The sequence below is a fragment of the Juglans regia genome, chromosome 4, assembly GCF_001411555.2.
Source record: "Juglans regia cultivar Chandler chromosome 4, Walnut 2.0, whole genome shotgun sequence".
NCBI lineage: Eukaryota > Viridiplantae > Streptophyta > Magnoliopsida > Fagales > Juglandaceae > Juglans > Juglans regia.
This window is the reverse complement of record NC_049904.1, coordinates 5,401,536-5,465,834: the sequence shown is the minus strand read 5'-3', so window position 1 is coordinate 5,465,834 and position 64,299 is coordinate 5,401,536. Positions and strand designations below refer to the sequence as shown.

Sequence of the window (64,299 nt, the reverse complement as noted above, 5' to 3'; positions counted from 1 at the left end):
CTGTGCATTTATTAAAGCGCTTCTAACCAAATATTCTGAGCATACCTGACTGGAGTTTCACTATCTGCACCAAAGTTTATCCTCGCAGAGACACTGAGGTAATACTGATCCTCATAGGCTGTTGAGTAAAATGTACCATTAAATTGTCGGAGCTCAAGAGTAGATATAAACGGCTGCCCAGTAGAAGCATTGGATAAGCACACACTGATAGTGGGACTTGAAGCCAGGAATATTAGCTCTCGGACTTGTATAGTACTAGCATTTGAAATGGCTATAGTTGACCAAAGAGTTGCCCCGAGGGAAATGTCAAATTTTGGGTAATCATTGTTTTTGTCAAAGTTACCATACAAGAATGTTGCTCTCACAAGGTACCTAGTCCTACGTATGACTTTAAATGTGTAACAATACTTCCTGGAATCAGAAGGAAAGTGTCTCAGGGTCTTGTATTGCTTGCGTGTCTCTTTTTCAACATCTATCATAGCGGTTTCTCCGTAAGCAAGCTGACTGTCAGGAGTCCACTTAAGGCCAAGGTCATCCGTGAAATTTTCTTGACCTCCACAATCAAAACTCACAAAACCTGCTTCACAAGACCTTATGTAATTATCAACAAGTATTAAAAAAAAAGGGTGAAAATAAGCAGCATCAATATCATCCGCAAATAAATATTCTTCTAACCAAAAAAAGAGAGAAGGAGAGACAGAAATAGATCTAATCCCACAATGTAAATCTAGTAGAAGATCACTGAAAGTAAATCTAGTTCATTGTTAACTTCATTAATATCAAAGTAAGAAACTTATTTTAAAAAATCAAACCGTAGGAGGAACACTTTACACTTCACAAATCTTAATAGACTACGTAAAAAGATTGAAGTTTTGAGTAGTTGCATTAAAGAAAACATAATTATAATTAATGTAACTTGTATCAGTCAGTAGAAATGTTCCTGATCTTTGAGGGTCTGAGAAACCGAGTTGTAAGCACAGGGTTTAAGATTTGCATTTCAATTAACGGCTTGTAATCCTTTTTTTCTTTTCTTTTTCTCTCATAAATTCTTATACTGATGAAAATGATCGGATCACCCTCAGTTTCATACTCGATCCCCAAAAGCCGAAACAAAGAAAACCTTGTACCCGTTACTTCGATTGTTTCCACTTCTTCAAATGTCTCGTTTGGCTGTTGGTTCTGGGGAGCAGGAATGTGGAGATGGCTAGGTGTAACCGGTCAGGTCCTTTTGATAAAATTTAGGATGGAATCAGTATGTACCGATTTCGCATTTTTAAAAACTGATTAAGTACCGATTATCCTCCTAAACCGGTATCTTCGATTTCAGTCCGATTCGGTTCAATTTTAGTAGTATTAGTGTTAAGATCTAAAATATAATTAATATACTAATGTATGCTAATTAATTAAAGTAAAATGTAATTAATATACTAATATATATTAGTATTACTAATATATTATGTATTTATTAAAAAGAATATGTGGAGAATTTATTATGTCATAAATGTTATTAATATATATATTTTATGTTTAAAGCATGTGATCAAATAAATTTTTATGTTTAAGATTAAAATTTTATATTATAAATTATAATAATATTATCTTATATATAATTATAATTTATTTTATTATATATAATATTAAAAAAATTAATTTAAAATATATAATATAGTGAATCAGTACCATTCAATCTTAAAAAGCATAGAACAGGAATCTGATCAGTACCGGCCAGTTTTGAAGCTAAGGAAACAGGTCCCGAACTGGTCCGATCCAAAACCAAACCCATTCCACCAGTTCGGGCCAGACTAGACCGATTTTTCGATTTTTCAGTTAATTTTAACAACCGGCTACCTTCCCGTTCTCTTGTTTAGAGTGCCAATTTAGAAAGCAAATGAAAGAAGTAAAAATGATAATAGAAGCAAAATTAGGAATTTATTTACAGAGCAACGCAAAATAACATAGCTTTTTAAGCCCAAAAGAAAAGAGTGTATATTTAACAAGATGTGGCATAGAAACCATACAAAAAGTTACGTATTTTGCTAGAGAGAGAGAGAGAGAGAGAGAGAGAGAACCTGGCATCTGGGCTGAGGAGGCATCCAAGAGAAACAGAAGGAAGAACGAGAGAGAGAAGAGGGAAAGCCTAATCTCCATTATGGGTACGAGAAGCTAAACTGAGAGAGAGGAATTAATTCGAAGAGAATACGATACCATGAAAATGGTGCAAACAAAGAAAAGAAGAAGAGAGAGGCCAAACATCACTCCGTGCTGCAGACATAAAGTTGCATTGTCACTAACCAAATAACTAAAATAATCCAAAACAAATAGAACAGAACTGGTTCTCTCTCTTTTATTTTAAAAATAGAACAGAAAGGGAGTGTGGCTGTGTAGGTGCTGCTCCATGAGTTTGAGCAAGTGACTGAGTTGAAAGTTGGTAAAGACACGTTTTGTAGAGAACGGTGGAGAGAGAGAGAGAGAGAGAGAGAGAGAGAGAGAGAGGTCCTTTTGAGTTGTGAGTAGTAATGGATCTTAGCTTGAACTGGACTGGTTCCAGCCGCTGTTAGTGGTTTCAGGGAGACATTATACACATGAGAGGAGGTCTAGTTGCTCTTGTCTGCATCGAATTTAGTAGTGTAGGGACACAGATTCCCTCGCTACTCTGAGGTCCCACCACTAGTCTTCGATGGCTAGCAAAATTTGACTAACTTTAAGTTTTGAAGTATTAATTTTTGGTTAGGTGAATTTATATTATATTAATTATTTTAAAATTATAATTATAATATAAAATTATAAATTTTAATAATATTTTATAGAAAAGAATTGTAATATTTTAAAAGTACACTTCATATATTAATTAATAATTTAATTTTAATTATTATTAATAAAATATAATAATATAGAAAATAACGAATTATTTATCAAAATTGAAATAAATAATATAGGCTTTAAAGTAATTAGATAATATAGACATTAAAATATAATGGTTGTTGGAAATAATTAAAATATTATTTTTGTGAGTGAATAGTGTCTAGCTAAATATGACTAGGGAGCTTAATTTACTATAGCTCATATGTTGAGCTTTAATGGTTTGACTAGTTCAATGTAGAGAATTTTACTCATGCTTAACCAAAGTATGAAGATGCATTGACATCAATGTCAATGCTCTAAGCCCCAACACACAATTAATCAGAACCCTTTAAGAGCATTCTCAACGGAATAGGCAAAACCAAAAAATATCCCACATTTAGCTATTACATAAGAAAAACCGGCTGCAGTGGATTAGACAAAGTCACTCAAACCAAGTTTTTACAAACAGTAACCCTAAAAGTAACAAAAAATCTTCACAACCTTCTAACACTCCACACTTCACATTATTTTTAATTTTTATTATTTTTTTCTTTTATTAAATATTTATTATATGAATAATGAATAAAAAAATTTGAAATAATTTAAAAACAATAAACTCAAAAAAAAATTTAAAAAAATTATTAAAAATTTAAAAAAGTGTGGAGTGTGGAGTGTGGTGGAGGTTGTGTAGCAATGCTCTAAAAGTAAAGTCATATTTGATTGATACTGAAGATAGAGCAAATTTTTACTTTATTGTTTTTTCTCTCTCTTCTTTTTGATTTTTTCTAAGAAACTGCCGTCTGTTTCTCTCTCTAAATGTTTTCGCCACTTTCACCTCTCTTCTTTTTTTCTTTGTTTCACCCTCATGAAATCATAGAACTGTAGAGAATGCTCTGAAGTTTTGGATTGCACACTAGGGATGCAATCGATCTAAAGTATTTATCTCCGATAAATTTCCAATGAGACTAGTCTTCACTATGCATCCCTTGTTGAAACCCTAACTTCAGCTTGGCTAAACACATATTACTCTTCTCCCCAAGGTATGCTAATTTCTTTACCTCTTTTATTCAATTTATTCACCCTAATGTTAAATCAATGAAAAAACCCTAGCTATTTGATTATGGAAACTTCCTTTGACATATTTACATGAAGTTTTTGATCAGACTCGTATGAATAACCAAGGTGAAGTCACAGAAGGAGCTTTTACTGATTCTTGTCCTTCCTGTGATTCTCTTTTATTTATGTTGCTACTTATTCTTTTTGTAATTGTTCGGTAAACTTTGAGTTCCTGGATTTTGTTTATAGGAATATTGTGGTTTACATGGTTTGTTACTATTGATGTCGTGTTTCACGGGCCTGGATAACTCCACACTGGCAGCACTCAAACTCTTCCTTGCAAGAAAGAGAATGGGGAGCTCAGGGTCTGTGGTACCTCCGACGCTCAAGTCAAAATTGATGTAGGAGATGAAGAGAATATATCTTAAGGAGAGTTATCTCAGGAGTATGTGTAGAAGTTCACCTCTTTATTGATCGCATGAGACGTCTATTTATACATGATGGTCTAGCCTTCATGGTAGTGGGGTGTTGCTCCGTAGAAGTTCGGATATTCATGATGCCCACTTGTTGTGCTACAGGGACTTTGGTCCGATGGCGACTGTTCCTGACACAGGACCTTTTGTTGATCGTACGGAGGCCCAGGCTGCGTTGAATACGGCATGCCTTCTTCCCTAAGTGTCTCATGTCACATTAATGCAGGGTATGTACCACCCTGCATATTCCTGGGTTGCCTTGAATGTGGCATGCCTTATTCCTTAAGTCTCTCGACGCCTCATTAATGGAGGAGTGCACCGCCCTGCACATTCTTGGGTTGCATTGAATGTGGCATGCCTTCTTCCTTAAGTCTCTCGGTGCCTCATTAATGCAGGGATGCACCGCCCAGCACATTTTTGGGTTGTATTGAATGTGGCATGTCTTCTTCCTTAAGTCTCTCGGCGCCTCATTAATGCAGGGATGCACCGCTCTGCACATTCCTTGGTTGCATTTAATGTTGCATGCCTTCTTCCGTAAGTCTCTCCCATATCTTCTAGTTGGGCTTCTGATGTATGCTCGGCTCAGCCCAGATCTCATGTCCGGGTTCCGACCCGAGCCCTCCTAACATGCTCAGCTGCCTAATCCTCACGTCTGGGCTTCGACTCGGGCCTTTCTCCTGGTTTGGCCCAGGGGATAACTTCCTTCACAGTTACCATCTCCACTTCTATTGCCCTTATTATTGGGGTTTGATCTCTTCTGAGTTTAATTCGCGGGGGATTGTTGTTCTGACTTATATTTTGATGGGTTTATGTTGTTCTTCTGAGTTTCGGGTACGGAGGTATTTTTATTTGCTAGTTTTTCTAACTTTTAATTGGTACTTGTAAATTTGTTTGGTGGGCATTACTTGCAGCAAGTCAGTGTCAAAGATTGTTTCAAGTCTTCATCTTCTGGGTCTTGGCTCTCATCATGGCGGTGTAGTGGTGGTTGGGAATTAGAGTTGGGGTCGCTTTTTCCTTGATTGAGTAGTTTTAATTGTATCTGGTTACATGCCAGTTATTGCTCCAACACAAAAATGAACTCCGAGAAGCAAGTAGAATAGCTTTCATTGCTGATAGGTCACCTTCAGTGCATCATCCTTGCTGCTGGATAGCTGTAACACAGAATTAGGTTTGCACATTCTTTCAGGATGGCTTTGATATAGTCTATTTTGTGTTGTCACGAGTGGAGAAGTTGTGTGGCACAAATTTCTATTGCTATAAACAGAGAATATATTGAAAGGCCATTTGGTAGCTAGCACTCTTAATTGTGCTCACATGTGGAGCCTATGCATGGACTAGGTCGTGTATCAGTGTATTTAGTAGTAATTAATTTTGGATAGAACCAAAGAATTAGTGGATAGAAAGTTGCGAATATTAGTAGTTCGTGTTTGAATTGTAGAACTCGAGAAATGATATTTGCAGTCGTGGTCAGAATGCATAAATGACGTCCAATCATTTTTAAAAAAATAATAAATATGAGATCTACATGAAAAAATTAATTTTTTAATAATAATCTCTATTTTTTTTAAAACGATTACATGACGCTTGCGGACTTCAAATTTATAGGTAATATTATTCTAAAATAATAGATCACAGCATCCCATTAAAATAACGTAGAAAACAAAAACCACCCATTTGAAATCCCACTTATAAGTAAAGTCGAAGTCAGATTATCAAGTAGGAGGAAAAGGTCAAAGAATAAAAAGAAAAAGAAAAAAAAATGTTTTATTAAAATTAAAGTTGATGATGTGGTACGTTAGATTATAAAATATTTTTTATTATAAAATAAATTTAATATATCGCATTAAACTATATTAGTGTGAAAATTTATTTTTATAAAATCTTTATGTAAATGGAACTTGGCGTGCAATTAGGTTTTTAGAGTTTTTAGTGGCTCTCATCGGTATTATATTGACCATATTATTTGTGGGGTAGATTTTTCAGTGTAGTGGCTGCCTTATAGCCTCGTTTGTTTTCACAACACATCTCATTTTTTCTCATTTAACCATTATAATTTTCTTAAATTTTTATACAAAATAAAATAAAAAAATTTAACTTTTTTAAAATCTTAAAACAATAATAGTATTAAAAAAAATATATTATAACAATATTTTATTTAATTTTTAACTTTTATCTCTAATTATCTCATCTCATCTCATCTATAAAAACAACCGAGTGAAACAATCACTTGACTTTATGGTGCAAAATTATAAAGAAAATAAAAATCAATATTTCTAATATTAAACAAAGAACTGCCAAACTTCCATGTTGATTATTAACATTTGGATTTGGGTCCACTCCAACGCATATATAATGGCCAGTATATATAATAATAGTTCAAAAGTGAAGTCCCTTGAAATCGATTGCAAAAACTTCTTTCTTCAAGACAATGTGAAATCCTAAATTTAGTTTAAAATATTATAAAATTAATTGGTTTTTTTTTTGGGAATTTTGAATTTGATTATGTACTTCAAGATATATAATGTGCTGATGAACATGATAGACAATACAATGCCTCCTAGATTGTCCTAACACTCACTTGGAAATGAAACCTATGTTGTTAAAAACGATGACACTAAATGAAAGTAGACACGAAAAAGACAATTAAACAATCACACACGACAATAAATTTACGTGGTTTGGCAAATTGCCTACGTTTACGAGAGCTGCACATGATTTTTATTACTTGAGGAATCACAATACACTTTTAGGGCATCTACTGTTCACGCACTCTATGTCACAAAGCAGAACATGAAGTATTTATATTTCAAATGGCTGAAACCCGAAAAATTCACTAATAGCGATGTTCGCTCGAGCGGCATATCAAGCGCATATCGAGTGAACCTGTTTCCCACAACTACTCGAGTCATGTGTCAAGCCGATTTTCGAGTGAACTCTCTGACTTGCCTCTACTCGAGCGGTGTCGAGCGAACTCTCTGACTTGCATCTACTCGAGCTTACTGTCGAGCAGTCTTGAGCGAACTATCTGACTTGCCTCTACTCGAGCGGCTAAAGACTCCACTCAAGCGGTGTGGACCAGACTCCACAATACTTAACAATTCTCCCACTTGGAAATTGGTACACCCATTGTATCGCCCTCTACCTCAAATATGATATCCTCCACCTATGCAACTCACTGCCCCTATCTTCATGCTAGAAGAGCAACTGAAGTTGCGCAAACTTCAGTTTCTCAAGTGTAAACACCATTTGTGAACATATCAGCAGGGTTCTTACTTCCACAAATTTTCTCAAGTAACAATTGTCTATCGTCTAACAATGATTGTATAAAGTGATACCTGATCTAAATGTGTTTAGTCCTGGAATGAAATGTTGGATTTTTGGCAAGGAATATGGCACTCTATCGCTGTAAAGAGTGCCCTTCTGATTCTTTTTACCCAATTCCTCCAAGAAACCCTGTAGCCAAATCATCTCCTTCGCAGTTTTTGACACTACAATGTACTCAACTTCTGTAGTAGAGAAAGAAACTAATTTCTATAAATTAAAACCTCATGAAACTGCAGTACCACCCAGAGTGTAAACAAAACCTGTGGTACTCTTTCTTCTACCAGTATTTCCAGCTAAATCAGCATCAATATAGTTCTGCACCTCTAAACTCTCTCCTGAGAAATATAAGCACATCTTTTAGGAGCTTTTTAGGTACCTCAAAATCCACTTCACAGCTTCCCAATATTGTTTTCCTGGATTATTTATTCATCTACTTACAATTCCCACTGCATGGGCAATATCTGGTCTTCTGCAAACCATATCATACATAAGTGAACCATTAGCTGAGGCATAAGCAACCTTACTCATGTAATTTTTTTCCTCCTCCGACTTTGGTGACTGATCATTGCTGAGTCAAAAGTGACTGTCCAAGAGTGTGTCAACTGGTTTGCCTTGTCCATATTTAACCTGCTAAGTACCTTTTTCACATACTCAGCCTGCGAGAGTCTCAACATGTCTCTGACTCTGTCTCTAACAATTCTCTTGCCAAGGATTTGTTTTACAGCTCCCAAATTCTTCATTCCAAAGTGCTATGATATCTACCTCTTCAGATTATTGATCTCATCAATATTATCTTCTGTAATAAGCATGTCATCCACATACAACAACAAAATAATATAAGAATTTTCAAAGTGCCTGACATAGAAGCAGTGATCTGCCTGACATCTGATGTACCCTACATTGCACATAAAGCTGTCAAATTTCTTGTACCATTGTCTAGAAGCTTGCTTCAGGCCATACAAGCTCTTCTTCAGTCTGCAAATTGAACTTTCCTTTTCCTGTACAATAAACCCCTCAGGTTGGTGCAAGTAGATGTCTTTTTCAAGGTTTCCATGAAGTAAAGTTGTCCTTACATCTAACTGCTCAAGAAATAAATCTTTAGTAGCAACCATAACCAATACTAACCTGATGATTGTGATCTTCACCATAGTAGAAAAAATCTCAAAGTAATCAATACTCTACTTCTGCTGAAAGCCTTTTACAACAAGCCTGGCCTTGTACCTCTTACTGCCATCATACTCAGTCTTCACCCGGTACACCCACTTGTTGTGCAATGCCTTCTTCCTTGATGGAAGTTCTGTCAACTTTCATATCTGATTTCCTAACAAGGTTTTTTCATAACTTTGCGGTTCTCCACCATCAGTCAACAGAATAAAATTCAAAGTGGATGAAAAACGTTGTGGGGGAAAAATAGTCCTAACTGACCTGCGAACTACAGCTACAGGATTAGACGGCTCTAAATCTAACTACGGAATAATAGGAATGGGTACACCGGACCAACTCTCTCCGTCACTCACATCTCTGCAATGCACTATGGCCTTTGGTAGGTCATCTAAACTCATGAACTCAGATTCCTAAGGAGCTGCTTCAGTAATTGTACTAGACTTGTCCTTGTACATAATCTTCTCATTGAATATTACATTCCTGCTTCTTATAATCTTTCGACCCTAATCATACTAGAAATGATAGCCAAATGCCTCATATCCATAGCCAATGAAATAACATTTCTTTGACTTAACCTCAAATTTACTATGAGCATCAAAATCAACAAGAACATAAGAAAGACAGCCAAAAGTTTTAAGGTGAGAAAATTTCACCTCTTTCCCACTCCAAGCATCCTCAGGCAATCCACAATCCAACGGAACTGATGACCCTCTATTTATCAAGTAGACGACAGTGTTGATTGCGTCTGCCCAGAAAGTAGGTGGTAATCCAACGTGCAGCCTTATGCTTCTAGCACGCTCATTTATGATTCTGTTCATACGTTCAGCAACTCCATTTTGCTATTGTGTCCCAGGAATGGTCTTTTCCATTCTGATACCCAGAGCTGCACAGTACTCTTTGAACCCTCCATCAATGTATACACCACTATTATCAGACCTCAAGCATTTCAGTTTCAAGTTTGTCTCTGTCTCAACCATGGCCTTTCAAATTTTGAACACATTAAATACATCATATTTATGCTTCAAAAAATAAACTCATACCTTCCTGCTGTGGTCATCAATTCCAAGAGATGCCACTAGGGAAGGTCCCCACACGTCTATGTGCACAAGATCCAATTTTCTTGTCTTCAATGTTCTGCCACTCTTCAAGAAACTGACATTCTTCTGTTTCCCATAATGCAACTCTCACACATACTGAGATCAACTGACTTCAGTTCTGGTAGCTTGCCTCTAGACAGTAGTTCTTTCATACCCTTCTGACTCATATGGTCAAGCCTACAATGCCACAAATATGATATGCTCTTTGCAACAGTAGTAGCAGTAGTATTATTCAAACTAGTAGTCATATAGAGTGTACCAGTTTTCTTACCTCGAGCCAATACCAATGCCCCTTTAGTGACCTTCCAGGTGCTATCTGAGAACACTTATAAATGGCGACAATCATCAAGCTGCCTAAAAGAAATGAGATTCTTCTTCAACTCAAGAATGTGTCTAACCTTTTACAAGGTCCATTTGTTCTTGTTAAGGAGTGCAATATCAATGTCTCTTATTCCTACCGCATTCAACGTCTTTCCATCAGCCAGGCACACCTTCCCAAAATCACATGCAACATAGCTCTGCATTATCTTCCAATGGGAAGATGTGTGGAAGGAAGCTCCCGAATTCAGTATCCAGTCATCAATTGGACTATGAACTGTAAGTAATAGTGCATCTTGTACCTTTTTAATTACCATATTAGCACTATCATTCGCCGTCTTATTAGGATTTTTACAGTTCTTTTTTATGTGACCAGTTTTTCCACAATTCTAGTAAGTTGTCTACTACACAGGCCTTGACTTGCTCTTACACCTGTTCTTTGATTTTGATCTGCCTCTGTTTGAGTTCCTATCTTGTGATCTCCCACAAGAATCAACATTGAGTGTTGAACTCGAACCCAAACTCTAGCATGAATCCCTCATGCGCACCTCCTCAGCCAAAATCAAGTCACGAGTATCATCATATTTCAACTTTAATTTTACAAGCATAATTACTGACAGTCATTCTCATGGCTGCCCAACTATTTGGCAGTAAGACCAATAGTATTAATGCACGTATCTCATCATCAAACTCAATGTCAACAGACAACAATTGATTTGTGATAGTATTAAAATCATTTAGATGTTGTGCAACAGACGTACCATCTGTCATCTTCAAATTGAATAGCTTTTTCATCAAGTGTACCTTGTTATTCGCTGATGGCTTTTCATACATACCTGACAAAGCCGCTATGAGATCCGTAGTCATCTTCTCCTTGACTCCTTGATGACTTTGTGTGCAACGGATCTCAACGAGATTAGCCAAATAACCCCTAGAACTTGTCGATCTAATAGATTCCAATTAGTAACTGCCATGATGTCTGACTTCTTCCCCAATAGTGGAGGATGGAGTCTCTTCCCATAGAGGTAGTCATCTATCTGCATCCTCCAGTATTCATAATCCGTGCCATTGAACTTCTTGATCCCGTTACCTTCACATCTTCTCCAGCCATCGTTTTTCCTCCGACCCGAACATTGGCTCTTGATACCAATTATTGTGAAAAAAATGACACTAAATGAAAGTAAGCATGAAAGAGACAGTCAAACAATCACACACAACACAAGATTTACGTGGTTCAAAAAATTGCCTACGTCCATGGGAGTTGCAGAGGATTTTTATTACTTGAGGAATCACAATACACTTTTGGGGCATCTATTGTTCACGCACTCTATGTCATAAATCAGAACATGAAGTATTTATACTTCAAACGGCAAAAACCCTAAAAATTTCACTATAGCGATGTTCGTTCGAGCGGCGTGTCTAGCACCCATCAAGCGAACCTGTTTCCTCTAATTGCTCGAGCCATGTGTCGAGCGGCTCTTCGAGCGAACTCTCTAACTTGCCTCCTCTCGAGTGGTATGTTGAGCAGTGTCGAGCGAACTCTCTGACTTGCATCTGCTCAAGCTCACTATCGAGCAGTCTTGAGCAAACTCTTTGATTTGCCTCCGCTCGAGCGGTGTGGACCAGACTCCACAATGCTCAACAACCTGTCCTTTTAATATTGACATTTGGAGAATCGATCAAGAGCTCATTTGCTAATTCTATGTTGTTATATTGTCTTTTTTATTATACGAATCTGTTTATGAGTTTTCACTTTTCTCATGTTACATTTCTAACACTACAAGAAAAATAAGCATTTATGATGGTTATTTATAACGAGAATAAACTCATTTTGGCAAGTAATAATTATTTTGATAGAAAATAACTTGCAACAAATAAATAATTTTTCTGTAGTGTAAGTTTGGATTAAGCAACTCTCATTTCAACTTGGTTCATCTTCGATTAGTTTCTTGTAATAAACTATCACATGATATAAACTTGCACAATTACAATCAATCAAAATTTAACACGTGGCGTAGATATGTAAGCCATGATATATATTTATATATATATATATATATTCCAAATAAAAGGTAAAGACATAGTTGAGTCTAACAAGCTTCAAGAGTGTATAGTAAATGCCAAATGGTTTTTGTTTTGACTATGTGCAAGATATGTATCTAAGGAAGAACCCTAGGATGAAGACAAAGGTTAAAATTTGTTCACATTCTACATTCATGCATGGAATATAGACGTGGCAGCATGGTTTTGCTTACATCTTCTTACATAAAAAAGTTTACACACTATCGTATTTAATGTAATCCATCAAATTATAAAACTCTTTTTATTATAAAGTATATATGACGTATTACATTAAACTACGCTCGATATGTGAATTTTTTTTTATATAAGATCTGTGTGTAGAGCTAACAATTCTCATAAACGTAAGAGAGATAAGTAGGCAAATAGAAGAATAGAGTCTCAAATGTCTGTCTAGTGTTTAAGATAAGGAAATTAGAGTGTGTATTAGTTTTCGATGATGTTTAATTATCTTGTGTTTCTAATGCTAATTACCACTTCCTATGTAATAGAAGGAAGTTATCATTGTAATTAATTGAGTATTCAGCAATCAGAAATAAAATCATTAGTGAAGTTAATTTCACAAATCTTTGTGTTAAAACAAGTTATCATTGTACTAATGAGTCCTAGTACGAGTTCTTATTTCCAAATTACATCAATGCAATCAACTGGTGTTAACAATCAAAACAAGTTATAACTGGATTTCTACAGGAATGGCAATGAAACAATAATTGAATATTTTAAGTATTCTAATTATTTTTATTCTATCTGTTTCTTTCAAATTGAAAAGGTAAATATTGTGTACCATGATTTTCAAATGGCTGTATTTCAATTGGAATATTGTTGGGATGTACCCAAATATCAACCAAATGGCATGCATATATGAATTAATTGAATCTGAGAAGTAAAAAAAAAAAAGGGCCATTATTCTTGTGATACTTTAGAGCCGACAAATTTTGAGAAACATATTTTTTTTAATTGGCATTGGGTGTCCAAGAACAACGTCTCAACTAATTCTGGGAATATAGAGGCCCTCGGCACGGAGTTTTCCGCAATTACTATACCTCGGATAATTCAAAGAAAAAAATCTTCTAGTCCGATGAACCCTAGAGATTGTTTGCACCCAAAAGGATTTCAACCTTAGAACTAGGAGGAGCATACACCCAAGTCCAAGATATTTACCATTTGAACCAACCCTTTGGAGTTTTGAGCAATATATCAATGGATGTGTTTGTAAACTTGGAGAGACCATGAGACAAAAATACTAAAAGAGAAATGATACTTACAATCTTAAAAATTATAAATCTCGTATACTTTTTAAAAAAAAAATGACGTAAATTTGAAATTCATATAAAAAATTATTTTCTTCAAAATGAGTTTATGGAGCTTATATATCCTAAGAAATTTCTTCAAAAAGAAAGGACGAGGGTTGTTCACCTCCTTCGCTTATGGACCAATTAATATAATTAATTGATCTTCAAGAATCTCAGTCAATTCAAGAGGGAGTTGAAGGATGGCTTTGATACAGTCTATTTTGTGTTGTCACGAGTGGAGAAGTTGTGTAAGACATTAATAGTCTATTGCTATAAACACAGAATATATTGAGAACAACTTGTTCTGAACAAGTAGCTCCAAATGGACCCATTTGGTAGCTAGAACTCTTAAATGTGCTCACATGTGGAGCAATAGACTATTGCTATAGAATATATTGAGAACAACTTGTTCTGAACAAGTAGCTCCAAATGGACCCATTTGGTAGCTAGAACTCTTAAATGTGCTCACATGTGTATCAGTGTCTAAGGTGCCGGTCGTTTAGTAGTAATTAATTTTGAAACAAAGAATTAGTGGATAGAAGTTGCGAAGATGTCAGTCGTTTAGTAGTAATTAATTTTGGGTAGAACCAAAGAATCAGTGGCTAGAAAGTTGCGAAGATGTCAGTCGTTTAGTCGTCTATATTAAATTAATATATCACTAAGTCAAATTAATATATTAATTGTGATAAAATATATAATAGAAAGAAAAGGAGAGAGAAATAATTAATAAAATATGTATTTGATATATGTACAGTAATCTTCAAATTTGGAAAAATTTTTGAAAGTCACTGTAATTAAATTCTAAATATTTAGAATTTGATTAATCCAATGTGAACATATTTTACTCTTTAATAGCTAAATACTCATTGGATTTAGCTTTTAGCTAATCCAATGAGAGTGCTCTTAGAAGTAAAGGTATCAAGAAAAATAGGAAAAATAAAGACGGTCAGACATATAAAACGAACAACCCTCACCGCTACCAAAGCACACATGTGAAGCAGGCTAGATGAATGGGTCGGACACATACGATATTAGGGGCTTTTTTGGGGGGTTCTTCTTCTTTGACATCTTCTTCAATCTCTGGACAGAGAGCTCCATAGAGAACATATTCTTCAGTAAGTAGTTCTCTAGTTCCCATTGTGAAGTAAAAAATGAGAGGCTATGAGAGACTTTAAATAAGTATATTATAGTGGAATCTCCCCTCACCAAATCTCGTGGACGTACGTCTAGTGCTGAACTATGTAAATATGTGTGTTTATCTCTCTTTATTTTATTTTTTATGCATTTAAATAATGTCCATCACCATAGACGTATTCACAGACACTATACAGCCGCACCGGATCACTGTCGGGGGCTTCACACCTCACCGATTGAGGCCAAGCCCACCTCAATGCGTCCAGGAATGGATCTTTCTCTTTTTCTAGGCGGTACCATTTTTGGGCGTTAACAGTAGCGCCATTTGTGGATCGAAATTGTTTCTACATCAGAAGCGGAAGAAGCTAAATAATCTTCAAATGAGCAGAAGAAACTCTTCCAGATAAGTATCTTCAGTCTTTCCATTTCTATTTTTATGAAGAGCACTACTGCAAAGAAGGGGCAAGTGAACTTTTCCTCGCCCAAGTGATTAAAAGTGCACTGTACTTTTTACACTTATAGCATGTAGGGCCGACGTCCCAAACTCCCCGGCCACTTGAGTTCAAATAGCGTCCACCACTCCCTGTGCTTTTAAGTACATAGTATATTTAAGTGAGCAATATAAATATTGTTCACAAATATACACTAGGCACATACATGGGTATAACGGGCAAATACTGTGCACTTAAATGCAGAATGCCATGCATGCACGTAAAAATTGTGCATGGCACGCAGAGTGCTATGCACAGTGCACAGTGGGTGCACGACAACGTGCACCCGAGAGACATTGACCTGTCGGCGGCCACCACATGGACCGCCGAAGGTTTCTGTCCGATGGCAATGGCCCGCACCCACAGGTCGTACAACGTGTTTGAGCTGGGCACGAAGGTGCATAGCCTCGTCGTGGCATAGCCAGGAGTTTGTGCCGGCAGTCACCAATCGAACCTTTGGCGCCATTTGTCTCCTCGAAGATGGTCCACGACCACCTAGCCACGGCGAGGACCTCGCCGCACGGCCACGTGCATGAGAATGCATGTGACCAATATTCTCCTCAGCCCAATTGCACTGTAGCACGATAGGGGTGACGGCAGCCACCATATGGACTGCCGGCATGTTTTGTCCTCGCCTGAATGCCACCTTAGCGCCACAAAGCACGGTGGGAAACGGTGGCTTGAAGCCACACACCTAGTGCACGGAACGCACACTTGACTCCTCGGCCAGCTCACAGCCAAGGTCTCCTTGCCCACCTGCGGCCATGCACCACGGTCAGGACTCCTCGGCCAGAACACTCCACGGCTACCACTTGTCAGCCACACCAACCATGGGCAGGACTCCTCAGCAAGGGACCCTCCCTGGCCATTGGCTTGTTGTCTAGCGCGCTCGTCGACCAGCCAACAAGCTTCTTAGCTACTAGCGGGCAGCCAACTCCTCTATAGTCTGCTCCTCAACCACGTACTCCTTGGACAGACCCTCTCCCCAGCCATGCATGCTCCTCGATCAAGATGCTCATCAACCACTTGGTCCTCACCCATGGACTCACCTCCCCTACTCGGGACTCATGTGCACGTATTGTAAAAAAAAAAAAAAAAAGTCATAGCGGCTAAATACTCTGGTTTGTCTCTTTCAAAACTTATGTGAATTTTGTTTTCACTAACATGATTGATCCATGTAGTACGAAGTCTCCATCAACAACTTACCTCCCTGCGAGGCGAAAGGGATGAGTGTAATGCTTAAGGCTACTCTATCCCTCTCGTGGACGAGTGCGGTCAGCTTTCGTCTACCCGAATATGAAATCTACTCCAACGGAATCTCCACCAATGGAATCTCCATCAATAAAATCTTCATCAATAGAATCTCTACCAACGGAATCTCTATCAATGGAATCTCCATCAACTACTTACCTCCCCCAGAGGCGAAATGGATGAGTGTAATATCTAAGGCTGCTGATCCCTCTCGCGAAAGAATGTAGGTTAGCCTTTAGCTACCCAAATACTGAATCTCCACAAACTGAGTCTTCGTCAACAAAATCTCCACCAACAAAATCTCCACCAACGGAATCTCTTGCATTCCGTTGTAACAAAACGTCATCTCTAGCAACAAGATGCCAAACAGATAGCGCCTCAGACCTTTACCTCACTCCAGCAAGACAACTCAGGCTCGCGAATTTCGCACTTGTGATTGGAAAATATTAGCACAAACAAGTTTGACTTTTGTAGCATCCCTACTTACCTTCTCGTGAGGGTCAACAGGTGGGTCCAGCCGTAAGGAGGCTTGGCCTGCCCCACAACGAAGTGCGGGTTCAGTCTTTCAACTGCTCGAAATTACACCTAAGACGGCATCTCCGCCAGCGAACACCAGTGTTTGCGCTCGCGCTCTCAAATCTTTATTGCTTAACTCGAGAAGAACGAAAGACCAGGGCCAGCTCCCAAAATTTATTTCTCTACAGACGGAGGCAGATTTGTTCCATTGCATATTTTACCTTTTGGAGATTCTCATAGTCTTCTTTGAAACAAATTGCTCTTAAGAATCGCGAACAACTGTGAGGGAGATGGTAAAATACACCAGGCCCAAAATGGTTCTCAAGGCCCAGCCAAACAAGGGGTCATCATAAGAAGATAAAAGAAGAGAGAGAAAGGGGATAGAGAAGGGACAAGGAGGTGATGGTGTTAGGAGATAGGGAGGTGTCAAGAGAAAGTAGGAAAGAGAGAGAATGTCAGACACGCAAAGCAGACATCTCTTACCACTACCATGACTCACGTGTGAAGTGGGTCATATGGACAGACACATACGATATCAGGGACTTTTTTGGGGGTTCTTCTTCTTCGACTTCTTCTTCAACCTTTGGACAGAGAGCTCCAAAGAGAACATCTTCTTCAGCAAGTAGACCTCTAGCTCCCATTGTACATGAAAAATGAAAGGCTATAAGAGACTGTAAACAAGCATATTATAATGGAATCTTCCATCCCCAGCCTCCCGTGGACGCAGGCGTAATGCTGAACCACATAAATATGTGTATTTATGTCTTCTTATTTTATTTGCATTTAAATATTGTTCATTGCCATAGACGTACACATGAACACTATACAGCTAAACCGGATCATGGCTGGGGGCTTTGCACCTCACCAATCAAGGCCCAACCCACCTCAGAGCCTCCGAGAATGGATCTTTCTCCCCTTTCATACTTCGTCGTTTTTTGGAGTTAATAATAAAGATCATAAATTAAAGTGATGTTTTTTTTTTTATATATATAAATTAGAGGACTAACATAAAAAGATTTTGCAATATATTTCAAATAATGGTGACAAGTAGGGGTGAGCAGCGAGGCCTCGCCCCCACTGCACTGCCCAGTTCGCCCCTCCCCAGCCCAGGCGGGGCTGGGGATTCGAGTTGTAGATGCGAGGGCGGGTGGCCTAGCCCACATCTACGGCCACCAGCAGAGGCGGGGGATAGAGGGGGCCTAGCCCCGCTATATATATATATATATTAAAAAAAACATAGACAAAACGACCTCACGTTGGTGTCATTTTGTCTAAGGGGGTTTTTTATTAAAAAAAAACACCCTAGAAGAAACAACGCCAGTTTGTCATTATAGAAAAAACAGCGCCGTTTGGTCTGGGTTAATTAATCCCCCCTCCCGCGACTCCCTTCTCCCCCAGCCCCTCCTCTTCTTGAAATCAAATCACTCTCAGTCTCTCTCTGTCACTCGTCTCTTCACTGTGTCCGCCACCATCGTCGTCGCTCTCTGTGCCTGTCGCCGAAGGTAAGCCCCAAATCGGAACCTCTTATTTTTAGTGTTTTATGTTTTTTTTTTTTAGTTATGGAGATTGGAGGAAGGTTGGGAGTAAATGAAAATGAAACTCAATCTTCTTGATTTTAAAAGCAGCCCAAGAATATAAGGCAGCTTTTAAATTATTGAGTGACGAAGACATCCAATATGTCAAATATTTTTATGAGCATGGGGGATTAAGAAAGCCTATTGATAATTATTGGGAGGTGGTTGTTATCTTTGTAGATTTTTTAAGACTTTTCTATGAGGTGACATTGAAAATATATGGTTCTTTGTACCCTACATCCAATGAGTTCACTCAACAAATATGTAAGATGAAAGAAGAATTGGATGAAATGTGTATGAGTGACCATACTAGGAAGAGGGAGATGACATTGATGATGAGGGTCAAATATGACAAGTATTGGGGGGATTTGAGTAGGCAAAATCTTTTATTATCTTTGGACGTTGTTCTTGACCCCCAGCTCAAGATTGATGGCATGGTATATGGTTTGGAACTTATGCACGGGGCCGCATGAGGTGAGCTTATTGGAGGCATGGTTAGAGACACCCTCGATAGATTGCTTGATGAGTTTACTATGATCAGGAGTGGTAGTGCACCTACACCTACACCTACCCCAGCGCATCGGACTCTAGAAGCCGGGGTGGGGAAAAATCATAGATTGGTGTTGGCCGAAAGACTCTCACAGAACTCCCAACTAATCTGTCAATCTATAGAGGCAAAGTCGAAGGTAGACTGATATTTGGCATGAGATCTTCTCCCATATACGGAAGGGTTTGATATATTAGTTTGGTGGAAGATCAATGCCTTGAAGTATCCTGTTTTTGGATAGATAGCCCGCAATATTTTAGCCATTCATATTAGCACCGTAGCCTCTAAGTCAGCATTTAGCATCGGAGGGCGCATATTGGATCCATTCCGGAGTTCTTTGTCCCCTACCACTGTGTATAGGGGTGTAACTGGTCCGGTCCGGTCCGGTTTTGGATAAAATTTAGGACTGAATCGGTATGTACCGGTTTTGTATTTTTCAAAACCGATTACGCACTGGTTACCCTCTTAAATAGGTATCTCCGATTTTATCGATTTTTAGTCCGGTTCGGTCCGGTTTTTCGATTTTTTAAAATATAAGTTTGTCATTAAAAAATAAAAATATATTAATAAAAAAAATTGCTTCAAAAAATCTATTCCTATTACAAAATTTGCAATACAAAACCTGCACTGCTAAAATCTATAATACAAAATCTGCACTACTAAAATCTGTAATACATTTAATAGACTATAGTGATTAGTATTAGTTATATATTAGTATAAGTATAACTATAGTATATATTAGACTATTAGTATTAGTTATAAACTTATATATTAGTATAGCTATATAATATATTAGACTATATATAATATAATTCAATATATATTATCTTTAATTCATCTTTAAGATTAAACTTTCATTTTATAAATTATAATATGCAATTATTTCATATATGATATATAATTATATATATTATATATAAAAATTTCACATATAATTATATATTATATATAAACTTATATATAAAAAATATTTTGTATAATATTAATTTTGTATAAAACTTATATATAAAATATTAATTTTTATATTCTTTTTCCCCAACCGGTCCGGTCCGGTCCCGGAAATCGTAGAACCGGAACCGGACCGGTTCTAGCTGGTTTGCATAATTCAAGAACCGGTCCGGTCCGGTTCGGACCGGTTTTCCAGTTTAAATTTATACCCCTACTAGTCCATATCAATCTAAACTTTCAGAAAACTACGAAAATCCTAAGTTGTAGGAAAAATCCTAAGTTAATATTTCATTTTATTTTCTTTTTGCAACGGTCTCTAGCAAACTATGGAAATACTAAAAAAAATTATCTTATAAGATGATTTATAGACATGTATTTTTTGCATGCAATTTTATGACGTATGATTATTATTTATAGTCACGTGCAAAAAAACATATTACTTATACTCACATATGCCACACATTTTGTCATTCGCCCCCAACACCAATTCCTAGTTCCACCCCTGCTAACAATTCAAATAAATCGTAAACGTAAGAGATATAAGTAGGTGAATAGAAGAGTCGAGTCTCAAATGTCTGTCCAGTGGTTAAGATAAGGAAAGAGTGTATATTAGTTTTCAATGATGTTTATCTTGTGTTTCTAATGCTAATTACCTCTTCCTATGTAATAGAAGGAAGTTGTCATTGTAATTAATTGAGTATTCAGCAATCATAAATAAAATCATTAGTGAAGTTTATTTTACAAATCTTTGTGTTTAAAAAAGGCAGACTCGTTTATTTTCACAATCATTTTTATCTCATATCATATAATTATTACAACGTTTTCAAATTTTTACACAAAATAAAATAAATAATTTAATTTTTTCAAATCTCAAAATAAAAATAATATTAAAGAAATATATTCTAATAATATTTTATTCAATTTTTATCTTTTATCTCAACTCATCTAATCTCATCTTATCTTATTTACGAAAACAAACGAACCAGATTACTTCTAATAACTTACCAAATTAACAAAATAGTCAATAAATAATGAAAGGATTTAGCAGTTCTCCCTATAACGAGGTCTATTACTCAACTTGGTTATATTCTACTAGAAAGAAGCCTAATAGTTCTGAAAGTTTGGAAGTTTTTTAATATGTGTAGTCAACAGTCCAAAAAATACTAAAGCCATCCATGTTTTTGGTCAATGAGATGAGATGAATTTTTTTTAAAAATTATCACAATTTCCTTCTCACTAAAACAAAAAATATTTTTCAATTTTAAATATTTAATTTTTTTCATCTAATTATTACCTAATCATTATAACTTTTATAAACTTCAAACCAAAATAAAAAAATCAATACAAACATTTTTAAATTTTAAAATAAAAATTATATTAAAAAATTATTTTCAAATAATTTTTTAACTTTATCATATTTTTATTCAATTTTTTTTCTCTCATTTCTCAAACCTAATAAAACATCTTAATTCAAACAATTTTACTACTATTCATGTACTATTTTATTACTATTCATTGAATTCTGAAATAATCCAAATCTCCAAACGAGTCCTAACAATTTGTACTGAGTTCTTATACCAATTTACATAAATGCAATCAACTGGTGTCAACAACTGGATTTCTACCGGTAGTGGCCGCAAAGAACCGATTATTGCATATTTTAAGTATTCTAACTATTTTTATTCTATCTATTTCTTTCAAATTGAAAAGGCAAATATTGTGTATCATGAATTTCAAATGGCTGTCTTTCAATTGGAATATTGTTGGGATTTACCCAAATATCAACCAAATGGCATGCATATATGACTTAATTGAATCTGAAAAGTAAAAAGAAAAAGAAAAAAAAAAAAAATGTGTTTTGAGCAAAGCAATATATCAAAGGATGTGTTTGTAAACTTAGAGAGACCATGAGACAAGAAATACTAAAAGAAAAAATGATATTTACAATATTAGAAAGTGTAAGTTTCATACACTTCTCTTGAAAAAAGTATGTAAATTTGAAATCCATATAAAAAATTTATTTTTTTATTGATGGGCCCTATTTTCTAAAAAAAAAAAAGAGTTTAAGACTGTATTTAGCATTACTCGTACTAAAAATGAGATGAAAAATAAAAGAAAGGTTTAGGGTTGTTCACCTCCTTCGCTTACAAAGCCCTTAAGTGAATTTTATTTTATTAATATTGGGTATTTGTGAACAAAATTCCAATTAATCCTAGGGCTAAACAGGCTACCTCGACAAGAAGTTTTTCGCAAATGCACCTTAAATAATTCAAAGAAAAGTTCACTTATCCAATGATCCCTAGAAATTGTTTGCATCTAAGAATATTCAAACCTTAGATTTGGAGAGAACATATCACCAAGACCAAAACCTTTACAAATCCTAAAGATTTCTTAAGCTAATTGTTGAAAGAAGTGAGGAAGATTTTTTTTTTTTATAAGTAAGAAGAGAGGAAGATATCATTTGAGAATAAAAGAAACAATTCTGCTACAGGTACCCGGCGTTGGGTACCTGTTGCGGAATCGACTAACGTGGTTAATGCCACATCAGTCGATATTATTTAAATTATAAAAAAAAATGAATTCATTTCCTCAGACTTCTATTTCTTCGTCTTCCCCATAGGCACGTCAGTAACCTTGTGCTTTTGCTTTTTCTCTCTGTAAACCCAGCTTGTACGCTTTTTCTCCTACCCACAATGACGACCACAGACCTCTCTCTTCCTTCCTTTTCGCCGTTGCTTCCTTCCTTCTCTATATGTTTCTCAGCTTCCAAACGGTTTTCTCAATTGTATAAATTTTCATGTTTTCTTCACTTAGGGCGCTGAGGTTTTTAATTTTTGAGATTCGTTTATAATTTTTATTTTCAAGGATATGATCCAATTGTTAAAGTCGAGTCTTTTGGTTTTCAGATACAAACAGAGCTCGAAAGAGTGAAGCACGAAAAAGAGAAATGGCCGAAGAGCACAGATGCCATGCTTTGACTTCTGAGGGCCACCAACTAATGAACCTCTGCTCTAAATGCCATCGAGACTTACAGCTAGGGCTGCAAACGGTCCGGTCCGGTCCTCATTTTTTCGGACCAGACTGGACCGAACACCCAAAGGGACCAGACCGGACCGATAGCTATCGGTCCGGTCCGGTCTAGTCGGTCCAGCCTATTTTTTTTTTAAATAATTAATAAAAAAATTTTATTTAAAATACTAAATTAAATTAAGGGACTTACTAATGTAGATTATGTAACAAACTCAATAAAAAAATATTTTATATGGTCAATGATAATAAATTAGATGAAAATTATATTATTAATTTATATAATTACTATATAATTAACTAATTGATATTGTATATTTATTAATTCATAGAATATTAACAAGTGTTAATAGCATATTTAAATTTTTATATTGTTAATAGTGATAACTTAGATGAAGATATATAAAAAATATTGTTAATTTATAGAATATTAACAAGTATTAATAATATATTTAAAAATTTATATTGTTAATTATACAATTATTATATGTAAAATATATATAAAAAAATATTTTTTTATTTTTATTTTTCATTTGGTCCGGTCCAGTCCGGTCCGAAAAAACCATGGACCGTGGACCGGACCGAATGTTTTCGGTCCTCTAAAATGTGGACCGGACCGGACCGGTCTAAGTCTCGGTCCGGTCCGGTCCGGACCGAAACGGTCGGTCCGTTTGGTCCGACCGAACCGTTTATCACCCCTACTTACAGCACACCAGATCCTCATCCTCCTCCTCCAATCATGACATAAATGTTTTTTCTCCTATTTTGAACAAAAAACTTTTGTGGTTGCCTTGTTCTTTCATTTTTACAACACTATTTGGGTAAAAGGATCAGAAAAAGCTGTGGATACAAGAATCAAAGATCTTTCACCTTTGTTTTTTTCTAGGAATTTGTCTGAGATGCAGAAGATTCAATCCCATGTGCGTCTTCATGGTCTTCTGTGGGAAGCTTGCTTTCGAAGCTGAAGTGCTGCGTTCTGTGAGAAGAAAATGCAAAGAAGATGCAAAGAAGAATATGAGAGGTTGTTGATTATGAATGAAACACACCATTTTATTTTTACACGTGGTTAGACGTGTACGGGGGAGGTACCCCTCCCAAGTGCAAATAGCTTTTCTGCAAAAGAAAAGTGCCTAGAATTGCAAATGAAGCTTAGCAAGAGTTACTTTATATTAAGAAAGAGAAGCTTCGGATTATAAATTAAATTTCGATTGATTGAAAACTAGAGAAAATAATTTATGAAAAATGTTAAATGTACTTAAAAAAAACTTATTTCTCTACATTTCAATTATTAATATGTTGAAACAACTTTGCTAGATATAGTTGGTATATGCAAGTGGCAGGTAAACGCGAGGAATAAAAAAAGAAAAAAATGACAAAAGCAAACCAAACCTCTCTCTTTCTCGTTCTTCTTCTCCAAAAACTTTTCTTTCTTTTCCGGTTTCTTATTTCTCGTCTCTCTTTCTCTTTTTTTCCTTTTTTTTTTGGATTAATTATTTTAAGGCTGGTTCTGTGTTTTTTGTCTAAGGCTACGTTTGGGTAGTCAACATATCTCAACACTTTCCAAGTATTCTCGTACTATTAGAAATACTCCACATGCCAAACGCAATGAGCCGTCTTCGTATCAAAGTCTTTCCAAAAATCATTATAATATTTATCACTATAATATATAAATAAAAAATAAAATCATTATAATATATAAAAAATAAAATCACTATAATATATAAATAAAAAATAAAATCAATATAATATATAAATAAAAAATAAAATCACTATAATATTTAAATAAAAAATAAAATCAATATAATATTTATCACTATTATATATAAATAAAAAAATAAAATCACTATAATATATAAATAAATAAAAATAATTATAATATTTATCACTATTATATATAAATAAAAAATAAAATCACTATAATATATAAATAAAAAATAAAATCACTGTAATATATAATAAAAAATAAAATCACTATAATATATAATAAAAAATAAAATCACTATAATATATAAATAAAAAATAAAATCACTATAATATATAAATAAAAAATAAAATCACTATTATATATAAATAAAAAAGTAAAATCACTATAATATATCACTATAATATATAAATAAAAAATAAAATCACTATAATATATAAATAAAAAATAAAATCACTATTATATATAAATAAGAAATAAAATCACTATTATATATAAATAAAAAATAAAATCACTATAATATATAAATAAAAAATAACATTACTATAATATTTATCACTATTATATATATGAAAATAAAATCATTATAATATTTATCACTATTATATATAAATTAAAAATAAAATCATTATAATATTTATCATTATTATATATAAAAATAAAATAAAATCACTACAATATTTATTAATATTAAAAAATCATTATAATAAAATCACTATAATATTTATTATTAAAAATAAAATCACTATAATATTTATGGGACCCACATATTTTTCAACTACCTATCCAAAGTTAACAATTCAACATATTTCACACATCCAAACAACTCAAAATACTCTCAATGAGACCTACAAACTCACTTCAATCTCTACTCATAACTATTCATAAACATTCTTAACACTTCTCAAGTATTCTCACTACCCAAACGTACCCAAGACTTTTTAATAGATCCATATGTCGGATAAGTTCTTTTTTTTCTTTCTTCATACACTAGCCTATTATCCATATACAGATTTTATCTCAAGCAACTCTCTCTCTCTCTCTCTCTCTATATATATATATATATATGTAGTTTTTTCTCTCTAATTCTGAGTCGTTATGCCGTGGGAGCAAAAGATGGGTGTGGTTGTTCAGCTTCCTTTGTGGGTGCCTCCTCAGTCACATTAGAGCACCAGCATCGGTCTCATCAAAAGGGAGGTTTCATCAAAATTTGATGATTTGGGGGTTAAAACGCTGGCATTTGATTCAATATACTATCAAAGCTCAAGCTTTGAGCTATATTATCTTCACTTTCATCTCTATATTTGAAGACTCATTATTCATTCTCTATTCCTATTATTTTATTACAAAATGTATTTCTTACATTTCCCATAATTCGTGCAATGTAATTCTTTCATCTTTTCTTTTAAGCGTCTTTTTTACTAATACTATTGCATGGTGGGTGTTGATGTATTTTCTAGCCTTAACAATATGAATGACCCTCTAGTTAGTATCAATAACTTAAATATTAAATTAAATTATTAATGTACATATATAGTTAGTATAATTGTAAAATATGAAAACAAAATTAAAAATATTATTATTAAAAAAATAATATTATATTATTATTTTGATGAATCTAATGGCTAATCCAATATAAGGTTATGGATAGGGAGGTTTTGACTTTATAGAAAATATGTACTTTTCACCAAATTTTGAAGATGAATTTGATGAAACCAATAATAATGCACTTATAAGCCAACGACCAATATATCTTCTTTTTCTCTTACATAGATTTCGCTCTTATATTTTTCCCAGCAGCCCAAACGGTGAGACAAAATTTTGACTAGGTAGAAGCTAGAAAGAAAAGCAATCAACGCAATTAACTTCAGCGTTTTTTTATTTTTCCAGGAAGCAATCAATGCACAATTTTCCCAGCAATCACCAATCTGTGTTTTTCTCTCTGAGAGAAGAGACCGTCAGGAGTGGAAAGGGGGACCTCCATGAAGTGAGGGTGCTCGAGCTAGCCATTCTACATTCTTATTCATTCTTCCCATTATTCATTCTTATTTTTATTTGTAGAATGTTGATTCATTGTGTATGGTTGTGGGTTAAGAACTTAACACCAAAGCTTGAAAAAGAAGAAAGAAAAATGGTAATTGAAATTTGTTTAGAATGGTGGGGGTCTCCAATCCTGTAGAGAACAAGCCATCTACTGAGTAAAAAGGAAAGAGAGAGAGGGAGGAAGAAAGTGAGAAAAAGAAAAGAAGAGTGGGACCCAAGCTGTCGATTGCATTTCGACTGCACACACTGACTGTATATAGAGTTTTTCATGTTCAAAATTATGAAATTTGAAATTCAAAAGAAAACTAACAAAATAAATCATGTAAGTAAAATTGTAAGTAGTTATAACATTACTCTAATTTTATCTATATTAAGTGAATTAGTACAATGCCTCAATGGAAGCTCAAGACACAACATATTAAAAAAGACTAGTTAATAATACAATTAGAATTCGATTAAAAAATCATCCTTACCAAACAATATGGGATTCCATACACCCACTTCGTAGAGGTAATCCCAAACAGAGACGATAATGTTAAGGCACCATTATTGAAGTGGATGAACAACAATGAAAAACAGTGAAAAAACAAATCAGTTGGCCAAGGAAAAACAAAACCATGGATCAAGAAAATAATGTAAAGGCAACAATACCAATCCAAGTGCATGATTGCAACAGAGTGTGTAAAACCACCAACTAAATGCCGAAAAATATTTAAATTCCGTCCCAAAAACAACTACGAAGATGCCAAGACAAGAATGTGGGAAAAAATAAATAAGTAACCTCTTATTGTCTGCATTTCTTCCCTCCTCCCACCTAATCTCATCCATGTCTCAAAACTGGTAAAACAAAACTAGATAAACACCAAAATGCGGGTCTATGTAATTTTCGAAGCCAGAAAATTATATCACTGGGAGACTCCCAGCCACTTAGTAAAGTTCTCAAACTCGGTGTAATCACTATCAGAGATCATTGTCTGGTACCATGCTTTCCCTGCAGCCTGGATTGCAGAGGCCTCCTCCTGATACAAACCAAAAGAAACAGGCAAACACGAAAATGTCTGTTAATAAGTTGTACAGTTACCATCCACCAGCAAGAACAGTAATGGAAGAAAGGTAGGATTGACATCACCAAATAAACCAAAGTATATAAGAAGGCATGGTAAACAAGCACAAGAGCTTGTACTACAGGGTTGAGTTCAATACAAAGGAAAATTACAAATTTCAGGGTATGCTCACATGCAAATAAAGATAGGATAAGATATAACACAAAAATATATCATATTTAATTTAAATTAAGTCCAAAGCTGATCCTGCAAAACATAGCAGAAATTAGGGATGCCTACCAACATCAACTGAGACAAGAGAACACATTGGTAAACATCTGGATAGCAATGTCAAAATGTCTAAAGCAATCTCAAACTTGAAGCACTTTTGAAAATGGAAGAGTTCAAGTTCACAAAATCACTCTACAATAACTAAGTCAGCATAAACTTCACTGTCCACTAAAAAGAATGGAAAAGGAGAAACTATAGGCACTTATTCAAAGGCCCCCATTCCATCAAGAAAGAAAGAAAGTAACCAAGCTAGAGGAGACGATAATCTCATTTTTAAAATGGAACTAGTTTGTGTAAATCAAGCTTTCTGCCAAAAGAAAAATCAGAATTTCCAAAGAAGCATTACTTCTCGCCATTTATAAAATGAATAATTAAATAAATAAACGTTACTCCTTGCCAACCCAGCTACAAGTGCAGCCACCAACCCTTGAAAGGAACCTTCAATAAAATAATAGTAACACTTGGGGCTTAGTAGTAGTAGACACTTACTTTGAAACTTCAATTCAATTCAATTCTATTCCATATGTTTGGAGAAACTATAAGGGAGATGTAAATCGTTGACATGGAACACATAAATGGTTACCTTTGTTACTCGTTCTTTTACTACGTAATTTCTTTTTAAATAACGAAATTCTAATTGTGAGATAGTCAACTCTGCGTCTCTATAAAAATGTGTTAACGACTCCACGCTCCTCAATTCTAGCTCAAAATTTCTATCCAACAATAATAGTCAAAATTCCTAGTTCATTCCGCATTACTCAATACTAAGATAATCGGATAATAACAGAAGCAGTAAGGTGAAATACCTTAGTGACTGGCTTTCTTTTCTTGTCAAGCTTCTCCTTCTTGGCCTTGACCCGCTCGGCCTCAGCCAAAAGCGCCATCCTCCTGGCGGTCTTAGCGTAAGGATTGAGCTTCAGCAAGGTGTTAAGATTCTTGAGTGGATTTTTCTTCATTGGCGCCCTCTTCACCTCCTTCTTGATCGGCTTCACCACGGACTGCACCTCATCTGAGTTGATAATCCTCGACAGATCAGCATTCACCATCTTTGACCTCGGTAGCACGTATCCCTTCTTCTTCTCCGACGGCTTCTCGAACGACCCGTAGATCGAGTCAAGCTTCTCGAAGGCCGACTTGGTCCAGATCACGAACCTGCCGAGGTGACCACCGGGAGCGAGCTTCAGCAGGTTCAGCCTCTCGACGTTCACGATATCGATTCCGGGAATGTTCCGGAATGATTTCACGAGCTTCGCACCCTCGCTTCCGTACACAATAAGTGGGCCCTTGCGATTGATGTATCGGCGGTTACGCATTTTACCCTTACCAGGGCGAATCGCGTGGCTATCCTTGGCCTTTTCAGCATCGGGATAGGCGCCGACCTGCTTCAAGACCTCGAGAGCTGCGGAGGTTTTCTCAACACTCTCTGCGGAGTCGCTGATCACAAGGGGCATTTCGGGGACGGATTCGATGCGGTGACCACGGGCGAGGACGAGGGAGGGGATGGCGGAGGCTGCGATGGCCGAAACGACAGCGTAGCGCTTGAGGTTCACGTTGACCTTCCGGTGCCAGCGGCGCCATATCTTGGTGGGGGCAAACATGCGGCCACCACGGCACATGTTTCCGAAGGCACCCTGGCCAGCGCGGTGGGTACCGCCTCCAGGGACACGAGGGATACGGGATACGGCGCGGCCAGTTCCCCAAGACTCGGCGGAGGTCTGGTGTCCAGCAAGCTTGGACACGGCGTATGGCTGTCGCTTGTTCCTGGAGATGTTGGAGTGGACGAATGTGACGACGTCGGGTCGGACAGGAGCCTTCATGACGTCGGGTAGGTGAACGGTGGTGGCGGATTCGGTGTCCATGTCTCCCTTGAGTGATTGGACAGTGACGAGAGGGCGTGCGGCGGCAGCGGCCATTGGTGCGGAGTGTGTGAAAGTGAAGTGCGGGTGTAGCAGGCAAGAAAGGGACGCTAGGGTTTATACTTCATGGGATTAGAAAATGAAACTAGGGTTTCAGTGACGTTTAAGAAGTTAGAACTCGTGTTTGGAGATGTGGCTGGGTGTGTATCTGCTTGTGTTTGGGTTTGGTCGATCCCAGACCAGGTCACTTCTTTCTTGGGTGTTTGGACAGGCTTCTATGAGTTTTGCTGCGCATAACCTTAGTGCTGATTTCATTATACAAAATCAAATTATTTTAATATTTTATTTTATTTTATTTTATATAATTATTACAAATTTTTTTAAAATAATAAATAATTTAATTTTTTTAAATCTTAAAATAAAAATAATATTATAATATTATTTTATTCAATTTTAATAAAATATCTTATTTCATCTTATCTGAAATACGTAATTAAACGAGACCTTACTCGTATATTAGCGCACTATTTAGATTTTAGTGGGATTCATTATAATTTTTATAAAAAATCAAAATATCATTTATTTTTTAACATTATTGATATGAAATCTTTTAAATTAACGTGTGTTGGATGTGTAAAAAAAATATTTTTTAAAATATTTTTTTAAAATGATATTCCCATTTTACTTTCAACATTTTAGTAAAATATGATATTTTTATTATTTTTGGGTTTTTTTTTTCCTTCTAAAAGATAATATTAAGAAGAATATTCATTGAGGATGAGAGCGAAGTAATATAATTTTCCTCGGAGAACTATCATTTTTTAATCATCAGATCAATATAATTGATAATCAGGCCTTAGCTTTCTAATTAACATTTTATATACATTTTAAAAAAATAATAATTGAGGTTAAATAATAAAATGGACAGTGAGTTTATGAGCTTTTGTAATAATAGGAAAATCTTTGATTTTTTTAATTTTATCATTAACTTTAAGAGGTTGATCATCTCCTTCCATCTATTAGCATAGATGACACCATTAGATCACAAGCACATAATAATATTGTAGTAGAGAAATTGTAGGGAATGTTTCTGTTATTCTCTCTAATTATTGTAACTACTTCAATTCTCTTTTTATTCCATATTCCTCTGTAAAGCAGTGTATAAATATACACTTGAATTCATAATGGAATGCAAGGATGATTTCAAGTAAATGAGCAACTCTATTATGCTATCAGAGACCGACGACCACGAGTCCTGATCCATGGTCCTCTCCTCTCCTTCAATCCCTCCCTCGCCCAACCCTTCCATTGCTTCTTCCTTCTCCCATATTGTCACTACCAAACTATCCATAGAAAATTACCCATTATGGAAAGTTTATATTAGTGCATACCTGTGTGGGCAAGACCTCTATCAATTTGTTGATGGAAATCTGCCATGTCCACTCGAAGTTCTCCCTAACCAAGCTTCAATCAACCCAGCTTTTTCCTCATGGAAACAGACTGACCAACTAGCGCTCAATATTCTGTTTTCCTCCCTATCTGAGTCTGTTGTAAGCCATGTACTATCTTCCTCCACCTCTCACGATCTATGGACCTATCTTTCCTCCATTTTTACATCTTAGTCTCAAGTCAAACAATTTCAAGTCCGATTTCAACTTGCCAATCTCACTCGTGGGGATCAATCCATCACTGCATATTTTAGCGAAGTCAGGTCTCTAGCCGACACCTTAGCAGCCATTGGTAATCCCCTTCCAGATCAGGGTTTTGTTCCCTATCTACTCACTAGTCTTGGACCCTCTTACGAAGCCTTCATCACTTCAATCACCACCAAAGCCGAACCTATTTCCTCCCATTAACTTTTTCACTTGCTCCTTGTCCAGGAAAGTCGTCTCTCCCATAATACTCAAGTACCTCTATTAAGCCCTCAGTCAACCTCACCATCACTGGAGGCCGAGATCAACGTGGGAGAGACTTTGTATGCAATGGTAGGCATGGCAAAAATGGTAGAGGCAGGTTCAACACTTTTCAAAGAGGAGGTCAATATTCCTCTGGCTCTTCACCAAACACCTAGCCTCAGTTTCCCACCAATCGATCCACTTGCTGTGTCTGTAACAAATATGGGCATGTCGCACTACAATGTCAAAATCGTTTTAACCATTCGTATCAATATGAAGCCCCTCCCTCTTTCTTTGCCAACTTCACAGCATCAAACACTTACCCAGACACCAACTGGTACCCGAACTCAGCAGCCACACATCACCTTACCAATAACCTCCAACATTTGAACTTATCATCCAAACCTTATACTGATGGTGACCAAATTTGAGTGGGCGATAGTTCGGCGCTACCAATACAAAACATCGGTGATTCTGTTATCTCCTATTCTTCTTCTTCCTCATTTACTCTTCATAATCTTCTGCATGTCCCTTTAATCAACAAAAATCTGATCTTTGTTTGTAAATTATGCATTGATAATCATTGTTTATTTGAATTTCATACTTCCCACTTTTCTGTGAAGGACACTTCGACGAGGAAGCTGCTCCTCACCAGTCCCAGCCGTAATGGCCTTTATGTCTTTCCATCGTCGCCTGCTTCCTCTCCCTCACCTTCCACTCACGTCAGCGAAAAAACCTCAGTTGCGTAGTGGCACTGCTGCTTAGGACATCCTTCACTCCCTCTCGTTTCCAGCATCTTGCATAGAAGCTCTTTGAAAACTCTCCCTAACAAAAATAAATTTGTGTGTTCTAACTGCCCACTAGCAAAGAGTCATCAACAACCTTTTGTTCCTAATCGAGCTCAAGCAACTAAGCCCCTTGAACTTGTGTGTGCTGACCTTTGGGGCCCAAGCTCCGTATAGTTCTATTCATGATTTTATATTAATTGTCCTTTGTTGATCAATATACCAGATATACATGGTTCTTTCCACTCAAATTCAAATCTGATGTCCATGATATTTTCATTAATTTTTTACTATTTATTGAGTAATTATTTGACACAAAATTAATCACTCTTCAAATCGGTGGTGGTGGTGAATTTAAACCACTAACCCCATTTTGCCAAAAACTTGGCATCATGCATCATTTTTCTTGTCCCCATACCCATCAATAAAATGGACTTGTTGAGCAAAACACATTGTTGAGACGGGCCTTGCACTCTTGGCCCATGCATCTTTACCTTTCAAATTTTGGGCCGAAGCCTTTGAAACAATTGTCTACCTAATCAATCTACTTCCCACTCCGACATTGAAAAATAAATCATCCTATTATTTGGTTTACAACAAAGACCCCGATTATAAATTCTTAAAAGTTTTTGACTATGAATGTTGGCCAAATCTACGGGCCTATAACAACCATAAACTACAGTCTCGGTCCAAATCCTATTTGTTTTTGGGCTATAGTCCATCTCACAAAGGTTATAAATGTTTAGACTTAGCCACTAACAGGCTTTATGTGTCAAGAGATGTTTTATTCAATGAACACTCTTTCCCTTTCCCAAAATCACGGGCCTAGGCCCAAGTCCAACCGATATCTCATTCTCCGTCTAACGTTAATCTTCCCATTTTCCCCTCCTCTATTTTAGGCCCAGGCCCAAGCCTACCAACTTCTTCTCTTCCGAATTCCCCTCCTTCTACCTCTTGACACCTTGCATCTCCTTCATTCACAGAGTCTTCCTCCCCTATCCTTATTCCACCCCAATCCCCAACCATCACGAACCCAAACTAATTCTTCTAGCCCACGAGGATGGCACCGTACCTTATCCCACTCAACAATGCCTCACTGTCATCACCTCCCCTCTCGACACCCGTACTAGCTTTTTGGCAGCCTAAAAACTACTAGAATGACGACATGCCATGTTTGAGGAGTATAATGCCCTTATTTAGAACCACACATGGTCATTAGTTCCACCCAATTTGTCCTCTAATGTGCTCGGTTGCAGGTGGATTTATAAAACAAAACTCAATGCAGATGGCTCACTAGAATGTAGAAAGGCCCGATTGGTAGCTAAAGGCTACCACCAACAAGAGGGAGTAGACTATCACGATACATTTAGCCCTGTTGTGAAAGCGCCCACCGTCCGTTTGATATTATCTATAGCCGTAGCTCGCAAGTGGCCTCTTCGTTAGATTGACATCCAAAATGCCTTCTTACATGGCGAGTTGTTGGACACAATCTATATGCAGCAACCACAATGATTTACTGATCCCAACCATCCAGACTATGTCTGTAAATTGAAGAAAGTCATCTATCGCCTTAAGCAGGCACCACGAGCATGGTTTGCGCAGCTCAGTAGTTGGCTTCTTGGGTATGGTTTCACAGCTTCAAAAGCTAATCTCTCTCTTTTTATCTTAGCACATGGTGATCTGTGAATTTATCTACTCATTTATGTAGATGATATAGTTATCACATTTTCACATGCCTCAGCCACTGATCAACTTATATCTGACTTGAGCCATGCTTTTCATGTTAAGGACTTAGGTCCTTTGTCTTATTTTTTGGGCTTAGAAATTGATTACCTATGTGATGGTCTCCTACTCTCTCAAAGAAAATCTATTAAAGATCTTCTCATTCGGAGCAAAATGTGGCAAGCTAAGCCAATGCCGTTACCCATGGCAGCATCTTTAAAACTCTCAAGTTTTGATGCTCCTGATTTCACAATGCCACTCTTTATAGAAGTGTAGTAGGAGCCTTACAATATCTATCCCTCACAAGACCCGATATCAATTTTGCTGTCAATAAAGCATGCCAGTTCATGCATGCTCCGAAACTATCTCATTGGAGTGCAATTAAAAGGATATTGTGATATTTCAAAGGAACAATTAATTGGTCTGTTGTTCTCCTATACTTCTCCTTTTCACTTACATGCATATTCCGATGCCAATTGGGCATGATGCCCGATGATAGAAAGTCAACTAGGGGTTTTTGTATTTTTTGGATAAACACTTGATTTCTTGGAGCTCTAAAAAGCAAAAGACATTGGCACGGTCTAGCATAGAAGCTGAATACAAGTCCATTGCTTTCTCTGCTGTTGAGCTTATTTGGATGCAAACAGTTTTATGTGAACTTGGTCTCTCTCTTTCTCAAGCTCCCACCTTGTGGTGTGATAATCCTGGAGTCACGTACTTAGCAACTAATCATGTTTATCATTCTCAAACCAAGCACATGGACATTGACTTCCATTTTGTACAAGATAGAGCTGCAGCCAAGTCACTTACAGTTTCTTTCATCAGTTCTAAGGACCAAATTGTAGACATTTTTACTAAACCACTGGTTGCTGACAAGTTTAATAATTTTAGGGCAAGTCTCAATGTATTTGATATCCTATTGGACTCGAGGGGGTGTATTAGCATAGATGACACCATTGAATCACAAGTACAGAATAATATTATAGTAGAGAAACCGTAGGGACTGTTTCTGTTATTCTCTCCAATTCTTGTAACTACTTTGATTCTCTTTTTATTCCATATTCCTTTGTAAAGCAGTGTATACATACACTTGAATTCATAATGAAATGCAAGGATGATTTCAAGTAAATGAGCAACTCTCTTACCATCAATTGTTATGAAAAATTTGTCATATAAGTTTATATCATATCACATCATGATAAATGAATATATATATATATATATATATGGGAAAAAAATCACATTTTCCATGTATGGAGGATGGATTTTTACTTTTTATTTATTATTATTTTCCATCATTTTTATTTTACTTTTGATACATTTAAAATCACTTTTTTTGGTGGTATCTATTTTCCTATAAAAGGTCTACACGAGACTTGAGTACCCTTGTATGTAACATTCTTTTTACAAAATTGAATAATAATTTGTTCAAATATATAAACCTTGTGTAAACCTTTTATAAAAAATTGAACTTCATCATAAAAAAGTGTGAAAAAAATCATTTTATGATGGGACACACATTCCTACCCCCTTGCACCCCTAATACTTATACCTAGCATTATTCTTACAAATTATTATTATATATATACTTAAAAATAAAAATAAATAAATAAGTTATTTAAGAAATCTAGATCTCATAGAGTGAAAGAAAAATAAATTCATAAAATAGGTATTAAAATATTTATAATTGCTCGAGTGAAATTTTTTTAATCAATACTAAAATGTTCAATAAATATTGTGAGACATATCTCTCCAAGGTTTACAGTTGAAATTTAAACAAGAATTCCAAAACATTCCAATTGAATTCCTTCCATCAAGACATATCCAAAAACTTTTCTGAGATTATTTTGTAGCTAAGCATTCCTTTATTAGAAATGTTTTACTCACAATAAATTTTACAAAAATAAATCTATAAATTGATATAATTTAATGTGGTACGTTAGATTATAAAACTATCTTTATTATAAAATTAATATAACATATCATATTTTTAATAAGACCCATATTTTTACAAAAAACTTGCATACTTGTCTATTTGAAACTTGGGTGGCTCTACAACCACAGCTCCCTGCTCCCGCTGGAGCTACCGTTAGCTATATTAGGTTTTTTTTTTCTTTTTTTGTTGCTTTTTTTTACATGTATTTTTTTAACACTTTTAAATATTTTTTTTTAAAATTAAAAAAGTCAAAATGTTATTAAAAAATAATTTCTTAATCACTAAGTAAAAAATAAATAAATAATTCCAACAAGAGCTACCAGCAGTAGCTCCCAGTGGGAATACTAGCTTTTTCCTTAAAACTTTAATATTATGAGATTGAATGAAATGAGATGAAAAAGATGAAAATTGTTTCCAATAAGGCTTCATTTGGGTAGTAAAAGTGTTTCATCTTATTTTATATCATCATTACAACTTTTTCAAATCTTCACACAAAATATAATAAATAATTTAATTTTTTCAAATCCAAAAATAGTAATAATATTAAAAAATAATATTCTAACAATATTTTATTTAACTTTCAAATTTCATTTAAAACTATCTCATCTCATTATCTAAACGGAGGTTAGAGAATCTCACACTTCTCTTACAACCTCGTTTGTTTTCTCAAATAAGATGAGATGAGATAAAAGTTGAAAGTTGAATAAAATATTGTAAGAATATATATTTTTAATATTATTTTTGTTTTGAGATTTTAAAAAATTAAATTATTTATTTTATTTTGTGTGAGAATTTGAGAAAATTGTAATAATTAGATGAGATGAGAAGAAATGTTTTGTGAAATTGAAAAGGCAAATTTAGATGAGATGTAATTTGAGTCTCAGATAATATAACACCCAGCCACGAGACTCAAATTTATTCACTTAGAGCATCATCAATGGATTAGTTAAGAACTAAATTCATCACATATTTAGCTATTAGACTCTAAAATATCATCACAATGGATGAGCTAAAACCCAAATATTTAGACTTTAGCTACATTGAACACCAAAATCATTTCCAAATTTGCTAGTTACTGTAGATACATCAAATGTATATTTTATCATTTATTTTTTTCTCTATTTTCATGTCTACTTTCAAGTTGAGCGAAAGTAATATTACAATGTGATATTTGGGGGGGCACGGCTTCAAGTAAATTAACTATTTGGGGGGCACAACTTTAAGTAAATTAACTACTTTCAAGTAAATGTCTGTATTTTCTAAGTAACTATTAATGCACGAAAGTAATATTTTCAAGTGTTTAGAATATGATTACTAATTAACATAATTTAATTAGAATATAATTACTAATTAATATATATGATGAGAATGTAAAGTGCCATATTTTTCTCCCTTAATGTTTTGTCTTTTATACTTATTTGTTGCATAAATGCACTCATTATTCTTATATTTTTATTTAGGATGCAAATGGAGTCGTTAAATGCAAAACAAAGCTAATTGGGCAATTCTGGACAATTTCGACATCACTTCGTAATCTGGGTATAACTCTCTCATCCGAGCTCCGATAGAGATGATTCAAAATGCTATGGAACACCAAGAACAACTTTCATGTTTTGAGTTTTGAGAGATACTCGCTGCATCAAGGTCGACATCGGGCTTGAAGTTGACGCACTTGCATTGATGACGTTCCAGAACGTTCCTTATCGTGCAATTCAAATATACGACTTAATTGAGGACATTTTTTAGATCTGGTGCACGAAATTTACAGTTAGAAAATACCACTTTCCTAGTTATATTAAGACTTTATTTTATTTTTAATATTTTCTTTGATTAGTCAAATTTGGATATGATTATTTGAGGATAATGTTTAGAATATTTTAGGAGATTTTGTAGGATTCTCATAAGGGGCATGAAAGTGTAAAGGGGGGAGGAAATCATCATACTAAGACATCTATCTTCCCTCTTCTCTAACTTCTCCTTCCAGTTTTCATGATGGCCTTGTGTGGCTAAACTTTCATAATTAGTCGAAGGAAACGGAAGCCTCATAATCAATAAAACTGTGAAATCTAATTTGTTTTTAGTGTTCAATTTATGCTTTGAGTATCAGAAGTTCTTTTGTGCCTATTTTCATGATTGTCTCATTTAATTACTAGGAGACCTACTAGTTTATTATTTATTACAATCTATTGCTAGATTAGATATCAAATCCATAATTGTTTGATCCCTCTAATTTGTAAAGCAACTAAGATTTAATGATTTGATGCGTCAGAAATTATTAGATCTTAGGAAGAACGCTTGATGGAATTAAATGCAACCGCTTGTGCTTGTGTTGTTTAGCTTCATTGATATCTCTAATTCTTAAGGCTACTACTAGATTAAATATTTAGCGCTTGTCTTGGGTTGTTTAGTGGTTAAGGTTAATTAAATCGCTTGTTTTCTAATTAACTAATAACTGTGACTAAGGAGAGATAGGAAAATAATTCTAAAGATGAATATTCAAAGTATGAATTAATATATACTTGCATCGATGATTAGTTGTAAAATTCTGATGGTGGATATTGACTTAGACCAAAGTTTTCTCTTTTGATTGATTTCGATACTTTAATTTGAATTATTCCTTAGTTGTTCTTCTTAAAATTATTTTCGTTATACTCAAACCCCCATCATTGTTCATGTAGCATAAAACTAGACTAAATATTTTATGTGGGAATGATTTTTACTTGCACCATTATATATATTTTTAGGAGTATAGGTTTTATTTTTATTTGCCTGCGATAACATACCAATATAATAGGTAGAATAATAAAATATGATAAAATAAATTAAATTAATAATTAAAAAAATATAATTTTTTTTAATTATTAATTATTCATTACTATATAATGAATAAATGTTTAATCCAATATGAGAATTTGATATGAATAATTAAAGTCAAATTTATCTTATATTATTTTATTATTATATAAAAAAATAATTATTTTAATGTAAAAATTTATGTGAATAGAATAGTCAAAAATAAAATTTATTTCACATCCATAAAAAATGCTTTTACTATTTTATAGAGGATGCTCTTAGATAAGAGCGACACGTGTACTCTATTCAAAACCCCAAAAGACTTATCCAGTCCCAGACAAGACTGTGTAGTGTGTAGAGCTTTGCTTTGGGTTAGAATGTTATTGTATCGTCACTAGGAATCTTTGTTGGGATCCAAATGGATATTCAAGCTCGAATCGGGAGCATAATAACATCCCGCACCTTCTGCTCTAGAAAGCGTAAAGCTTCTTCTTATTCTTCTTCCGCTTCTTCATCATCTTCTCCGTATTCCCCTCTCAGATTGTTCTGTTCGAGGAGTTCTCGAGAAGACGATAACAATGATAATAAAGGTATGCCATCTTTTGTTCGCAGGATTTTTTTTTGAATTCGTTTTTATTTAGTTTGATATTCAATCTAATATGAGTTTGTTAATGTTGAATATCTCTCTCTCTCTCTCTCTCTCTCTCTCTCTCGATTAAGCCAAGCTAAATAAAATGTACAATATGATAATTAATTGTTTGCGGTTGTTACCAAACTAGAACAATGAAAGCTAGTTTTGCAGCTAGATAGATGAGCATTATATGGTTAGTCCAAGTACCTATTTACTGCAAATCAAGCAGCTGCACTTGGCATCGAACAAATGATCAACACCCACGTTTTCTAGGAATGTGATGTCCGAAAATCTGGATTCATGTTAATTTGATTAAAATCATGTTTAGAAATGATTAGGAACCTAATATGATTTTCGCGAATGTGAGATTAATATGTTTAGTTTATTCCTAGGCATCCAAATGAATTATTTATGGTTTCCAAAATATTTTTATATTTTTCTCTTAAAGTGCATGAGTCCGTTTGATGCAAAATATATAAAGTTAAATGAAACTTATAGGGAATAAAAATATATATAAACTATGGAATTAATGAATTTATATAGTTTAAGTTGTGGTTAAGATTTTATTTTATTTTTATATTTTTTTTATTAGTAAGAATATTAAAGGCTTGGGAGGGAATTGAGATTCCTTTCACGTAGCATCCGCACAGAGTAATTTTTAAGAATTATTCGGAACCCCAAAAGATTACCCCCATCCAAATTCTCCATCAGCTATAATTCCATGCTGTCACCAATCATGTCACACCAACTCATGCAAGCATCAAAGATGGCGAGACTTTGTCCTCCCCTGGGAAGAATGGCACGTCATGACCCATGGGATGTGATACTTCCATCTGTGAGTCAGCTATCAAGGATGGTCAGCTTCTCTCTACAAGCAAAGATCCTTCATTATAGACCAGCCCAACTATGGACAGTGTTGCTTAATTTGTCGGTTAATCTGTGTATCATGGAGCCTGTATTTGGAGACCATGTTCAAATGTTTAATCTGCTTACTTTGGATTTGGTCTTCTAACACGTCAAAGTCTATCATGCCTCAATGAGGGATAATACTTTATAATTGTCGAGGCAACGCAAATATATTGCTTTTCTTGGTTTTTTTTTCCGAAGAGCTAAATTGCTATTGAGCTGGTATTTCTAAGATCTATTGCTCATCCTTACTGAGGTGGGTTCTTAATGTCTTGTAGTCTAAGCAGAAGTAATTGGAAATGTAGTGACCTTGAAAACATATTGCTTGTGATTACTTTTGCATTAATGAGCTTGGGTTTGTTTAGGCATGCCCATACGTGCCATGATAAAAGAGCTTTCTCTTCAATTGTCATGCCCGGCCACATAGGAATATAACACTGGCCAAATCAATAACTTCTAGTTTTGAGAAACCTGGTCTCTTCCTGATCACATGCTTTTATGACCTTTAATTTTTCTGTAAATATGTATCTTCTATTTTGTTTTCATCTCCTTAATGTGTGTACATAAGTGCATGTGTATTTAGAGTACTTTGTGTATGTATGGTCTATGACATTGTTGAGTGTCTATCCAAGTACAATAGTTATGTCCCTGTTTTCTACTTTTAGAAACTGGCTCTCTGCTTAACCACTTGCTTTTACAACGAGTAAATAATCACCATTAATTTCAATTTTCACGTTGTTAAAATGTGTATTTGTACATGTGTATATTATATGTCCACTTTGTAGCAGTAGCAAGGGCATATAAAACACTGGCCAAATCCATGTTTTCTAGTCTTTAGAAACTGACTCTCTGTTTGAACAATTACTTTTAGAATGAGTGACAGTATCACAATACTTGTCCTACATTATGGTTTTCACCTCACTAATGTGTATGTGCACAAGTGTGCTCATATAGAGACAAGCTCCTGTAAATATTTTGGTTATTGGAATGATATGCTTATCTTTATATCATTAGGACCGGTAATAGTATCCATTTCACAGTTGAGGCTGAACTTCTTCTCTCTATGACAAAATTCCATTTCACTGACGGATACCATGTGCGCTCCCGACCTTTCCTTCACATTCCAAGTTTCAGACTTACCTTGCTACGTTTTCCACTGATACTTATAAAAAAAAATGTTTTCCACTGATGGACATAGACTGTGGTGATGGTGTTATAAATAGGGCAAATTTAGAATTTACTCCCCTCAAATTATCATTCTTTTTGCAACATAGCCACCAAACTATCAAGCTTGTCATTTTTCCCCCAAACTATTTATTTTGCAATTCAGCTCAATGTGAAGACCTAATCCTTAAGATGAACAAAAGAATAAATTACGTGACACAATTTTAACTGTTGAATCTTAAAGGAGAGGGATACATTACAAAAGGTGTGGTAGCTGGAGTGGATAAATTGACAAGTTTGGTGGTGCAATTGTCCTTATAAATAATTATCTTCCATTTTGGTTTTACCCTCATTAATGTGCATTGCACAGCGATACTATATATGTATGTGCAGTCTGTAGTGCTGGTGAGGGCCCATACAATGGTGTCCAATCCATGTCTACTAATTGAGAGCTGACTCTTTGTCAGATTGATTGCTTTTATGGTACTGTATTCCATTTTGGCTTTCACCTCATTGACTGGTGTGTGCATAAAATACTATATAGCAAGTAAGGGTGCATATAACGGTGGCCAGATCCATATCTTATAGTACTAAGAAACTGGCTCTTTCCCTAACCACTTGTTTTAAGCAGTATGGACGAAATTAAGAGGGGGGCATTATTCATTGTGCCACCCAAAAAGAATTTATTAATTCCTTCAAGATGCTATCCCCCGCTTTGTTCCTGAGTGGTGGTACTGTGAATAATTATTCTTCATTGTAGGCTTTCCTCTTAGTAATGTGTGTGTGCACGCTCATGTCCATGACTTCACGCACTACTATGTGTATTTATATTCTATAAATCCATTTCTTTTAGATTTTAGAAATTGGCTCTTTGCCATGCCATTTGCTTATACAACAAGCAATGGTGTTGTAAATAATTATCTTTGAATTTTGGTTTTCTGTATATAAGGCATGTGTACATTTGATACTTTGTCTATGGTGCTGAACAAATCCATATCTATTCTAGGAAGGTGTGTGCTTGACCATTTGGTTGTACAACCAGTGATAATACTCCAAATAATCATCCCTCATTTCAACTATCATCTCATTAGCTTGGTTGTGTGCAAGCATTGCATATGGATTGGGATTCCATAGAGTTTCTGTTCAAACTCTCGGGCCTAGAGTGGGAGAGAAACATAAAGCGGGTCAAACAACATTTACTATTATTATTATTCATGCGAGTTTCTCAAACAGTATTAAATGCTCAACACGCAGGAACCACTTGTCTCTCTCCCAATCTAGATCCTAAAGTTTGGCAAGATCCTAAGGAATCTTGATCTAGAGCATACATATAATACTTTTTGAACATGTAGTTCGTTTTCATGGATATGTTTAATCTAAATTGCATTGCTATTCAACCACTGCGAAGACAAAATAACTCTTGCCAAATTTCCTTGTGCACATCTTTCAGGTGATAAATACTCGACGGACTGGGATAAGGCCTGGTCTAACTTTAGAAAGCAAGGGAAAAAGACCTTCTTCTCACAGTTTTCTCCCAATAAGTACGTTACCTGGAATCCTAGTCGTTCAAACTACCCACCGTCTGAGGAAGTTGATCCCATCAAGAGAACGGAGAGGTCGAATCTCATGTTATGGACTAGTCCAAAGTTTACTCTGGCAGGGGCCATTGTTATAGTCACATTTCTTTTGGTTTACACCATACTTGCACCAGTCAAGTGATTTTACTTGAATTGTTTTTAATTAGTTACTTGCATTATCTTTACCTCTCAGAAAGCCCGTCTGTATTGTAGAACTATGAAGAATATTTATGTAAGGAAATGGGCATAAGAGAGAAATTGTAAATTTTTTGTAAATGCGATTACTTCTTCTTTAATCCATTTTATACCTATTCTTATTCTCGATTTAGGTTATAAACTTTCATATGCATTGGCATTGTGTATTTGGCTATCAAGTAGTCTTCACGTTTTTCTCTCTCATTTTTTTTTTTTCCTTGACAAAGGTTTGCGTACTTGACTTGATGTGGTACGTCAGATTATAAACTTTTCCGTACGCAACTTTATCCAATTTCAAGGGTAGTAGTCCCTGCAGAACTAGGAGGTATTTCTAACTCATGCATTCCACTGCACCTTATTATATGCTTGATTTTGGCCTTGCTTGAAATTATGAACGTAGCTGCAATTCTTCTGGACTGTTAGGTTAGTCAGTTACGAAATCGGTATTACAAAAACCTGTCGAGCTATATTTTGAAGACTGCTCGACGTTAAGCAGGAAGCTCACTTCTCAAAGAAGCTATCTGTAACCATAGTTTGGAGAGAACAGACAGCGACTCTTATGAATTTGGCGAATTGATATGTTTTAGGACCCGTTTGAATAATGAGATGAGATGATTTATGAATAGTAGTGAGATTATTAGTTAAAATTAGATGAGATGAGATGTATCCAAACGGAAGATTACAATCCTCTGAAATGTCCCCAGCCTTTAAATGCCAACATTTCTCTGAATTTCCCATTGCCTTTATTTGGGATTTGTGTTTTGTTTTCTCTTTCATTCTCTGCTATTCTACTTCTACTTGAGATATTAGCACTTTTGTAAGTTTTTTTTCCCAGAAAATTCTTGTGCACACTCAGCTCACAGAGTGCAACCTGCTGCCTACGACACTAAGCTGCAATAGCACGATGATGTGAGATTTGGCCTTGCAAGTGCAGGAAATCCCATGTTAGGCTAGTGGGCAACACAAGCATCAGCTTCTTGATAATCATGTCCGAGGCCTCAGCTCATGTGTTTGCCATTACATTTGTAGCCTACGCGAACCAAGCGATCTTTGTGCTTTTTTTGTTTTGTTTTTTGGTATGCCTTTTGTGCTCCTTCCCACACATTCTGTGAATCTAGACCCCAAATATGGTTTTATCCAATTCAGTTTCCCACCCTATTATGCTCCCTTCACCAGAGGATGTCATCCGTTAGGCCTGTCTCCTCTTCCTCAATTACAAGAGCTTTCAGGTCCTTTTCATGTCCTTTTCTTGGGGGACCAAAACACTTTTAAGAAAAAAGAAAACGAAGAGATTGGAGAATGGTCTTTGGCGTGGAAAAGAAAATCCAAGTTTGTCTGATCCATAGACCGTAGACCTTGACTTACTATTTCAGGTTTGAGTCCCTTCAGGCCAGCCATCACAATAGCTTTACTTTTACCTTGTTTAGTCTCCGTTTGGATTCTGAGATGAATTGAGATAATTTATAAATAATAAAATAAAATATTATTTTTTTTTAAATTTAAAAAAATTGAATTGTTGATTATATTTTATATAAAAATTTGAAAAAAATTAGAGTTTCCAACCCAAACGGGTTAACAGCATGGGAAATTACTTGCAGAGCACGTTATTGCAGAGTGTGAAATGATCAACTCTTTGATTCATATATTATGATGCAGATTAGTATCTTTCACTACTGATTGGTAAATGGATGATATCCTATTTGAATATCAAACGTTGGGCCATAAATAGTTATTTATTTGAAAGTTTCAAACTAGACTAACAAGAAAAAGGTAAGTAAACCCTGCCGTTGAATATCATTTCTTTTGTCATGAACTTGTCAGCAACCAAACGTACACATAAAAACTCTGCCTTTTTGCCACTAATCCAAGGGACAGGCATGGCTCCCACAGCATTTTATTATATTATATAAATGATACTGCATTTGGTATCCCCTCTACTCTAAACTTGGTCATTCTATTCTGTTTGAAGGTATATATAAGTGTTCTTTCAGCTCTTGTTCAATTACTAGAGAGTTTGGAGCTTATTATCAATTCAATGAAAATAGCTGCAACTAGTGGAACAGCCAATCCTTTAAATAGAAGGATCACTAGGATTCCTCCAAAGAGGGGTCAGATCAAAGTTGGGATAATTTCCAAGTTGGTGAAGATGGTAATCAGAGCAGTTTCAAAAGCAGGAAAAGGACTGGCCGGAAGAAAGAAAAAGGTGACAGAGGAAACTCAATCCTCATAATCATATAGCTCAAAGCACATGGCTGAAATGAGGTCAACATTAATTTCTGTTGATGTCACTGAGTGTTAACTGGTCCTCTGTCTTAGCTGCATTATATCATGGTTGTATTTTTCCAAGCTTTTGTAAACTGTAACAATGGCCATAAATTGATTTCTCTCTCTCTCTCTCTCTCTCTCTCTCTACATTTACACCCAGGTTATTGCTTCTGGGTTTTGATGTCATGATGTTTCTTGCTTATATATAAACATTTCATTTTCGTTTCTGGGTCTTTCTCTTTTTCATTATTTGCTGAATTGCTGCTGTGAAGAAGAACCAATTATATGAGAACCCATTTTCATTGTTATTTGGCAGCTGAGCCAACCAGCAGACCAAAGTGTCATTGCAGACCCACATGTAGGCTTGCCTTAGAGTTTGATGTCACTAATCCTGAAAAAAAAAAAAAAAAGCATGTTTTTTTAATGTCATAATATCCTCTGTTTTCCAGTTCTGTTTAAATAATATATGATTGATACAAGTTGGATAGAGACCAAAATCTTCACCCTAGCAAAGCAATAAACATGTGGACTAATTCGTATTCATGGTATTTCATTGGAGCTGAATTTGCTGCAAATACATGCTTATGTTATGCAAACCACTAGGCTTGCAATCTTACAAAGAGTAACGCTATTCATCATCTCCGGTCACACCGATTGATATGACACGTTCTTTGGTTGCTCGGGACACGAACCAAATGAACAGCCGGTGAATCTGAAGTAGAAAAACAAAAGAAGAAAACATATTTATACCATTCTCAAATAAACAATGCACTCAAAGAGCTAATAGCAATAAGATATTACTAGAAGAAATATAGATATTGCTGCAGATTCCCATCATTGATCACAAATACAAATCCCACAACATCAATAGAACTTACTCATCGTCACTGCACACTCGTTGAAGTTAGTCAATTGCGTGGTGGAGGCTCACCTAATACGGCGAATCGATGTTCCGATGGCACACGTTTGCGTATCAGATTAAAAGTTGATTATAAGCATGCCTTTGACGTAACATGTTGAGTTTTACCGAGACAGAACGGGGCATGCTGTCCCTTGGTCTGCGCACCGGTCTTTGTCCTCGTACAGAATCTTGTTTGGTTGGTGTTAATGAGTCGACTTAATTTACATAACGTAGGAAAAAATTATCCCGTTCCACGAAATGATTTGGGTTTCGATACTGTTTTTCGTATTTATTTATAAAATAAATAATAAATAAATATAAATAAAAACATATAGAGATTTACATTATTTGGCATAATGTCTACATTTCCGAGTTGTTTGAGGACGAAATTCACTATAATAGATAGTTTTACAATCTCTCATGACCTCACATATCTCATAATAGGTAGTGATAGAGTTACTACCATTTTAATACACATATACTACTTATAATATATTTGTTTTTTTATCATTTTCTTTTAAATATTTTTTTAACATCTTTAATCATTAAGAAAAAAATTAAAAAATATATAATTTTACTAATAGTCACTTCTTTAACTATTAAGTAAAATAAAAAATTTAAAAAAATAAAATACAAAAAGAGTAGTAAATGGATAGTAAGAGGGTAGTAACCCTGTCATTTTTCATCTCACAATACAATAAGGGAATTTAGGAAAGATCATTTGGAGTTGTAATGGAGTTCATTTTGTAGGGGATCTCCTCATATATATATATATATATATATATTATATATATTATAATATATATATAAATATATATATATATATATACGTATAGACGTCTATTTTCTTGGAATGATTGCCTTGTGAAACTCTTCCTAAAGAGCATCCTCATTGGCTTGGCCAAATGAGAAGATTAGCTAAAATTTAGATAATTTGTACCAAAAAGACTCTACATTGGATTTGTCATTTCCAAAATAATTTAAATTTCTACTACAATGATTAACAAAATATAGAGAATCACAATTGGTTCACCAAATATTAAAATAATAATTTCTCACTCCAATTAAGTTTAATCTCAATTTTTTTATTAGTATTAAATGACATTTGAAAATATAATTTTTTTAATATTAATTTAATTAGAATATAATTATTATTAATATTAAATTGGTAAAATTATAAAATGTGATACAAATAAATTAAATAAAAAAATTATTAATTTAATAATATTTTATTATTATATAGAGAATGAATGGCTAATCCAATGTGGAAATTGAATTTAAATGGAATAGGCAAATGCAAAAAAGTATGATATTGGCTAAATTTTGAAGATAGATTTGACCAATCCAATGAGAATGCTCTTAGGAGTTTGAGTTACTTTCCTTTTGAAAGTCTACTCCATTTCTTTTTAGGAATTTGAGTCCACTTGTCATATATCTTCTTGGTTTTATCTCTTAATTTGATTTTTGACCTTATCGAGGCTAAATTGATGCTTTGATCCTACATTCGGTTCGCCGTTGTCCGATTCTAGGAGCCCACACTCGATACTCTTTTTTATTTTTTTCTTTTTTGCCACATAATAATCATCATCAATTGATAAGAAATATTCATAAAACTTTGAGAAATAATTTATTCACAAACAAGTAGCACAAAAATAAATTAATAATTTAATTTGACTTGATTTGTTACGTCAAATTGTAAAACAAAAACTCTACTCGCACCCGAGGTTGGGAACCCCTCGCGTACACGTTCATCCACATATAAAATTAAAACGAGGCGTTTCATTCGATGATTTTGTCGAAAATGCTAATCTGTTTGTTTGCATGTTCCATAGGTGAACCCCACAAGTCTCCCCACCTAGCTAAAGCAGCTTGGCTTTTACCCATTTGAAATTGCCCTGGTTTTTTGGTGCCTGGAAAAACCTGCTGATCCTAAGCCAATCAACCGGATAGAAGGCCATTAATAGCAAGATTGTGAAGTTGTAACCATGTCTCCTCCTTACTCTCTCAACTACCCTGAAAACCAAATAGGGAGCATTATGCCCCATTTATTCTCATGTATGCAAATTCCTGCGTAAATCTAAACAGAAGTGGATGCTTCATGTCAAACGCCAAGAATGTGTTGTTTAACCTTGCTCTGTGCTCCAATTGAGTTCTTCAACCCAGTCAAAGGTTTCAACACAATGAAATCGGTGTCCATGTAAACACCTCCACACTTGTATAAAATTGCAAGTCTCAACAGATTAGATAGATTCTAAGCTAACGGAATCTCGCTGGGGTCATTTTTTGCCCTCCTAATCCCATTAAACCAAGCTTTGGCCGGCGTGTTCTTGAATAGAAATGGCAAGTCCGGTGTCACTGCGACGACTTTGAATCCTCGATCAAGGAGCGGTTTTAGAATTCTGTATCCTCTTGCAGAGTCCATGCTTTTTGACATAATCATTAAGCAGCCTCTAGGATGGGTTTGATTTCTGAGACCCATTTTGGCGCTGGCTGGGATGTGCCAGCTTTTGAAATCGATTTTTTTTTTTTAAATAACATCGGCCACGTCAGCCAATTCCCCAAAAGGTACCCAATGCCGGGTACCTGCAGCAGAATTGATTATAAAATTATTTTTGCAGTAGAATATATCTAACAATTTTATAACTTTTACACCTCTTTCTTCTTCTTTTTTTCAATGGATACTAAAATTTTACTATCTGTATAACTCCCATTTTAGCAGTTTTAAGGTCTTTTATTTGTAAAAAAAAAAATTACTAGAAGCAACATAATTTCCAACCTACTAGATGACCAAAGTTAGGAAATTTGATTTGGAAAGGTTTGATTTATAAGGATGATTATGTGTGTGTGTGTGTATAATATATATAAAGAAATATATATAACAAATAATTGTAAAGAATATTATAAATTAATACTCAATAACAAATAATTATTTTGGATTTAGTACATTTTTCATATTTTTTATGGAGACTCATGAATCATAGATGGAATTAAAAGAAGAATTTCATATTTTTGATAAATTTCAATAATGTTTTCAAATTTTTGAGGGGTGAGAAAGGTTTTTTTTTTTCCTTCGTAGGAGAAACCATCATATGCATGCATATATATATAATTGAATCATATATATTATATATTAGTACTGTTCATCAACAGTAATGATGAACAGTAAAGATTTTTTTTTTCCCTCCTCATGTTTGTTTGGTTTTTCTGTTTCTTTTTGGGTTTGTCTGTGTGAATGCCAATGTGCGACGTAATACCACAATCATGCATGGGGAATGAGAGAGAGGAAGAAATGAAAAGTGGAGAAAAATATTGATTTTTGGGTTTTAAATTCCAACCATTCATCTTTAATCTTCAGATTTAATCTAACGGTATAAGTTTAAATATTTATTTAAACTAACATAAAATAGATAATTAAAATATAAATATTCTATCATACACTTAAAATTAACTTCAATTTATAAAATACTAATTTTTCATCATTAAATAAAAAATAAAGTTTTACTGAATATTTTTAAGAGAATAATATTATATCATACACTAAAATAAACTTTAATTTATAAAACACTAATTTTTTATTATTAAATAAATGATGAAATTTTACTGTACATTTTTAAGAGAAAAAACTATCTAATTAATTTAAATTTTTAATATAATTTAAATTTCATAATAAATGATGAACATAAATAAATAATAATTTTATTCTTATACATTAGACTATTTTAATATTTGAAATTACACTTTATTTTTTTCTTCAATTTGATAGATGTGGCAAACATGTTTTTTTTTTTTATCAATTAGAAAATCTTACGCCATACATGATTTTACACAAGTACCACAAATTTCAAAATAACCAAGTTCATTCTAGAGATCAGCGCAATCACTGAATCTAATAAATAGCACAAACAGAAAAAAAAATAAAAATAAAAAAATATGAACGAATTAATTACTGTCGTTTGGCCGATCTGACGCTTCTGTCCTTGTCGACCTTACTATACTAGGATGCCAATTAACCTTTTATATATGTATGCGTATATATATCTCCTTATATTTAAAAGTGTGTATTGTCTGATGAATAGCAAGATGAACAGTAATGAACAATGATAAACAATATTCTTATTTTACGCTTCCCTTCTTCGTCCATCTCTACATTCTCACAGCAATTCTCTTCACAAAATCACCACAAAATATTATAAAAATTATTATAAAATACCACAACAGATCACAAAATCACTGCATACAATATCTTAATTGAATTATATGTAATGATCAATAAACGGAGAGACCCATTTTGGGAGATGGAGTTGTGAGGAGACGAGGGCTGCCATGGGGGCTTCGACGGTGGCTTGGGTCAATGGGGGTGGTTGCTGGAGGAAGAGCAGCTCGATAGTGGTGGTGCGGTGGCGTGGGGACAACGTACGACAGCGGTATGGTGGATAAATTGTATGAGACCCATCCGTGAGAGGGAGTTGTGGGGAGACGAGGACTGCCATGGGGGCTTCGACGGTGGCTTGGGTCCATGGGGGTGATCGCTGGAGGAAGAGGAGCTCGATGGTGGTGGTGCGGTGGCGCAGTGGCTCAAGCGTTGAGACCCATTTCGGGTTGCTCGCGTGCGGCGAAGGAAGGAGCTGCCAAGGGGCTTCGACGGTGGGGTTTGCTCGCCAGCGTGAGGGGAAGCCGGTGACGTGGTCGGTGACACCCACGGTGGCGCACGGCTGCTTGAGGGAGGAGATCGGGTGAGAGAGAGAAGCCGTGACTCAGAGGAAGGAGAGAGAGGGAGAAAGAGAAAGTAAGAGAAAAAGAAACTTTTTAGAATTTAAATCTAACATTTCATCATAACTCTTCAAATTTGATCAATGGTGAAAATTTAAATACTGATTTAAATTAATTTAAAATAGATAATTAACATATAAATATCATATCAAAAATAAATTATCAATTTTAATTTATAAAATACTAATATTTCATCATTAAATAAATAATGAAATTTTGTTAAATATTTTTAAAAAATAAAACTATATAAATAATTAGAGTTTTAACATAATTTAAATATGATAATATTTTTAATTAACTAAAGAGAACTTCTACAGCTGTCGAAAATGTAGTCCGAAAATGTGTCCTGAATGTGTATTTCACTTTTTTATTTTTATTTTCATGTATTTTTTTAATCATCATAAACATTTAAAAAAAAATAAAAAATTCACAATATCATTAAAAAACACTTCCTTAATCACTAGGTAAAAAAAAAAAAATGTGAGAGAGGGAGAAAGAGAAAGAGAGACGAAAAGGAAACTTTTTAGGATTTAAATCTAACCCTTCATCATAACTCTCCAAATTTGATCAAATGGTAAAAATTTAAATACTGATTTAAATTAATATAAAATAGATAATTAACATATAAATATCATATCATAAATAAATTATCAAATTTAATTTATAAAATACTAATATTTCATCATTAAATAAATAATGAAATTTTGTTAAATATTTTTAAAAAAGTATAACTATATAAATAATTAGAGTTTTAACATAATTTAAATATAATAATATTCTTAATTAACTAAAGAGAACTGTTACAACTAACGAAAAGTAGCCTGAAAATATGTCCTGAATGAGTATTTTACTTTTTTCTTTTTCTTTTCTTTTTTTCATGTATTTTTTTAATCATCATAAATATTTTTAAAAAAAATAAAAAATTCGCAACATTTAAAAAAACACTTTCCCAATCACTAGATTACAAAAAAAAAAAAAAAAAACAATTAGGCAAACGTCCCTTGGACGTTACCCTACTGCTAGTATATTATATATATATATATATATATATATATATATGTATAGTAATCCTTTTAACTCAATCCAAAAGAATTAGGTGTAGGCTTCAATTAATTCGAAAGAAATGCATTATTATTACCATATAATTATATTTGTATGTGAAAGCAGTCCAAGAGTTTGTACGTACAGGTGATATCACCTCAGAAGACGATAATGTTTACAACGAGATGAACAGTGTTATTTTAACCATGATTATTATCATTATTGTTATTTGACGTCATCTAATAGATCATCATGATGTTTAAGTGTTGGGTTTGGACAATCAGATGAGATGAAATATTTTAAATAGTAATTAAATAAAATATTATTAAAATATAATTTTTTAATATTATTTTTATTATATAATTTAAAAAAATTGAATTATTTATTATATTTTTATATGAAAATTAAAAAAAATTATAATGATGAAATCAGATAAGATGAGATAAAAATATTTGTTTATCCAAACCCAACAAAGTATCTAAAATGTCTTTAAACTTAAAATGTTTTAACAATATAAAAATGTTTTAAATTCATTTTATACATCGACCATAAGAATAGACAAAAGTTAAAAGAAGCCCATATTTGTATATTCACAATAAAAATGTATTATCCATGGAGAGTAGATTTTAAAAAAGTAAGCTTATAAATTGATATTTATTTGCATAATACTTGAATCTACTTTATAGTAACAAGATTTTTACAATCTTACATATCACGTCAAATACATAAGTTTGTAAGTTTATTTTTATAAGATCTATTTATAGATCATCTAGCATTTTTCTATAAATAATACCATCAAATAGTGAAATTAATTGTGTTTTTACACTCTTTATACGGTTTATGTTTTATTCATATAGTTATGCCAATCTTATCTATTGAGCTTAGGCATAAATCATTTTAGCACCAAAGAGTTTTTTTCATTGCTAGCTTAACTCAAATAAGACTGAGTTGATCGTAAATTTCTGATTTTCCTAATTATTAACTAGTCTCACTTGAATACATACGGCACATGGTAGTTGTAATTGAGCTATCTTTGTATGTGTGGTTAAACGACCTTGAAGTATTTATGTTTGATTTGGAAAATTTATTAGCATTGAGAAGTTGATTATCACGTGATGAGACTTCATAAGGTAACTGGAAGGGGCTTAATACCACTCCGAGATTGGGCCACTTCACAGGCATGAGCTACAACTCAAGCCAATAACCCAATTTCTTGAGAGCCCAATCCATCCCAACCGTTGAAAGAGTAACTGATTGAGAGTCTCTCAGGTAAGGAGAGCTATCCGATCATTTGGATTTGGCTAAGCTCTCTATCCCAAAACTTGAATTTTAAATAACGGATAAGCCCGCTATCACTTGGCAATAGAAATTTCATGGACTCTATATATAAATATCACCCAGGTATGTGAAGATCATCTGATTTATTTATCTAGAAAAGGAGATTCTTATTGTGATCACAGACTTAGGCATCAAAGGTATTCTCTAAAACCCCTAAGCCACACAACTCTTTGATTGTAGGTGATCATGTGTGTGAGGCTGTGAAACACATCCATAACAATATGTATTTTGATCATTATAGTAAATCATAACAAGAGTTGATGCAATCACATGTGATTGGACTTTCAAGCTTTCAAGATTTATGAGTTGAGACTCAAGAGATATCAAGGATAATAAAATTCCATGCTTCCATAAATAAAGTGCTAATTAGTTAGGGTTAAAGTTTTGGAAGAGCAGGAGGAATGAATTTTGAGGTCTTTCTAGGGATTTATGGATATGATTAATGGTTCTTGAGGAGAGTTAATGGTTCTTTAAGATATTACCCATGGAGGCTGCAGGATGAAATTGATACTTTTATGTATCTTATCCACTTTCTCTGATCTAGCATTTCTAAGATACTTGATAATATTTTTTATATTAATGTTAGATATAGTTTTAACATGTGCAAGTTTACTGTATTTTTATTTAGATCTTAAATTTGTCAACTTTATTCACAAGGAGGGTGCACACGACTTCCACGTCTTGGGAGTGTATCATTTTTCAAACTAACTACAAGTCCAAAATTACAATCCAAATAATAAAAATACTGACATTAAATTCCCAACAGTACCAAATATGATAAACACACATTATAATCTCAAATATGATAAACACACATTGTAAAATATTAATGTTACAATTCCAAATAATGTAAATTCAATTTTCTTAATGGGTCTTAACGGGTTGACCCGTTAGTGACCTGTTAAGTAATCGTGTCTTAACAGGTCAATCCATTTTGATCTGAATCCGTTAAGGCCAAATCTAAACTCGTTTATATCGTGTCGTGCTCATGTTAGATTAACGAGTCGTATCACATATTGTCACCTTATTATAACTACAATACTTTTATAATTATTTTATACTTATTTTACAATTAATCAAGATAATTAAGCCACTATATTAAAAATAATTTTAATTTTACAATTAACCAAAATAGAGGTAAGTCTATTTTGTTGTATATCAATTGCAAGAAGTCCAATTTTGTTGGTTAGCCGACCTATGATTCTTAGGCTTGAATTTTCTCCTTGGATGGACTTTCACCTGCACCATCTACTGCATTTAATAGGTTAGATCCAACTGAAGTTTTGTTTCTTTATTCAAGGATATTGTGACATTATGAGCCATTCAACGGATGGACAAGATTGAGAAAATATCAATAGTTTCACAAATCTTTAAAATTATTTCAACACAATCTTAATTTTTAAACATCATTTAAATATAAAAGTTTTTTAGTTGTTAATTTTTAAAAATTTCATATTATTATTACCTAATCATTATAACTTTTTTAAATTTTCAAATAAAATATAAAAAATAATTAAAAATTAAAAATTTGAAAACATTTTTTATTCTAACCCTAATTTAACTTTATATAATTTTTTTTTATTTTCTCTCTTATTTCTCAAAACTTCATAAAAATCTTAACTCCAATAATTTTACTGTTATTTATAAATTTTTTTATTTTATCTCATTTTATCTGTGTAATCAAACGAGACCCTTATCTGACTTTATCTATACATAAAGGTACTCGACCATTAATTGAAAATAAGAGAGTTAGGAAATTTCGTTAATAAGAAATGCTACTATTCATCTTAATTTTCATTATACTCAGTCGTACGTAATAATGTGCCATATTTTATGCAGTCAACTACTTACATATATATATTTATATTTTACATTTATAAAAATTATATTTTAAAATATTATATCAATCTACTATTTTTTATAGATTTTTCTCCTCTTGGATGCAGCCTATGTTTTATGATTCTCTTCCTCTGTATTTGAGTTGATGATAATCTTTGTTGCATTAGGTTATAAAATCGTGAAACTTGAAATTTAGGTGATCTGGAGCCACTTTCAAGTACTCGTACTCATGTGAGTGAACAGGTATTAAGATTTCGTAACCCTTCAAAACTGTAATAAATATGTAATAAATATTTAGCAACATAGAATGAGAGGGAATATTCTTCTCTTGCTTTTCCTCTGGGAGGAGCTGAGGTGAAGTGGGGTCTACCAGAATTCTAACGGAATCAGGGGTGGTTGGGAGTGGAGGAGTTGGGTACGGAGTGATTCCGTAGCACGTTGAGGACGGTGCTGGTGGATGCAGAGAGGGGTTTTTTGGTGGGAAAGAAATAATAACGACTGGGGAAGTGAGTTCTGTGGGTGGGTATGAATTTCCGAGGGTGAGTGTGGTTTATTAGGGGTGGTGAGATGAACGAGCTCGAGCATCGGTGGGAGATCTTGAAACTGTCAGAGGAGGAGGCAGCGAACATCGATGTCGGAGTATTTGAATCAGTGGATTCGAAATATAAAGAAGTGAGTTTAGTAGGGAAAGTTTGGGCGGAGAGAAAGATTAGTAAGGGTGTGATTGAGTCTGTTATGGGAAAGATTTGGAGGATCAGTAGAAGAGCAAAGTTCTACGAGGTGGGGTTGAATATTTTTGTGGTGGAATTTGCCAATCTCGAGGACAAACAGAGAATATTGGAGGGGAGACCTTGGCTCTTTGATAACCAGTTGTTTGTGCTAGTGAACTTCGATGGCCTCACACCTTCGCAACAAATGCATTTTAACATGGACAGATTGTGAGTCCAGTTACATGATTTGCCTCTAAAATGTATGAACAAGGAGACATGGGAGTTTCTTGGTGGAACATTGGGCAAAGTGGTGGAGGTAGACGCAGAGGAAGACGGGAATGGGTGGGGTTTATTTCTCAGAGTTCTAATCGAGGTAGACATACACAAACCTTTAGCAAGAGGGAGGACCATCAACTTGAAAGGGAAGACCCTATGGGTCCCTCCAAGGTACGAAAAGCTCCCTTACTTTTGCTTTAAATGTGGATGTATTACCCATGGTGCCCTGGGATGTAAGGGGGAGTCGAATGGGGAACACCAATATGGTGCTTGGTTAAGAGCTGTGAGTAGACAAAAAAACAAAGAAGGTATGAGGAGATCAGAGAGGTCGAAGGAAACAATGAAGGAAGGTATGAGTAATGGGAACGAGGGAGACAATGCTAAGGGAAAGGGAGGAAGACCAGAGAAGGAGAGGGAGGGTGAGGCATATCAAAGTATGGAGGAAGAGGTGGAAGTGGTTCCTGCCACTCAGGAGGTAGTGGAGCAAAAAGATGAGAAGGAGAGAAGCTTTAAGGAGTTTGGGGAGATGGGGCTTTCTCAGGGAATAGGCACAGAGAGGGATGAGGGGAGTAAAGGGGCAAATCCAAATAGTAGCTTGGGGATGGTATTCGTTGAGGGAGAAAGTACAGAGAAGGGTCAGGGGTTGTCCACAAAGGGATTTATTGAGGTGGAATGGAGTAAAGGGGCAAATCCAAACAGTAGCATAGTGAAGGTTAGAGGTGCATGGAAAAGGAGAGCTAGGGACAAAGGAAAACAGAGTGGACGGGTCATTGACATGTCACCTTCTAAGAGGTTGTTGAGATCAGGGTTGGACACAAAAGAGAAGGAAAGAGTGGGTAAAAAAGCTAAAGGGATGGAAGGAATTATGGGTGGGAATGATGAAGGGTATTCAATAGTAGAGGTGGAGGCTGTGCAGCAGCCCCACCTATCATTATGAAAACCTTGAGTTGGAACTGCCGAGGGCTTGGGAACCCTCGGACAGTTCAAGACCTTTGCCATTTGGTAGAGGACAAGTTGCCCCAATGTTGTGTTCCTAATGGAGACAAAATTGAGGAAGGTTGGTGGGGAAAGAATTAGAAGAAGGTTGAAGTTTGATGGTTGTCTGGTCATTGAACCCTTGGGAATGAAGGGTGGACTAATGTTGTTATGTAAACAACCTCTAGAAGTTGAGGTTCTGAACTATTCCAGATGGCATATTAATGCATGGATAAAAGAAGAGAAAGGAAATGACAAGTGGATGCTAACAGGTTTTTATGGGCAGCCCGATACAAACTTAAGAGAAGAGACTTGGAGTCTTCTAAGCTCTTTAAAACCACAAGAAGACAAATGGTGGTGTATAGTAGGTGACTTCAATGAGATATTGGCCCATGATGAAAAGAGAGGGGGCAAACAAAAATCTGAAAGACAGATGGGCAGGTTTAGGGAAGTATTGAAAAAAGGGGGTTTGTTTGATTTGGGTTGAGGGGGGATAAGTACACATGGAGTAATAAGCATGAGGACGAATCTTTTACTAAAGAAAGATTGGATAGGACTGTAGCTAATACCAAATGGATGGAAAACCATTCAGATTGGTGGGTGGAAGTACTGGTGGCTAGGTGTTCTGATCATATGCCTATTCTGTTGTGCATGAACCAGAAATGTGGAAAACTTGGGCGTTATAAGAGATTGTTCAAGTTCGAAGCTGGATGGTCCTTGGATGAGAGTTGTGAAGAGGTGATCAAAAGAGTATGGCAGGAAAGGTCGAGGGGGAGGGAGTCCACTTTGGGGTTAAATTTCAAACTGAATGAGACCAGAGAAGCTTTGATAAGATGGAGTAAACAAAGGGTTTTTGATCACAAAAAAGCCCTGGTTGAGAAATCTGAATTGTTAAAGGAGCTACAAAAGGATGAGGGTAGTCATAACACTGCAGCCATCAAGGTGTTACAAAGGGAGATTGGTGACTTGCTTGAGAAAGAGGACATGAAATGGAAGCAAAGGGCCAAGGTTAACTGGTACCAATTAGGGGATAAGAATACAAAGTTTTTTCATAGCTGTGCAAACAAGAGGAGGAAGAAAAACAGAATTCAGATGATTGTGGATGAACAGAATAGAGAGTACACGAGTCAAGAAGGCTTGGAAGGGGTCTTTAAAGACTTTTTTGAAAAACTCTTTGCCTCTTCAGATCCGAGGAGCTGTGACATAGAGGAATGCCTACATAGCTTAAAGCCTTGTGTTACTAATAGCATGAATGACTAGCTATCAAAAGCATTTACTGGAGAAGAAGTTGAAGTAGCTGTCAAAAACATGGCACCCCTAAAGTCCCCAGGACCCGATGGGTTTGGAGCATGTTTTTTCCAAAAACATTGGAACTCAATTGGTGAGGAAGTCAGTAGCAATGTGCTGAGATGGCTCAATGGTAACTCTTTAACTTTGTCCTCAAATTTTACTTATATAGCTCTTATTCCCAAGATTTCTATTCCTAAAATGGCAAGTGATTTTAGACCCATTAGCCTTTGTAATGTAGTCTATAAGATTATGGCAAAGGTGATGCCAAATAGATTGAAAGGGGTGCTTAATGAGATTATATCCCCTAATCAAAGTGCTTTCATTCCTGGGAGGTTAATCACAGACAATATTCTGGTTACTTACGAGGTGTTGCATTCTATGAAGGTGAGGAAAAAAGGTAAAGTGGGGAGTATGGCCATTAAGCTTGATATGTCAAAAGCTTATGATAGGATAGAGTGGCCTTTTTTAAAAGCAGTGATGATCAAAATAGGTTTCTGTGAGAAATGGATAGAGTTGATAATGAAGTGTGTATCTACTGTTTCGTACTCTGTCCTTGTCAATGGGAAACCTAGTTGCTTAATCAAGCCCTCGAGAGGATTGAGGCAAGGAGATCCGTTGTCTCCCTATTTGTTTATCCTTTGTGCTGAGGGGCTTAGTTCTTTGTTCAATAATTCAGATCTCAGAGGAGAGACAAGGCGTGTGACTGTTTCAAGGGGGGTCCCGATTAAACCACTTACTTTTTACCGATGACTGTATACTCTTTGGTAGAGCTAAGAGAAAGGAATGGGATAGGATTCATGGCTTGCTTAGTTTGTATGAGAAGGCTTCAGGTCAGCTTATCAATAAGGATAAAACTGCTATTTTTTTCAGTTCAAACACCAAGGAAGTTGATAAGAGATTGATATTGGAGGGAGGGGATGCAATGTTGAGAGGGAATTATGAGAATTACTTGGGGCTTCCTGCTGTCGTAGGGAGCTCAAAATATAATGCGTTTAGAGGTATTAAAGAGAAAGTTTGGAGAAAAATCAACAACTGGAAGAATTCTTTTCTGTCTGCTGCAAGGAAAGAGGTACTAATCAAAACCGTCCTTCAAGCAGTGCCTACTTACACTATGATTGTCTTTCAGCTTCCTAAACAACTTTGCAAAGAACTTAATGTCATGCTAGGTAGGTTTTGGTGGGGCAATAAAAAAAGTGGGAGTGGAGTGCACTGGTGTAGCTGGGGAAGGATGAGGAAATAGAAGGGAAAATGAGGGCTGGAGTATAGGGATTTAGAGAGTTTCAATATGGCCTTATTAGCCAAACAAGGATGGAGGATCCTTCAAAATGAGACTTCTATAGCTGCCAAGATTTTGAAAGAGAAATACTACAAAAATAAATCATTGCTTGAAACAAGCCTAGGACAAAGACCCTCTTTTCTGTGGAGGAGTGTATGGAATGCTTTGAGTTTGCTCAAGGAAGGTCTGAAATGGAAGGTGGGGAATGGAGAAAAAATCAAAATTTGGGGTAACAGATGGCTATCAACACCTTCATCTTTCTCTGTCCAATCACTTATTTCTGTTTTGGATAAAGAAGCCAGAGTTTGTGAACTGATGCAAGGCAGAGGGGAGTGGAATGATCTTTTGATCCGAAATATTTTTAACAAGGAAGAGGCTGACCAGATTTGCAGTATCCCTATTAGCAGTATGGAGGTGGAGGACAAATTAGTGTGGGGTCCCTTAAAAAAAGGTCTTTTTTCTGTTAGGAGTGCGTATCACTTGGAGATGGGAAGGAAGCAGGCCATTAGAGGAGAAAACTCAAGGCAGGAGAAGAAGGTCAAAGGCTGGGATAGCATATGGAAGCTGGATGTTCCAAGGAAAGCTAAGCTTTTCATCTGGAAAGCTATAAACGATTTCCTAGCTACCAGAAAAAACTCTTCCTGAGAAAAATAACATATAGTCCTTTATGTCCCATATGTAAGCTAGATGAGGAGACTATCATGCATGTGGTTTGGTAATGCCCCGCAGCTGGTGATGTTTGGTCAGAATCTTCAAGTATTTTGCAGAAAATGAAGAGGGAAGAATATGATTTGCTGGCCTTGTGGGAAAAACTCACAGGCAAGTTGAGTGAATCAGAACTAGAGGAGGTTGCTGTGGTGATGAGGGGCCTGTAGGTGAGAAGAAATGAGAGTATCTTTGAAGATAAATTCAAATCCCCAAATCAAGTTATCAGTATAACTATTAATGATTTGAAAGAGCACAAGCAGGCTCTACAAATGAATAAGGCAGCACTGAGGAGTAATGAGGAGGGTGGAAGCAGAACCTTGAGGTGGGAAAAGCCAAGGAAAGGTTTTGTTAAAGCCAATTGGGATGCAGCAGTAGAAAGGAAGCAAAGGAAGGTGGGAATTGGGGTAGTAATTCGTGATGAAGATGGGGAACTTTTAGTTGCTGTTGAAGGTCAGAAGTTCAATACAAATCAACCTGCTGAGGCTGAAGCTCAGGCTCTGTGGAAGGCAATGGTTATATGCAGAGATCTTAGATTGGAAAAGGTGATTTTCGAGGGAGATGCACATGTGATTGTCAAAGCTGTCAACAACGCAAGTGAAGATTATTCCGTTTATGGTAGTTTAATTGAAGGTATAAAACAATTGTTAAAAGGGAGGACAAACTGGATAGTAGAATATACACACAGGTCTAACAATGTAGCAGCACATACCTTAGCTAAGGAAAGTTTATTTTTACAGACTGAATTAGTTTGGATAGAAGATATACCTGATAGTATTCAAAGAATTGTAGAGAGGGAGTGTTATTGTATTGAGTGACATTCTGATTTCAATGAAGATGGCTGTTTTCTTTCAAAAAAAAAAAGCAACATAGAATGAGTGAAGAATGCAAGGAACTAACTAATAAGCATATCAAGATCTCCCGGATTACTAAAAAAAAAATAATAATAAAGAAATGGCACAATATTGGAGCTAATTTAGAAAGAGCGGCTCTACACATAAACACATGGGTTAATTACATTTTATCCTTTCAAATTTTCACTCAATTCATAATGTGCCTCTAAAATTTCTTGAAATGAGGTCACGACACCTCCACAATCGAAATATACAGTGACTTGGCGTCGTGGTCGAAGTGGCGTTGATTTGAGGGAGAGCGAGAGGAAAAGAAAGTGAAATAAAGAAATGTAACTTTCCAAAATATATATGATCGAAATAGTGAAAGAAAGAGAACTGCTTCGTATTTGCCACTTTGGTTGCCTCTTCATGTAATGGTTGCCTCTTCGGTAGCAGTTTATTTTTTTTTATAACGGTTGCCTCTTCCCTTAATGTTTCACGGTGCTCACTTGGTGCAACTCTCTCTTTGCACCCTTTCAATTGTAACTCGCCTTTTACCCAAAAACGATTGCAAGTGAAAGGCTCTGTTTTTTACCCACAGAAACAGAGGATTTTCTGCACTGGAGCCCAACAACGCAAGTGACCCTCCACTCCAAGAAACCTTGCTTAATCTGTTTTGATCTAAAAGTGTCACTGCTTTCCTGCACGTTAAAATAAAAATATGCTCATTAATCTGAGAGCTAGAAAGATTGAGAGGATTAAAATAATTACAGGAACAACTTGACATGGCATAACAAGTTTTTAACTTTTTTAATGTTGCTTTTACTATTATATTTCCATGCTTTGGATTATTTTTCTTCCAATCTTGATGATGTTACTTGATATCAATCGGTACTTAATTCATAACTTGATTCCAGCTCAGCAGAAGAGTTTTTAGTTTTTACCCTTATGCCTGAAAACAGGGGCCCCCATGGAATCCCATGCTGCCACGATGCTGACTCCTTTTGCCTTCTCTAATATGTTCGTCTTCGAAGAAAAAAAAACAAATTACATGCATGTTTATGGAATATGAATAATAATAAGAAGAAGAATGTTCGGAACACACTTTGTAATATGTTTGTCTGTGCGTTTCTAAGACATTATGTTTGTTTATATCAAGGATAAATATTAGAATACCTCTCTCTTCCTTAAAAAGTATATAGCTCGAGTTGGTGTGGGTGTTGAAGGAGAGCAGAGAGCTCTGAACTCTGGTCACGGTAGGGTCGAAGTTTTGTAAGCAGAGGGCTATCTTTCGGCTTTTGGGCTTTGTTTAACTGAAGTTACTGAAGCGGTAGCGTGTAAATTTAACACCGATTAATGCGGTATGAATGCTAAGTAGGAAGTCAAAATTTGGCTTTTATATAATTACTAGCAATTGAGTGACGTCCAAGAGACATTTATCTAATTTAGTTAATTAAGAATATTATTATAATTATGTTAAAATTTTAATTATTTATATGATTTTATTTTTTTAAAAATATTTAATAAAATTTTATCATTTATTTAATAATAAAATATTAGTATTTTATAAAATAAATTTGATAATTTATATATGATATGGTATTTATATTTTAATTATTTATTTTAAAATAGTTTAAATCAGTGTTTAAAATTTTACCGTTGGATCAAATCTGAAACTTAAAATGAAGGGTTAAGATTTAAATCTCAAAATCTTTCATTTTTCCCTCATTTTTCCTCTCTCTCTCTCTCTCTCCCATTCCACTTCAAGTCATCCCTCTCTCTCACCCGATCTCCTCCCTCAACCAATCTAGCGCCACAGTGCACCACCCTGCAGCGTCACCGACTTCCCCTCACGTCGGCGACCAAACCCCACCGTCGAAACCCCTTGACAGCTTCTCCCTTAACTGCATGCAAGCAACTCGAAATGGATCTCAATGCACGGGATCTCCACCCTTGCGCCACCGCGACTCAACCCCAGCTCCACCAAGCACCACCATCGAGTTTCCCTCACGCTATGGACCACTTCCATGGAACTCACCACCTGTAGCTCCTCCCTAGCCCCATTGACGCAATGCCTCTACACGCACGAGTTTCTCCCCATAGCGCCGCCATTAGCCAACCTCACGACTCCGCACCACCATGACGGCCTAGATCCACCGCCTACAGCCCACGACGCCACCACCAGCCTTCCACGACATCTCCCTTGCTTCTCCATGCCTAGCCAAGCCTCTAACCCTCCAATTTTGTGAATTTGTACATTTTGTAGAATTAGGATGATTTTCAGTGAGTTTGTGATCATCCTACGGTAATTTTGAGATGATTTACGATGAGTTTGGTCGGTGTTTGTTGTGATTGCTGTGATTTTGTGAATTTGTACATTTTGTAATTTTGTAGAATTATGATGATTTA

The 64,299-nt window shown here is 35.2% G+C and overlaps 4 protein-coding genes across 4 annotated transcripts in view; 2 read left to right on the top strand and 2 right to left on the bottom strand.

Annotated features, from left to right (window-relative positions):
• LOC118348145 (probable LRR receptor-like serine/threonine-protein kinase At1g67720) overlaps nucleotides 1-2,521 on the bottom strand; it is a 2,821-nt gene extending 300 nt beyond the window's left edge. The window contains exons 1-2 of the mRNA XM_035689133.1: nucleotides 2,070-2,521; nucleotides 46-577 (exon numbers count right to left, since the gene is read on the bottom strand). Of these exons, the coding sequence (XP_035545026.1) occupies nucleotides 46-577; nucleotides 2,070-2,148 (611 nt within the window). The 5' untranslated portion in view covers nucleotides 2,149-2,521. The remainder of the gene's footprint in view (nucleotides 1-45; nucleotides 578-2,069) is intronic.
• A 24,951-nt stretch (nucleotides 2,522-27,472) lies between these two features.
• On the bottom strand, nucleotides 27,473-30,356 carry LOC109012832 (60S ribosomal protein L4-like). The gene is made up of 2 exons (XM_018994662.2): nucleotides 29,018-30,356; nucleotides 27,473-27,896 (listed from the first exon to the last, which is right to left on the bottom strand). Exons 1-2 carry the CDS (start codon nucleotides 30,122-30,124, stop codon nucleotides 27,783-27,785), a joined length of 1,221 nt encoding a protein of 406 aa, XP_018850207.1. The 5' UTR covers nucleotides 30,125-30,356; the 3' UTR covers nucleotides 27,473-27,782.
• Nucleotides 30,357-39,536: 9,180 nt separating this feature from the next.
• LOC109012833 lies at nucleotides 39,537-43,807 on the top strand. Its single transcript, XM_018994663.2, has 2 exons — nucleotides 39,537-39,788; nucleotides 43,350-43,807. The coding sequence occupies exons 1-2, from the start codon at nucleotides 39,617-39,619 to the stop codon at nucleotides 43,616-43,618; spliced, it is 441 nt and encodes a 146-aa protein (XP_018850208.1). The 5' UTR covers nucleotides 39,537-39,616; the 3' UTR covers nucleotides 43,619-43,807.
• Nucleotides 43,808-61,122: 17,315 nt separating this feature from the next.
• LOC109012945 lies at nucleotides 61,123-61,875 on the top strand. Its single transcript, XM_035689132.1, has 2 exons — nucleotides 61,123-61,209; nucleotides 61,321-61,875. Exons 1-2 carry the CDS (start codon nucleotides 61,123-61,125, stop codon nucleotides 61,873-61,875), a joined length of 642 nt encoding a protein of 213 aa, XP_035545025.1.
• The last annotated feature ends 2,424 nt before the right edge of the window (nucleotides 61,876-64,299 follow it).

Excerpts from the sequence above, each read along its gene's own strand:
- LOC109012832 (XM_018994662.2), bottom strand. The coding sequence starts at position 30,124 with ATGGCCGCTGCCGCCGCACGCCCTCTCGTCACTGTCCAATCACTCAAG. Across the intron at positions 27,897-29,017 it reads AAAGAAAGCCAGTCACTAAG|GAGGAGGCCTCTGCAATCCA; the intron begins GTATTTCACCTT and ends GGTTTGTATCAG.
- LOC109012945 (XM_035689132.1), top strand. The coding sequence starts at position 61,123 with ATGAAGAGGGAAGAATATGATTTGCTGGCCTTGTGGGAAAAACTCACA. Across the intron at positions 61,210-61,320 it reads AACTAGAGGAGGTTGCTGTG|GCTCTACAAATGAATAAGGC; the intron begins GTGATGAGGGGC and ends GAGCACAAGCAG.
- LOC109012833 (XM_018994663.2), top strand. The coding sequence starts at position 39,617 with ATGGATATTCAAGCTCGAATCGGGAGCATAATAACATCCCGCACCTTC. Across the intron at positions 39,789-43,349 it reads CGATAACAATGATAATAAAG|GTGATAAATACTCGACGGAC; the intron begins GTATGCCATCTT and ends CACATCTTTCAG.